The sequence below is a fragment of the Euprymna scolopes genome, chromosome 7, assembly GCF_053919585.1.
Source record: "Euprymna scolopes isolate OS-2025 chromosome 7, ASM5391958v1, whole genome shotgun sequence".
Classification (NCBI taxonomy): Eukaryota; Metazoa; Mollusca; class Cephalopoda; order Sepiida; family Sepiolidae; genus Euprymna; species Euprymna scolopes.
This window is the reverse complement of record NC_136488.1, coordinates 55,322,524-55,394,612: the sequence shown is the minus strand read 5'-3', so window position 1 is coordinate 55,394,612 and position 72,089 is coordinate 55,322,524.

Sequence of the window (72,089 nt, the reverse complement as noted above, 5' to 3'; positions counted from 1 at the left end):
GATTGAAGAATAACAGGTAACATTTGTCTGAAATCTCCTGCAAGCAATATTACTGCATTCCCAAATGGTCTGACATTGCCACGCAAATCTTGCAAGGATCGACCAAGAGCCTCAAGTGATTTTTGCGTACCATTGTGCATTCCTCCTAAACAATAAGTTTGCAGTTTTGCAATATTTTTCCCCATATTGGATGTTTTGGAGATGTCGAACATGAGATTTTTGAAAAATTGAAGGTTTTAAAGTAGAATAAATAATTCTTCTACTTGGCAGCAAGGTCGCAGGTATTCTTCATGCAGCAAGGGCTAAGGCTATGTCATTTTGTTACCAAATGGCTTCCTAAATCAATTTAATTAGAAAGGTTTTACCAGTTACTTCTGATGCTGTTTAAGGTAGCAGTAATTTCCAAATAACTTCTATTCTCACAGTCAGTAAATTACGTGACTAAAATAGGATCTATCCATGTTTTACAATGCCTTTTTCACTGTAATTAATTTAGGAGACTAAAATAGGATGAAGGATTAGAGATGGACAAATAGTGAGGAAGATATATAGATAGATCAGAGACAATGAGAGGAAAATAGAGAAAGAGAAGGAGATAGAGAGATAAAGGGATTGATAGATAAACAGAGAGAGGGGGAGAGTTAGAAACAGAGAGGGATGAAACAGAGGAAAGGAGAGAGATAGAGGGAGTTAGAGAGAGAAAGGGGATCAAAGAGAGATGGAGAGGGTGATATAGAGAGAAAGATAGATTGAGAGAGGGAAAGGGAGAGATGGATAGAGAGAGATATTGAGAGAGGGGGAGAGAAACAGAAGGTGAACTACACTTCAGCGTTTTTTTCCTCGTTCAGTAGAGAAGAAATCTTTCGAGACTGAGGCAATTTTAATGTTTTGTTATTATCCAGTGTACCCCTTTTTTGGGGGGGTAGATTTTCCTCGCATTATAAACCGACCGGGTTATCTGTACTTTCACTTACCAAATTAATAAAAGAAACACATATTGTAAAATTTGAGTTTAACAGGAAAATACTATTTAAAAAAATAGCACGGTAACATAAGTGCGTAAGTACCACTTTAGGTACTCCTTGGGCGTTGAGTTCCATGGCGACCAGCATAATTATTTAATGGTCGCTCCCTTAGCTTCCCCAGTCAAGGCTAATGCATGCGCACGTAACATTTTTTATTTACTGACGTTGGCTTAGTAACTAAACGATTTATTGATAATTTCGTAACCCTTAAACGCATGCCAGAAGATTTACATTGGTTCATTATTGTTGTAATGAAAAAAAAAGTTTCATTCAACACAAAACCAAACACACATATTAATGATAAATGATTTATTATTCTATTCATTGAAATTTACTAATTTTGAAATAAAAAAGTTAAAAAAAAAGTTAATAAAAAAATAGTTGCTTATGTGCGCATAAACAACTTGTTTTTTTTTTAGATTAGGTCCACCTTATAATCACCCCCTCCCCCAACCTCCTCATCTTAAGAAAAGCTTCCGGAATAAACACCACTTTTGGAGGGGGGGCTATTTGCAAAATTTAAGTGATATTTGTTGTTAGCATACCCACCCGAAAATACTATTAAAAAAAAGGAGGGGTTCAGTGCCCGTGGCAGAGAAGTAGATTTATTTATCAATAAAAGTTGCGGAGAAGTAAATTTATTTATCAATAAAAGTCGTTATTTAAAAAAGAAAATTGTGGTGGTGGACCTAAATATTTTGTTTTCGCACTATTCAACAATTTGTTCATCCGCGCATGTAAATTAAAAAATATTTGTAAAAGTGAGAAGTTATCAGTAAATGATTTATTTTTTTTTAATTTATTTATTTTTTTTACATTAGGTCCACCTCCACAAATGTTAAGAACGGCTTTCAGAATAAACACCCCCAACCTCTCCATGTTAACAACGGATTTCGGAATAAACACAATTGGGGGGGGTATATTTAAAAAAAAAGTTGATAAAAGTCGTCATTTAAAAAGAATTTTAAAATCAAATGTTTGTAAAAGTGAGAAATTATTAATAAATGTTTAGTAACATTTTACGGTGCTAATGCAGAGAGTGACGCGCGCTATTTTTTTAACTCGTGCTTTTTTTAATCAATTGCAAGGTTAAAGTACAGAATAGGTACAAAACACCCTCCCCCCATGTTAAGAATGGCTTTTTAAATAATAACGTTATTATTTCAGCATGGATCACTCTCTGCATGAGTACCCATTTTTCTTTTAATATTCATAAAAAGTAAAACTTTTTTCAAAATAAATAAATAAATAAATGTTTGTAAATGTGACAAATATCGTTTAGTTACGGCGACGTCAGTAAATAAAATATGTTACGTGCGGGGTGAGGTGGGAGACTAAGGGAGCGACACTTATTTATTTCTACTGGTCGCCATGGAACTCAACGCCCAATGAGTACCAAAATGTAATTATTTTTTGTCAAATAAATAAATTTCAAGCGATTTTTGCAATAAATAATTTTACGACTCGCCCCAGCATATTATAAACACCCTAACTTCCCCATGTTAAGAACGGCTTTCGAGGTTTATGGAAGGGCGTTTTTTTTTAACATTGGTAGGTTAGGGTGTTTATAATACGTTGAGGCATGTCGTAAAAATTTAACAGTTTAGAAAAAGTTAAAACAAACTTTTTTTATGTAAACAATGCCGTGAAAATAAACTAAACAATTAAAACGTAATGTTTCATGAGTGAAAAGCCTTAACATAAATAAAATTTTAAAAAATTGGTAAGTACATAAATGAATTTAAAGTTTTAAAATATGGGATTATTATTATTTTGTGTGTGTGTGTGTGTGTGTGTGTGTGTGTGTGTGTGTGTGTGTGTGTGTGTGCTAATGCAGAGAGTGATCCGCGCTGTTTTTATAAAAATCGTTTTCCACGTTTAATTAAAGTTTTATGATATGTTTTTATTCAATTGTAAGGTTAAAGTACAGAATAGGTACAAATCACCCTTCCTCTCCCATGTTAAGAATGGCTTTTTAAACGATAACATTATTATTTCAGCACGGATCACTCTCTGCATGAGTAAGTTTTTTTTTGTTTTTTTTTTTACTTATCGAGTTAACAGAAAATGAAATCTTACGTCAATTTGTGGCTGTGAAATGAATCGGACCGGAAGTTCAGTTTTACAACAGAACAGATTCGCAGTAACGGTTAAAAAATATATTTATTTTATTTAATATTTTAATAATTCGCGAGGTAAATTTATTTCAATAACATAAAAAGATACCTCGACTCTAAAGATGTGTTGTCTGAAAATTTTAAATAAATTGGTAACGTAGAAATAGGATCTTATTCGTTTGGAACGAACCAACATTTACATTTATATATATATATATATATATATATATATATATATATATATATATATATATATATATATATGCCACACATTATTAACTTAACAATGTGAATTATAAGAATGTGGTAAATAAAATTCATACATAGCGAAATCATTACAAATTTATCTAATTAATTAATAATAATAAGTATAGCAATTGCAACTAGTTTGCAAGACTGAAAACTAATCTTGAATAATATGTGCATTTCTTTTATTATATATATATATATATATATATATGTGTGTGTGTGTATGTGTGTGTGTGTGTGTGGTGAATTCTGCTGTAAGTAGTCAAATTGATGTCAACGTCTAGACCACTCTTTTACCTCAGGCTAATTGAGTAGCCGTCATAATCAAAATATACAAAGTCACTTCCATAAATTGAAATAACGTCACATATGTTAAATCCTTACATTAATCTCATTTTCACTTCACTATTTACTTCCATTCCAGACGCCTGTCCTATTTATTTATATATATTCTTTTTTTACTTTAACCACCGGGCTAATGGATTTAAAATCCGACGTACATTATTATAAGGAAATCGATAAACATATTTATATGCTTATTACTTGCAGACTAGTGAAACAAAAACTGCGGGATATACGTGACGGGTATCTACCGTGTAATATAATATGAAATTAAGATACTTCACAGTGAATAATCGATTATTTCCTTTGTGCAATCCCATACACTTCCCTTTAATTTATCCATTTAAATTCTTCAATTTAGTATGCATCGTGTCAAATGATAATATATATTAAATAATTTCGGAAATGTAAAAAGATTACCATGGTTAATTTACTGCTGTATTCGACACACCACGTATTCAAACACATTCATAACTGATCTCCAAAATATTACAAAAAAGGAAGTGTAAATTGAAAAAATAAATAAAATATAAGAAATTGAGCATGTCTTGCGATTTTCGCTTTTAATGCATAGACAATACTTTGTTAGAAAGTGAATATGTATACTATTATTAATCTCTTACACATAAGCGAGAAATGTAATTTTATTACAGCAATAAATATAAAACCTCTGTGTTAAACGTAGGATAGGCAATTTTACAACAAAAAGAAAAATGTAACCCCTCTTACCTATTATATTTTCTACGTAAACAACGTCATTCTACTAGGTAAAGCACAAACAAGACTTTCTTATTTTTAATATTCAAAAGTTTTACAAGGGAAATGAGAGTTTGCTTTATTGCAAAAAAAAAAAACAACACACAGAATTAATCCTAGTTCTCTGAAAGTATCCTGCACCTCTATAAGGCCACCATTCGCCCATGGATGGAGTATTGTTGTCACATTTGGGCTGGTGCATCTGCTACTAGTCTCTTGCTCCTAGACAAGGTTAAAAAAAGAGTCGCCATTCTGATAGGCCCTGAACTGGCATCCAAGCTTCAGCCTCTGCCCCATTGACGAAACGTTGCATCCCTCTGCTTGTTCTACAAGTATTTTAATGGTGAATACTCTGACGAGCTGCAGACCCTTGTGTCCCCACGACGTAGACGCCCTCGACAAACCCGACAGGCAGCTAAATCCAACCCCCACACAGTAAAGATCCCTAGATGTAAAAGATCTTTCTACTCCAGTAGTTTCTTCCCCAGAACCGCTAGACTCTGGAATTCCATTCCAGGTTCCTGCTTCCCTAATTGCACAGAGATGCAGAAGTTCAAGTGCAACGTGAACCGACATCTTGCTGCCCAAACCCCTACATAGTGCCCCAGTAGTTGCTGCCCCTGATAGCAGCCTCCTACACCAAAGTGGCAATGTGCCTTGTTTGGGGTGAAAATGTAATTTTAAAAAAATACGCTTAAACCAAACAAACTAACAAAATAATCCAAACACAAGCTTCCATTGTTTTCTATTTCCAACGTGAAAAAATTTTACTGTGTTTATTTGTACGAATATTAACAGAAAGATGCATAAACTTTTAAATTATGTAATAATTGTGTCCCGTGCAATCTGTTGACAGTCATAAAACCGACGTTATTCGCCTGTTTATGTAAGTGGCATACATCTGCTGAATTAAAACGAATCGACGTCAAAACCAAAACGAGGTGAAACTATTAGAAAATGAAAAAAATGATGTCAAATTTACAGACAGAAAACGTTGCCCTACATCTAAAATAATATATGAAAACGTGTAAAGGGATAATATGACGTGATAACTAATATGTTATTTTGCAAGTAAAAGACATTGTTCCAAAGGAGTTACGACCTATTTAATCATACAATTAGATGTATTTCTTTACCCGTACATTTTAATCAAGCCCAGCAGTTTAAGAGTAACGTTAAATGTTAAGTTTTGAGACATTGTGCGGAATAAAGATGGCGGCGTAGTTCAGATCAGTAACCAAGATGGCGGCCAAAAATCAAATACGGTCCATGGCGTAGTTAACCTGTTAAGTTCTGAGATATTGTGTTGAACAAAGATGGCGGTCAAGAATCAAATGCGGTCCGTGGCGTAGTTAACGGCGCACTGATTAAATCCAAAATTCGACAAATTGTATAATAATTTTGAAATGTTTTCATTGGTTGTCTAGCAGAGGCGGTGGTTATAAAAATCATTGACGAATACAATCGTCTCATACTCCATTACTCTCTTGGGATAATGGGATGTGTCTCCTAGCGGCTTCGGCTGCAGGGAGACAGGGTAGTACACGTCAAGGATTCGTCACTTGACACTCAGCCCAACAGGTGAGGGGCCGGGAACCGGCCCAGCACCTGTTGGACTGAGGTACACCGCCTGGGTAATACCTAGGAGGTCAACCCTCCCAGGCCTTGCCACTGGGCTTTCCGGTGGGGCAAGTTTATTGCTTGCTTCCTGAGGCGCCCCGACCGGGGAATGCCGACGGGGTTACTCAGGCAATTTTTAAAATTGCAGGAGTGCCTCTCCTTTAGGGGAGCCTGCGGGTATCCCACTTTCCAGGCCTTGTGCCAAATATTGCCGATGTGGGCGGCAATTAAATATATACCCCATTACTCGTGATGGGTAAGGTCTCCTAGCGGTTTCGGCTGCAGGGAGACAGGGTAGAAGTACTCGTCAAGGATTCGTCACTTGACACTCAGCCCAATAGGTGAGGGGCCGGGAACCGACCCTGCACTTGTTGAACTGAGGTACGCCGCCTGGGTAATACCTATGAGGTCTACCCTCCCAGGCCTTGCCACTGGGCTTTCCGGTGGAGTAACTTCATTGCTTACTGCCTGAGGTGCCCCTACCGGATAATGCCGACGGGGTACTAAGGCAATTTTTTCCAATTGCAGGAGTGCCCCTAGTTTAGGAGAGCCTGCTTGTTTCAGCAAATAAAGCTACCCCCTAATGGTGTCAAAAACATTTTACACACACCCTTTTTGATATAATGGAAAATCCTTTCGGATTCAATTTTGATTTCACTTGAGAAAAAGAAAGAAAAGTAAATAAAAATAAATAAACCAAGAAAAACAAACCAATAAATTAATTCGATTTTTTTTTTGTATTTTTCTGGTTTTGAGGGAATTCTTCTTTATTCTCATTGGCCAAAAAGAATTAATAATATATTCGTATAATGTGTGCAAAAAGAAGCCATTTTTTATGACATTCTGTTTTTTTTTTGCTACATATAAAAATAAACACTTTTCAAATATATATAAACATACAAATACAATACTTTTGAAATACATAAAAACATGTGAACAAAAATTCATAAATATACATTTTTTGCTTTGTTTTTTTAATAAATGTTTGCCACAAAAACATACAAATAAGAACTATCTGACAAATAGGAAGTTTACAAAAAGGTTTTAACAAGTGGCTTTTTTTAACAAAAACTGGAAACATTATGTTTGGTATTAGTTGGTTAATTTGGTAAGTAAGGTAGAAATGGTTGCAGTTTAACGTCGTGCCCGGGACAATTTACAATTTTTTGAGTGATTTTGACTGTTCATGCTTCTCCTTTTGGGTTTCTGAAAAGAGATTTATTCATAATTAGATTACAAAAAGTTCGGTTATAAAATGTCTTAATTTTATTCTTTTATAGGTTTAGTGAAAATGTCGGCTATATTATTCTCAGACGTCACATAAGTAAGAGTAATAGATTTTTACCTTATTGCATCGTTTAAAAAATGATATCTGATATCAATATGCTTCGACCTTTAATGAATCATTGGATTATTTGCTAATAAGATACTGCTCTGATTATCACAGTGAATACGTTTTTTTACTAAGATCTGGTTTTAAAATAGATTTTAGAAGGGTGTTCAGAAAAATTGCCTCCTGCGCGGAATGAGTAAGAGCCATATATTCTGCTTCACGAATAGAAAGGGTAAAAATTTGTTGCTTTTAAGTTTTCCAAAAGATCATAGGTCCAGTTCTTGACAGTTTAAAACAATACCCCGCTATACTCTTTCTATCCACAGAGATAGCCCAATCTGAATCTGAAAATCCTTCAAAATTTAGAGGACATGTAGACTTTTTAAATGTTAAAGATTGTTCCTTGGTTCCTTTTAGATAACGAAGGATTTGTTTTGCACGATTAAGGTCTTCAATTGTCGGTTTCAATAAGTTTTGAGATAGCTTTGTTACAGTGTAACATATGTCAGGCCTTGTTGCGGTCATCAAGTAGATGAGGCTCCCTACCATTTCCCTGTATATTCGATTATCTATGGATTTTGTTTCGGTCCCTATATTTTTTATTTATGTCTATTTTGACGGGAGTTGAACGCGGCTTACAATCTTGCATTCCTAACTTGAGCAGATTTTTTTCAATGTATCATGATTGGTACAGAGTTATAGTTTCATTTTCACAGGTAAATTTTATACCGAGGAACCATGACACTCGTCCAAGATCGGGCATTTAATATTTTTTTTATATTTAATTAATTATTAACATCTTTTAACGTGTTGTCACAGTTTGAGGCGAGTAATATATAATCCACCCAAAAATCTAAAATCAACAATTTATTACCTACATTGTTGGTATACATGCACGTGTCTACGGGGTATTGTTTGAATTCCTGTTCTATTAAATAATTATGGAGTGTTAAATTCCAATTGCGTGCACTTTGTTTTGTCCATATAACGATTTATTTAATTTCCACGCCCAATTTTTTTTCATTTTAAATCCCTCTGGAGGGTAAATGCAGAGTTCACAGTCAATCGAACCATTTAAATAAGCATTTTTACATCCATTTGATGTATTTTTAAATTGTATTGAGTTGCAAGTTGTAATAAACCTCTAATTGTCGTTACATTTGTCGTTGGCGAAAATGTTGCAAAATACTCCACTCCAGAAATTTGTGAAAAACCTCTTGCAACAAATCTTGCTTTAAAGGTCTCACTGCCAGAAGCTGTGATTTTTTTTGGAAAAACCAAGCGTGAAGAAATTATATTTTTATCTGTTGGTTTTGCCACGATTTATTATGTGTTATTTTCAGATAAAGCATTTAATTCGGATACCATAGCTTGTTCCCATTTTTGGTGATTTTCTGAATTAATCGCCTCATTATAACTTTCCGGTGCGCTGTTCAACGAATAACAGTAATCCACGGCGTAATCTTGTATATTTTCAATTTGTAAGAAGTCTGGCCTTTTTCACTCCCTATTTATGTATTGGCGTGTCTGGTTAATATTTTCGTCAGAAGTTCTACTGTAATTGTCGTCGTTATTTATATTTTCATTGTGATCGATTAAGATGCTAGGCAATATGTCACGTTTTTGATTCACTGGATTGCCATTTGTTAAATTTAATGTATCATTGAATTTTACACATCTAACCCTTTTTATGGCATTTTGAGTTGGGAAGTAGATTAAGTATGCCAAACTATTTTTATAGTAACCTACGAAAGTACCTTTTTCGCTTTTAGTATTTAGTTTTCTGGTGTTTTCTATAAATTCAAAACAATCAGAACCAAATAGATGAATTCTGTTCATGTTTGGTTTATACACCGCAAAACACTTTATACGGCGTTTTATTGAACGATCTATTTCTGATATATATTGCGTCCATTAAAGCGTATGTCCATAAACTATGCGCTAGTTTCGATTCGATAAGATGGCATCTTGTCATCTCAAAAAGGGTTCGCCATGCCCTTTCAGCGGTGCCATTTTGGAAGCGGGACGACGGCGCTGATTTCACGTGTTTAATACGGTGGTTAAATAATAGAAGTTCAAAGTCTTTACTAGTAAATTCAGTCCCATTGTCTGAGCTAATACCTTTTACTGAACCATACGGGGCAACACCAGCTAAATATTTCTTAGTGGCAAGGATAGTGTCGGATTTGTTTTTTTTTTTTAGAAAATAAACCATAATTAAACCGGAAAAATCATCAATAAAGTTCAAAACGTACCTAAGATTATTTCTCCCCATCGGGCTGATCGGACGTGCTAAGTCAGAATGCACAAGTGAGAGAATTTTCGTAGCGTTTTTGTCTGGCGTTCAGCTTATATCTTTTGTCATTTTCCCCTGTGCACACACATCACAATTTGGGAGATCGTCTGAAGGTATTATTTTCATGTCTTCGACTACATTTGATAATTGTTTATATCAGCTGTATTGCAGTGTCCTAGAATTTTATGCCAGGTTTCCAAGTCGTGACAGGCAGTTTTTGAGGAAACCATACTTTTTAAATAATATCGTCGGCCATTTTCTTTAATGTCAAATACAATTCAATTGGGGTATATCAATTTTGATGTATTTTGGCCAATTGTATAATCGCGCTTTGTTTAATTGCAGCATGCACGGAAAATATGTCTTGCTTAAATATAGGTATGAACAGAGCATTTTTAGAATACAGTTACAGATTTCGCCTTTATTATTTTAGGGATATTTCAGCGTCGCCTCTTTTCAAGAATATATCATTTATTTGACTACCGTCGGCAAGTTCGACAAAATGACTTTGAGGATTAAAGTTTGAATCAAAATTAATAAAATCAGAGTCCTTGGTGATAACGTCCGCTGGAGCACCACAATCCACAAGGAGATTTTTACTATTTGTGGTATTGTCAAAGTTACATGTGAATAGAAATGTATGTTCTTTCTCAAAGTTCTCAACGTTTTTTACGGAGTCCATTTTAGAGCGTTCATATCGACATTGGAAACTTTTGTAGTTGGGTCGTCCACAATTATAGCAGATAATTCTATTCTTTTTCTTGGGAAAATTACTTTTGGAGACGATGCGGTGAGGTGCGTAATTTGGTGATGTCTGCTTTCGAGATGCATTTTTGAACTTCATAATATTGCTAGAGTTATTATTGTCCACAAGCGTATACGATTAGTCTCTTCGTAACTGCGCAATGCCACTTTAAATTCGCTGAAATTTATGGGTTTGTCTTTTTGAGTTATAACAGTTGTAAATGGTTTAAAATCGGCTGGAAGTTCTTGAGGGTCATTGATATCAACAAGCTATCGCTTATTATTTCACCTTACAGTTTTAAGGCATTGGCGGTTGTTTCAGCCCTTATAACGTAGTCGGTAATCGTTTCATCCTCGTTACGTTTCAGAGATGTTAGTTATGTATATAGCAATATAATTTTCGTTTTCCCTTTTGATAAATAATGCTCTCCTGATATGTTCAATGCTTTCCTTCCATCATCCTATGCGTCTCTCATAATCAGAGACAGACTTCTATCGTCTAAACATTCAATAAGGGCTGGAAAAACAGTCGCGTTCGTTTCGAGAAATTCGGGGTCGTTCGGATTCTCTGTTGGAGATTGTATGACTTTGTGTAGCTTTCGAATCCTTAGATATCCCAGAAATTTTACCTGCCACAATTCGAATTTAGATTCCGATCTGTCAAAGAAAAGACGGTGGCTGGGCTCATAAAATGTTAATTTTGAAACATTGTGTTGAATAAATATGGCAGTGTAGTTCAGATCAGTAACCAAGATGGGGGCCACGCATCAAATGCGGTCCGTGGCGTCGTTACCGGCGAACTGATTGAATCCAAAATTCGACAATTTTTATAATAATTTTGAAACGTTTTCATTGGGTGTTTAGCACAGCCGATGATTATAAAAATGATTGGCGAATTCAGTCGTCTCATACCCCCATTATCGTGATGGGGAAGGTCTCCTAGCGGCTTCGGCTGCAGGGAGACAGGGTAGGAGTACTCGTCAAGGATTTGTCACTTCTCAGCCCGACAGGTGAGGGGCCGGGAACCGGCCCAGCACCTGTTGGACAGAGGTACGCCGCCTGGGTAATACCTAGGAGGTCCACCCTCCCACGCCTTGCCACTGGGCTTTCCGGTGGAGAAAGTTCATTGCTTACTGCCTGAGGCGCCACTACGGGAGAATGCTGATGGGATTACTAAGGCAATTTTTACAATTGCAGGAGTGGCCCTCTTTAGGGGAGCCTGCTGGATTCCCACTTTCCGGCCTTGTGCCACATTTTGACGAGGTGGACGGCAAATAAATAACTACCCCCTCTACTCATAATGGGGAAGGTCTCCTAGCGGCTTCAGCTGCAGGAACACAGGGTAGAAGTACTAGTCAAGGATTCGTCACTTGACACTCAGTCCGACAGGTGAGAGACCGTCAACCGGCCCAGCACCTGTCGGACTGAGGTACGCCGCCTGTGTAAGACCTAGGATGTCCACCCTCCCAGGCCTTACCACTGGGCTTTCCGGTTGAGTAAGTTTATCGTTTACTTCCTGAAGTCCCCCCGACCGGGGAATACCGACAGGGTTACTCAGGCCATTTTTCCAATTGCAGGAGTGCCCCTAGTTTAAGGGAGCCTGATGGTTTCCCACTTTTCGGCCTTGTGCCACATTTTGCTGAGGTGGGCAGCAAATAAATCTCTACCACCATTAGTAGTCAAAAACATTTTACATTAAGGTATATTTTTGTTACGTTAAAATTAGGGTGAAAAATCTTCAACAGTTTACATTTAGAATAGGTTTTCCGAGAATTTGTTCTTATTTTTTTCAATGTGTCTTTAATTTTTCTATCGGAGTTAATGCTGACGCGTTTAACGAAATACGAATCTTAAGTTGCAGCTTGCTGTCACGCAATGTGATTGGCTAAACGCATCATATTTTTGCAGTTTAATATGTAAAAATGCGAAAGATGATAACGGAAAATCGGCTTTAACAAGAGTCACACCGTGTACTTTATTTCTACATAAATCTGCACCAATATTGTCGTCAGTTTAATCTTAACAATCCGGAAAGCATCAATATTCTATACGAAATGATATGCTGTCATAATGGTACAAAGAAAATAAAATTTATTGCAATGTAGTCCGTTGAAATAAAGTTGAAAATGTTGGAATATTCGTGACAAACGTAACTTTGATATTTTTTTCCAAATCAATTTTTTCGTTTATGTCTCTCTTTCATTAGTATCACCTACGTATTTAAGTGATGTCATAATATTCTATGCCTGCGTACTGTTTTAAATTATTAGTATCTCTACGCTATTGACATAATTTATTTATCTACGCCTTTGTTAGTAATAGCAATATCATGATGCTCTAAATCAACATTTATTTCGGACGCGCCCTAGTCATATCAAATAATTTACTATTATGGAATATGTACGCCAAAGAGCATGTGAGGTGATAAAACTTCGAAAATACATTTTTTATATTAATTTGTATAAAGTTGTTAATGATGATAAAAATCAGACTATTTTAATCTGATTATTTGATTATCGATGGTGGATACTAATTCGATACATTCTTATGCAACACTTATCTAAGAACACTCTAGTATGGAGTGCATTTGTGTTACATTAAAAAAAGTATCAGAACTCATATGTATACTGTCACAAACAGTCACGAACACGCATACTATCTCTCTCACTATATATATATATATATATATATATATATATATAATATGGTTAAATATTGTTGTTTCTCCTTTAATTTACTAACGAGTCCCTACTCCAAAAGGGCAAAGCTCTATTTAAAATCAAGTGGTAATTCTTGTGTCAGGTGGATGATAATACTAATCCTGCACGAATTGCAGATCTTGGAATTTTATTACCTGAGATAACACATTAACAAAACGTTGTTACTATTAATTGGAAGATGATCATCTAAAAAACTGTGTTTTAATGTATCCCAAACAATTTCTGTGAATACATTAAGATAAATGTTAATGATCTAATAATAATATGCTATTATATATGTGTCCTCTTCTATATAATCGATTATGAAATAGTTTATATGTATGGTTGCCTGTTCTCTGTTCATAATTGGACTGGTAAAATATGAGTTAATTATTTCCCCAAACTCATTATAACATTAGTGAATGTTATAGCGCATTGAATCTGAATAGTATATCGTAGAATAAGTCAATAAAACAACGTTTTATTTACGTTAAGGATATAAAATATATCAAGTAGTATATTCCTAATTCTGCATTTGTCTCGCTGGAAACCGTGTCTATATAATTCATACAGATTAGTGTAAAATTGTTGTATATAAATAGATTACTAATTTCTAAGACAATGTGTAGCATGTTTGCTTCAATTTGATATTCTCTGCGGTGGGTCGAAGTTATTTAGGTAATTAACCTTGTTAAGGGCAAATCTGTAAAAAGTTCAAGATTGTTTGAAGGAGCTTGATGGCTCTCACGATTATGTCACAAGCAAAACATATATTTCTAATTTGTAATGTGCGAGCAGTTAGTAGTGAGATTTAAAATTCATCATAAATATGCACATATCTGTGCAAAATCAAGTCGAACCATATATGATAAGCATATGTTAGGTTAAAATCCCTCATAGATACGTGCAAGGTAGACCACGCAGGGTAGATGCTCACTCGTTGAGTAGTGGCATTAATGGATGATGAGAACCGCTTTACTCATAGAAAAAATTTGATGAGAATCCCGTTTGTTACTTGAGCATAGATGGAAAACATAATGTTCTATGTTCTGGGCCTATTTTTCTTTTACACTTTTTTATCAGAAATTATGCCGCACGATAGTTTCACTGCTTTAATAAATATACACCAATGTAGCGGTTAATGTAAACATAGACTTTGTTTTTTTTAACAGTATGTTTTGCTATAGCATTTGCTATAACATATTCAGAAATGTATGCAATACAAGTAATTTTATAAAAGGATCTCTCACTCGTATATGTACAAGACACTCTAATTTATTATGAGCATAATGATTTATCCATCTGCCTTAAATACGAATCAATGTTATTGATTGGACATCAAAATAATTTATATTGCATGTGGTATTATGTTCAACTCTTTTAGTTTTGTACGATTTTTATTGTAATTAATAGTTTCTGAGAGAATAGTAATGAGCACAAAGTTAATTTTTGTTTGAGATTATTTACAAATGTTGAACATCTAAGCATCTGTGAGTTTCAAAAACGAGAAAGGGTATGAGAGATTTCTCGACCACAACATAATCACTGTTTTGAAGTAACGTTCACACGCGTTTAATTAGTTTGAATTGTTACCAAGCCAGCTTTCATGCAATGATCTAAAATGCAAGATGCTTCAATTCCTACAGAATTGAAGTATTTCGTATTTAGAATCCGAAATCGATTAATATTATTTCTGTCAAAATTCGATTAAAGGCAATTTTTCGATAATGTGAATATCGTGTTAATTCAGGAATAAAAGTCTATTCATTTTATCTCAAATGAACAAAAGTTACAATTCTATGCGGAATTAAGAAACTAGCACAATGCAATCCGAGAGGAAATTCAGAAGAATTAGCATTTTGCCCTAAAATATCTGGAACATTCAATGAATTGAGAGAGAAACAGTATTTAAACGACAATAATTGCATATTAAACTGTTCCACATTGACAGTATTTCAAGGTCTGCAAAATGTCATTGTTAATAGCAAAGAGTTATGCTTCTTTAAAAAGTTAACCGTGATTTTTGTGAGCAATGTTGGTGCCTTTAGGCATTAGTATTTTCATTATACTATTTATATTGTGTACTTTTTTGTGTTTTAGGGGATAATCATCAATTATATGTATAATAAAAATGCATAATACATACATATATATACATATCTATATACACATATATATATATATATATATATGCGTTCTTTGCGTATTGATATTTGTATTAAAACCCTTTTTGTCTGTTTAGTTAAAAATAAATTAAAGTTTATTATATATGGGTCATTAACTTGTATTTATCTGGCGAAACTCTGGATAATTTGCATATTCTTTTAAACATTCATTCCGATTAAGTCCTTATTTGTGTGCGTTTATTTTTTTCGAATTGGATGATCATTTTTAGTAAATGTTTGCGTGTAATTATATCCATGAAGATATCTACTTGATTTATTCTTGCGTAATAGTTGCGTAAAACTCTTATATTAAAAACAACCCGATTTCTAAATAGATTTATGTATGTGTATATGAAGTTGTTTATAAATTTTTCCCACCAAACCACTTTGTCAGTTTTTTTATCTACAGACACGAAAATTAATATATAGGGTATTCGAACGCATACAAAACTTTATATTAAGATATTAGTCTGGGTAAAATCGGTGTAAAAGAAGGAAAATGATAAAAATGGAATTTTCCAAGTGAAGTTCTTACGACGGGGTTACGAATATGCATGCTTAATGTAATAGCTTTTGATTAATTCTTGATCTTGCAGCAAACATGTCTTCATACATTAACGTAAAAAAAAACATTAATCGTAATCTAAAAGTTTTGATTTCAATTCTCAGTGTAGGTGCACAACTAATTTCGTTTTAGCGTTTTAAATCATTATGATATATTGGTTCAATATAAATTGACGAAACGCGAAATCTGCATCACTCAAAATATCCTACTTAAGCGTATTTTACGACCGTGCAATACCGGGATATCTGCTAGTATGTATGAATGTATATATATATATATATATATATATATATATATATGTATATATATATATATGTATATATAATAACAATATTAATACCATTGTAGACATAAGCAAGTTCAATATTACATTGTTTTAGTTACAGACATATATATATATATATATATATATATATATATATATATGTATGTATGTATATACCTATTGGAATAATATGTATAGAGTATGTTCGTTTTTATTTATTTATGCCTACACATTATTTATTCTCAACATTAATAATTCGTGATGGTAGAGCGGCAAAGATTCATGTAAACATATTACGATAAACATGTTTACCAGACTTTAAATAAGATATTACTTGCATTTTTTACGCACAGTCGTGATCGCAGCAAAAGACAAACACATACACATGTACACATTATATTGTCTGTTTTCTTTTGCAGAAGAGACCACTATTACTCTCTTGTTTAAAATATCGAGACAATAATGAAGGAAATAAAATAAAAGCACAACTTTACTAAATGCGTACTTGTTTTTATTTTGTTTCATTATTTAGAATGAAGAATTTTCATTGGTATTATTTGTTTTCCTCGGATTATTTTTTTTTCATTTCATATGTTTAATTATAGTTTTCTAAGTTTCAGTGAATATACCCTTTCTTCTTTGGCATATGTAATTTTAAGGTATTTCCGTTTTTCGTTCCGGCTGTGAAATTTCATTCAAACGCTTTACATGTATAAATAAGTAAACATAAGAAAAACAAGAATATTTATTTGTAACCTTTTGGTAATCCAGAGGATTTTCATTTAAATATTGACTCGCGGCGTAAGAGATAAAATACTTAGTAACTTTATTCTCAATATTCTATGAGTTAAACCTTCAACTATCCGTACATGTCTTACTAATATTATATTAAATTACTCATGGTTATCACATGGGAAGGGCTTACTAACATCTGAGAAATGAGAACGATTGAAAAATCTGAATGTCGTACAAAGACAATTAGAGGCCTATGTCCTATATATGCGAGCTCAATTTCTCAACATGAAAGGCTTAGCATTTTTCTAACTGAGTCATGCAGATAGTGAAATATCGTGAGGTAGTTACGTTGTTACAGGAAATTAGTGCGCCAGTAAACATGGTTGACTTAGTATTGTTTATAAAAATATCGAAACAATATCATAAACTGATAAACTTACCAAGGCTGGAATCCGCAAACAAAATATCAACGATTACGAGGTAAACTGTTGAAACCTGATGCCGGGGACGCTCATCGAATTTTATGCAATACAACGAGAAATTAATATTCCCTTTCTCTATTTCTGTGTCGATTTCCTTTTATTATTTTATGTTTCCTACTATTTTTGGCGTTTTCGTTTTTGTAACACAGATGGAAACATTCCGCAATTGATATTTTCGTTTATTCACGGTGCCAGCGTTTCGAACCAGCTAAAATGTTCAGGGTTATATGTTTTTAAGAAGCCGAAACGAATAAATTCTAATTACAGGATAGCATAACAAATTCATGTTGACTATTTATTGAAAAATATAATACTTTCCATAAAAATAAGTCCTGATTATATATACTCTGTAGAAAATTACTTATCCTATACTCTGTTTATGCGTAACCCGACGGATATAATCTCTTTAATTACGGGAATATGACGACCGTATTCATCGGGTTATTCACACCATGAAAAAGAGAGTGTTACCTTTGTTATCTGCCACACTAATGGTAGATTAGATAAAGAGGTCATTCAAACTTCGCTACATGTTCTCGCGTTTGAGATAAATATAACGACTTCAGCCAAGTGCACATGAACATAGTTCGACATCTTCAGACAGTTTACGTCAGCAGCCGATAAAAAATATTTACCAACGTCCTAATCAAAACCAGGAATTTTTTTATATGAAAAAGAAATTAATGAACGAAACAACCTTCAAATTCTTGGATTTTTTATGATAATTGTAGAATTACTTCCTATTTTATGACAAATAAAAAAATAATGCAGACTATGAATAGCTATTTCAAGATTTTGCTATCATGTATTAATACTAGAAATACAATATCTAAAGTAAATAATCTAGGCAGAGAAAATCATTGACTGATAAAAACTGTTATAGTTATTTTGACTGAAATGTCGAAACGTATTTATTTTAAGTCTTACAATATATTTTAAAAAATCGAAACCTGCATAGATTTGCTTTTTACAATTCAAAAAGAGGAAAGTTAGTTAAGTCGATTAAAGTCGGTCGTGCATATCTATTTTGAATAAATCAATAGTTTTTCAAATGTAATTTCTAAGATAAATCTAAAATCGTTGCAAATATAAATGATAACAATCGCGGTGCTTATTTATATATCTATAAAAGTGAATTTGTCTGTCCGTGTATGTGTTTTTGTGCATACACTTCCCTACCAAACTACTGTGTCAATTTCCAGTCTAGAGACTCGCGATTTGACAATATAGTATGGAGATTCAGAAAAAAATTCTTAATCGGCTTTTGGCCAGAATTTTTCTGTCCAGCTGCCAAAGAGTCAATGTTCAAAAGATGCCACCATTGCCGTCCTAGCAAAATCTTCAGCTAATTTTTGGTCTAAACATTTGAATTTTTAAAATAAGGGTATTCTGACATACAAAATCGATTTTAATTTGTTTATGGGCCGAAATTCAGCTGCCAAGTGGGCAAAGTTGAAACATTAGACTTTTGCAGACTCTACAAAGCTCCTCCGCTTATTTTGGGTCTAACCACTGGAAATTTCAGATGAAGGATACCTGGATATGAACCAAATTATATATATATATATATATATATATATATATATATATATATATATATATACATATAAAGTTATGAACAGTACATAGGGCCCGAACAAAGCAATACTGACTACTAGTTAAGAAAAAAACTTGTTTTTAAAAATACAGTATATGGACTTTATGATATAGGTACTCGTCCGAGGACGAAGGTTTCATATTCAAGAAATTACGTAAATTGATGAAGTATACGTTTTACTTCAAATTAAGTTGTCACCATTTTATTTACTGCGTCATGACCTGTCATGACCGGTGAAAACTCTACGATTCGTTTAGATTTTATAATTTGAATTACTTAGTTAAAAAAGGTGATAAATTGATTTGATTTTTGGAAGGTGATATATTCGTAGTGTGATGAGTATGCACACTATGAAATTTTTTCTCTATTTGATTGTTTTGTTTTAATTCTAAATGAGAACAGAGATATCGATAACATAACCTTTTCTAATTATTTAAATGTTTTCTAAAACGACCGTTTGAATGTCGTTAACATCTACAAAATGCCTTTAATCTAGCTGATAAGATAATGCATTTCGAAGTGATTTAGTCTCACCAGAAATATTATTTAACGATCATATTGCTTTCCAATCAAATAGTAGTAACCAACATTAGCAGAGTCAAAATTATTGTGTTAATATTTAATCTGCCTAGAACTTTTTTTTAAGTTTGTGAGTAGTTAGAATATATATGAATACGTTAGAATATAGATGAATACGTTAGAATATAGATGAATACGTTAGAATACAGATGGATACGTATGATAATCTTATTATATCCATGTCCGAACTAGAATGTAGTGGTTACTTATCAATAAAAAATAGCTACATTCCTCTCATCCTCGTGTAAGATCTGTAAATAATACATAATATATATAAAAACGAAATAAAATAAAAAGATGTTTTCAATTTAGGAAAATAAAGCAACACCGATTGCTTTCTTCTAAAATGAAACAACATGACACTAATCACCTCGGTTACAACGACTTATTTGCTTGAAAATATGGACTTGCATGATCCGGGTATTTCGCACATAGCTATAATATAAAATAACCATTCAAGTCAAAACACATAATAAAATAACAGTAACTGCTAAACTAATATATTTTAATATTAATGAAACAAATTAACCTAACCTCCATCAATAACTATACACAATTCTTCGAGTTCACTTCTATATGAATACTTTAATGATCTCGACGAACAAAACACTCCGACTTCTGAGCATATAATATATTTTCTGCGCATGAGTTTTACCTCGCGTTTTGTACGTCTATAACATTCTCTCTAAAGATAGTTTTCTAAATATATATATATATATATGTATATATATATATATATATATATATATATATATATGGACCAGTGCCAGTCATCGATTCTTGCACTGATAGGTGTAAAATCCTCAATCACTAACGTCCATAAGTATAAAATTTATTGATACGTTATAATTATCACGTTGTTTTAAAGAGTGAGTTATTAAACGTTGAGCACTGGCTAAAAAAAAGCTGTGGGTTACACTTGTGCTAGATCGCGATTTCCGGTTTCTCTATCAGTTTGATAGTGTTAATAACATAATGCCTGTATTTGATCTTATAAATAGACTTCATTCTCGTGACGGTTAACTATGGCGCGAAGGTAACGTTCCTTGCTAACTGAGGCATTGCTCAATTCGTGTCAGCATTCGAATCCTCCGAACAGCAACAATCGTCACCCATACTCTGGTGATTGCAAAAGCATGTACCACTAGTATCCGTTGATGTCAAAATAATTATTTATAATTAGTAAGTAAGTTCTTAAAAGGGAACACTCTCCGTGATATAATAGGCACACGGCTGGTCTTGTTATATATATATATATATATATATATATATATATATATATATATATATATATATATATATATATATATATACACTGCGTGTCAAATTATTAACGAGATAACATTTTTCCCCCTGTTTCAGAAACTTACTGCTGAATCCACGGTATTTGCCGTGTGTCAAATTATTAACAAGGTAGTTTTTTCGTCAACAAAATGAATCCTAAAGGTTATTTGGGTAGCTCTGAAAAGCATACAATTAGAGAATAGCTAGCAAAAAGTAAAACTTCCCTAGAAATATCGAACATAATAGGAAGGTACGATCAAGCTGTGAAACACTTTGTCAAGTACTTTACAGAGTAACGTATAAGAGCTGATGAGGGTAAATCTAGTGTTCTTTCCCGCCGTTCTCTATTGCAAATCAAATCTGAAATTGTTAAAAACCCTGGACAGACAAGTCAAGAAGTCTTTTAAAAAATAGTCGATATCGCTTTCTGAAAGAAGTGGCAAAGTGTTAAGCTTATGACAAAGCCTCCATTAAAGCAACGTCACATAGAAAACCGATTTAAATAGACAGAGGACAACAGAAAAAAGTTTGTTTTTTTTCAAAATTTGTTCACAGATGAAGTGTGTGTCTCTCTTGATGGATTCTAGTTGGACGACATCGTCATCAGCGTTAAAGGCGCCAACACGTTGGTGGTGGATAATGATTTGGGCTGGGATTATTGAAGATATATTACTAGTTCCAGAAGGTGTAAAAATGGCGTGAAATACATACATAGCTTTTCTCAAGGAGCCATTTGGACCATAGCTGAAGAAGTAAAGGTTGACGCTCCAAAGAACCAATAATGCGAGGGAGCATTATCCTGCATAAAAATAATTTCGTGCTGGATAATGCTACCTCGCATGCAGCAAACAAAGGCAACGAGTATATGCAACAAGTGGGTTTATTTGGGTTACAGAAGATGGAGTGGCCTGCCAATTCACCAGATTTGAACCCAATTGAGAACCTTTGGAGTATCATCAAGCGGACGCCAATTTAAGAGCAAAGATATGTTGTGGGATGCTCACCAAAAGGTATCGCGAGGAATAACTATTGACGGAATCACAAATTTGACTAATTTTGTGGACCATCGGCTTTTACAAGTCATTCATAAAAAGGATCGCATATCCCCTACTAATTATGTCAACATATAAAGTGCTATGTAGTTATTGTGTGCTAAGCATTTTTCTAAGTTCAATTAATGTTTGAAAATTATTTAAATAAAGGAGTTATTGGTATATTGTGTTTTCTCTCAATCTCCTTAAATAACTTGACACACTTAAATCAGCAGATATTTTTATCTTTTGCCATAGTTTCGCTAATACTCATTAAAATGCATTTATTTTCTGACTGGGGTAGCTGAGTAGTATTGTAAGTACTTCTCACATTTTCATGGATTTTTAATCACCCGTTCATTAAATATTAAAAGAATGTAAACTCGTAAATAATTTACGCAGTATATATATATATATATATATATATATATATATATATATATATATATGTGTGTGTGTGTGTGTATATATATATATACATATATATATATATATATATATTCGCTGTGATTTAATGAGAAACAACTGTTTTAGATACTTTAATACCGATATCCACCGCCCCCATATATATATATATATATATATATATATATATATATATATATATATATATATATGGAGATAAAGAGAAAGACAATTGCTATAAACAGTCAGAACTGGTGCGTATTTAAAATAATTACTGTAAACAAATTAGCGCTACAACATCAGCATGCCCTTGTTTTTGGTGAAACTTTGGTTTGGGAAGTGGTGTGAATCTTCGTTAGCCCTAATGACTGAAATGGAAGTCGCCGGTTGTCGTAAAGTACACACCTTCCATCGCAAGTCACAACTAGGTCAAACAACGGGCCGTTCTTGTAGCATTAAAGAAAGGAAGATCGCACTTCATAACAGCATTTCTTTTGGTTGTCGCACAGTTCGTGAGACACCTATTTAGGTTTTTTTCCTTACAATTTCTTTCAAGTGGTTGTAAATCATTGTATACGTTTCGTCTAATTTAGAAGCAATTTCCAGACTATATGTGCTTCGGTTAAGGCTCTTAATTAATCGCAATAATCATCTGATAACAGACAACTACGCTAATCATATTCAAAAATCTCGTCACCACCATGGAATCTATTACACCACAATTGTGTTGTGCGTTCAGTAGTGGTTGTTGGACCAAAGATTTCAGTGATATCGCGAGCTTTTCAGCAGTTTTTCGGTTAAGCTTTAATTGAAATAAGAAAATTGTGCGATATTGCTTTTTTCGATCTCGTATTCACCGTTCTCAAAAGAAGACATAATTGCTTTAAGACGATTTAAATTGACCTTAAATTATATATGAAATAAATGGATTATAACGAAAACTTATTTTAGAATAAATTATTTGAAATCAAAAGTAAAAATTCCGCAAATCTTTCCCGTATACCTAATATAATATTTGGCATTCATATATTTTGATACAATCGCGCATCTCTTAATGTTTACTAAAGGTCGAACACACTTTTTTTTCAATTGCATAAAATATAGTAAAAATAAATTAACCCGTATTACATATCGCTACGCATTGCAGATACGTTTTAAAAAGTATTGATTATTTATTAGTGTAGGTGTTCGTTGTACCTGTGCAGCAATATATATATATATATATATATATATATATATATGTATATATATATATATATGTATACTCATCACATCTGACCTTGATGGAGCGTGACTAAAACCTGCTGCTATAGTTTCAATGGTTTCAAAACCAGAATGGGGAGATTGGATCTCAAATATTTCTCATATGTTATATTGTCCCTCTTTTGGACATAGAGTACTGTTACGAATATAGGCAGTATCAAATAATCCTTATACATTGGGAAATGTCATTTATGTATGAAAACCAAAAAGAGAAAATAAAGCATGTGAAAAATATTCGGAATCAACTCTGCCATTGCTGTTATTTTCAGATCATTTGAAATCATAACAGCAAGTTGCATAAAACATAATAAATCAAATTTAGTCCATCAAATAGTCCATCAAATTTAGTCCATCACATAGTCCATCAAATTTAGCTGTTTTGGGAAAATATCATATATTTTGTAATTCATATGCAAAACTAAGAAAACAAATGACTATGAAATATAAGTAAACATGCAGTATCTTTCCACCTACAAAAATGCTTCAAAATTACCACTATTACAGGTTTCCGGGGGCACTGAAAACAACGACAAAAATCCCCAATGTACCATCTCAGATAAGAAATGATAGTTTGCAAAAGTGTGGGATCACTTTTATATATATTAATTTTACGTAAAATAAGCACATGCATTATAGGCACCATTTTGGACGTAGGCGGTTTTTTTTACAAGGTGGTCACCAATTATCAAGTCCCGGAAGCCCCTCAGGGATAAGAGGTATTGCATGTACAGTACGTTAGTGTGCAGATTTTATAAAGTGTCTATTTAAGGGGGTGGTTTATCATGAATTTGTTTACGTTGGACTTGAAGACATCCAGGTTGTAATCAGGTGGGAAGCAGGCAGATGAAACAGAATTCAACAGGCGTGCAGTTCTAAGAAAGAGGTTTTGTTCATGAAATCTACGCTTTGATTTAGGCACAGATAAAGAGTGGGGGAAATATTTGACAGTGGTGTCAGCTAGGCGGGTGTTTTTTGTAAAAGATTGGCGAGGGGGGAGCAGAGATTGGAGCTCAGACGAGCACCTGCCATGGAAATAACGGTAAAACAAAGACAGGCTCGCAACGTCTCTTTTGTGGGAGAGAGGTTGCAGGTAAGAGAACAGGGCATCCCCCACCAAGCCAAGAAGTATTTTTGTACTCTGTTGAGGCAGAATATGATGTTTTTAACAGCTCCTGCCCAGATATGTCAGCAGTATCCCATAATTGGACGTACTTGGCTTTTATATAGATATAGAATTGCATCAGTAGTGAGATATCTTCTGGCGCGGTAGAAGGAACCCACCATCTTTCCAGCGTCCTTGGCAACAGACTTGATGTACGTGTTCAATTTCAGATCAGGAGTGAAGGTCAAACCCAGAAGATTGTCAAAACATGGGGCTCTCCTAGACGAGAACAATCAATTTCAATTGATGCCAGATCGGGATCAGAGCGTTGATGATGTAAAGATTGGAGTTTGGTTTTAGATGAATTAAAGGTAACCAGCTACGTCTTCCCTCACTTAACCACTCGTTCGAGATCAGAGGAGAGAGAATCAGAGAGAACTTTGTCATTTACAGCCTTTGATGTGTTGCCGTAGATGGTCGCGTCATCAGCATAGATGTCAACGAATGATTTATGTATATGTTTAGGGAGGTCACTGATGTAGATCAGGAAGATTGTTTGGACCCAGGATGGACCCCTGAGGAAATCCAGCATTAATACTGCAGCCCTCTTATTTTTTCTCCATCTACCACTGCTCTTATGAGCCTATCAGAGAGAAATAATTTAATGATAGAGAAACTATTTTCAGTTATACCGTAGTGAAGTCTTGTGAAGTAGGCACTTAGGTCATACCTTGTCAAACGCCTTTGATAGGTCAAGAGCAATTGCCCTAGAAAGGAAGCCTTTGTCAAGAGATTCACTAATCCTATGAGATATAACCTTAAGCACATCTGCGGTAAATCTTGCAGAACGGAAACCATATTGCGTGTCACTAAGAAGGTTATTTCTGCTGAGGTGGTTGACTATTTCTCTATTTAATATTGATTCCAGCATCTTACTCATGACGCACAGGAGACTTATTGGTCTTACTGAGACGGAGATGACTTATCACGTAAATTCTTAAATACAGGGCATACTGGTGAGGTTTTCCAGAGTGTTGGAAAGCACTTCTCTTTACGGCAACGCTTAAACAGTTTCGTAAGTATGGGAGCAAGTTCTGGTTGAAGCTTTTTTAACACTATAATATACGCGTCCGTTTTTTTAGGCGTATTACTTATTTGGAATGTGTGACCTGGTAGATCAACATAACATCTACTTTAAAAAACACTTCTTTCCATAGTGTTTCGAGTGTGCTGAAAACGAATACCGCACAAAAATTTTCTGCAAGGTAATTCTTTATGTTATAAGTGATAACTATTGTTGTATCCGAAAGCGCGTATATTATAGCTCATAATTATTGAAAAAATATTAATTAGCGGGAAATTATTGGAAAAATATTAATTAGCGGGAAATTTAAATTTGATACCTATCGAAAACAATTTTTTAAGGAAGTTTTCACGTTGGTCTACCAGGTCACAATAAAAGCCCCACCCCATAAAAATCACTAAAGTTGTTGATATAAAGTAGGTGCAAAATGCTCCTTAAATTTATATAGAAAAGTTGTCCCCACTTTTTTGAACAGTAATGGTGGAATTTTAAGGGCAAATATAAAATAGCCCATTAAACAAGTCATGTGATTAGCTTTCCAAAGAGTCTTCATTTGTGAACAATAGTCGCCGAGATTTTGAACTTATAAAATTGCCAAAATGGTTGTATATAACAATAAATCCATACACATAGCCAAATCTATACACATAGCCGCTGTTTCAGATGCCTGTTTTCATATTTCTCTACAATTATAGCCTTTTTTTTCAAGGAGAATTCAATAATCTGACTAGAAATCTAAACCTATCGAAATAATCTTCTGAACTCTTATCCCTGAGTGGCCATTGGGCCTTTATAAGTGGTGAAATCCATGTAAAAAAAAAACAAAAAAACATTAACATCAAGAGTCATGGCAAAAATATATTTCTGCCCGGAACTCTTATGAACTTCTACAGAAAACTCCATAGTAGATTTTTGCCATATTTCATTGAGAAATACGACATAGTACACTGGAACCACGTTGCCGGCCTGCTGGAGCAGCTTGGTGTCAAAGAAAATTATTCTAAAGATTGACGCATGTTATAGACATTTTCTAAAAGAAGTTATAAACGTTTTGTTCTTCACACTGGTAACTTATATCGAGCTGTTCATCCAGGCAATTCAACGACTCCTAATAAAAAGTTGATCAAATCAAATCCGTTCCGGAAAAGATATCATGCAGACAGAACCCATGGATCATTTGTGTCGATTTGGAAATTGCTGGGGTTCTCCTCGAACTACAAGCTGGTTACATAATATTTTCTTTGCTCCCTGTTTTTTTTGATTGCAGGACAGCGACAAGGAACTGCATAAAATAAAAATATCGTATTCACAGTTAAATGATTCCTGACTCTTTCAATGTTCTAACTTCCCCTTTGGTGAAGCGTTCCAAAATTGTGTTTCCTCCTCACAACATAAAACTGCCATCATGAAACAATTTGTGAAATCTCTTTAGAATTGTTATATATGAAAGGGGACAGACCCCAGTAATCAGAGAAACTAATAGGTTTGAAAATAATATTTATTCAAAGAAAAGGCTAGACTCGAACCCAGTATTCAATAGTTGGAAAGAATACAGGTAAGAGACTCAGGAGAAAGGAGGGTTGAGTTAGCTAAGCACTTTTAGAAACAGGACAGACAGGGAGCCAAGTGTAAATCTAAAGGCCTCGAATCCCTGATCATCATCATAACCATCTGGAATAAATGTCTTCATACAATAAGTAAGCGTTTGTCTCTGCATTCTTTTTAAACCGAAAAGAATGTTATTTTTTCTATCGTCTTTGTAAATTAACATTATATGAAACACCCTGTAAAAGTGTAACTGCATACCCCACCACCGATAATGTATCTCTTTTCTGAGTTATAAATAACAGTCCACTAACAGTTCTATATTCATTCTGCTACAAATAATGAACACAACAACAAATAATGAACATAATTGTCATTGTAATTGTTGTCGCCGTATACGCCGTCATATAAATATATTATTGACCGTTATATGTCTGGTTCCCGTCATGGACCAGCTATGCAACAATTTAAATATGTGTATATGAAATGATAATGCCTAACCTCGGATGAATAAAAAGCTGGAATTAAGGTATTTCTACACATTCATGAGTATGTTGTAGTCAACTAGTTATAACTAACTAGAGACATCATCAGGTGATGACTTTTGTAAAAGAAACATAATCTCTTAATGAAATCCATAGTAAACATTTTGGCTGAAAAATAATCATGAATGTGTAGCGATACTTGAATGTTCATGGAAATATAAATAGAAAGTATACACACATACATTTATATAAAGAGAGAGAGAAAGAAAGATAGAAATATATATAGATATGTGTGAATGTGTGTATATTAAGATAGATATACATTCTAATAAAATAACGTATCACAACATTACATTCTTCCACATAATACTTAAATTAATGTACTTAAATGAACATCCCTGAAACAACTTTACAACGGTTTTCTATTAAGGAATTAAAAAAAAACTAGATTCGACGAAAAGAGTTGCCTATTTTTCATTCGCTACTACACCGATGTATCCCGAAGGGTGTGTCAACTTTATCTAGATTGTCAACTTATTTCTAATTATCACGATATAGTTTTAGCAAAGTAGAAGTTTTTGAATCTTTAGCATGAAAATACCGATGGTTGAACCACATATTGCAATCTATTAATGTACAATATCAGACCATTGTTAAGATTAACATCAACATGTTGTTTCCGTTAAAAATGATATTAGACCGTTGCGAAGATTGACATCAACATATCGCTTCCGTTAAACGTGATTTAAACGTCATTTCAAGATGTCTTACTAGCTCAGAGTTAAATCAATAAAAATAAACTCATATCAAAACTTTTTTTCGCGTATGGTCGTAAGTGAAAAATGAATATCACTTGAGACAAAGAAGTTTGAAATTATAATTTACACGTAATAAAGCAATAATAGTTTCAGATACACAAGAGACGCATACGGATACGATGGAAAAATAATAGGCGTAGTACCGTTTCAATGTACTTATGTTCAAATCAAACAAGGCATGTTGCAACTGGGGTTAAGAGACTACCTCGAGATATGTTCTAGAATCAAAAACTTTGTATGCAGGAAATTAGCGAGATATCGGTTTACATTGCATCTAAACTTCTGCATGACAGCACAGCCAATTAAATGTGTAATATAAAGTGAATTCACCAGTTTAGCAATCTAAAAATGATGCTGTTTTCGTATGTGGTCGGATGTTTGTGGCGTTATGTACGCCGGATACGATGTTCATAAGAACACATTCCATTAAATTACTTGTAATGCATCATGAGGGATGCAACAGTACCTTTTATTACAAGTCATACCTTGCTTGGCTCCGAATAAAAGGACCAGTAATTTCACTGGGTTTAAACGAGGTCATTTTTACCAGCATCAAAACACCGCCGTTGATGTCATAAATATTCGTATACTAATATCTTCTTTCCCCCGATCGGTGGTCACTACAAATTTTCCATTTTAACAGACAACACATCATATAGAAATAGCGAGTATTAGCAGAAGACAGTTCCGTCACAATTCACCAACAAGAAGATGTTTGACCAATAAGCACATCGTATTACGTGCCAGTGTTTGTATCAGTTGTTTATTGCGAATAAATGTAAAATGAAATTTTAATTTCAATCGAATCATTGCCTTATAATTTAGACTTGCAAACTGTATTATCTTTGTTGATTATATATTTTATGTGTGCATTATGCCGTCACCTTAATACATTCTCGTAGTTAGCACATCATAAATAATCTCAATGTATATAAATAAAGCAGCGACATTGATCCGTGGCGAGTTGAACCGGCCTGACCAAAGGTAAAAGAATCAAATTAACAAGAGTGTAACAAAACATTTTTCTAGCAACCATTGAAAAATTCGATTTACGGGAATTCACCTGAGACGATTAAAAGTGATTTTCCCTGAGGTAGAAGTTTCAAGCGATTTGAAAATTTTAAAAAGCAGAACCAAACATTTTTTTTTCATTAATCATGGTAAAATCCGATGTCATTATAAAATTACAAAACAGAACCGGCTTAACCAAAGGTAAAAAAAAAAGTCAAATAACAAGAGTATAACAAAACATTTTCCTAGCTAGCAACCAATATCAAAACAATAGCAATAGCAAAAACAGATTTAAGAGAATTCAACCTAGGCTATTTAATTGATTCTCTCTAAGGCTTCAAGGGATTTTTAAATTCAGATAAATTTAACCAAACGTTTTTTTTTTCATCAATCTTAGCAAAATTCGATGTAATTATAAAATTACAAAGTAGAACTTTTTCACTTACGCAATTTACTTGGTCGAATTATTGTTCTTCTTTCGTTATGAAATTGGTCAGTAGAGATAAGGTATATGGTTTTTGGATAAATTAATAAAACGGATGCCATGACCAAACTCTATCAAAACTTGTTATATACACGTTGTAACTCTACGTCAGTATCTACTTTTCCAATATCGATTTTTATTAATGATTAAAATGATATTTCAAAATTTATCTAAATGAAAACGATGATAATACAATCAAAAAACATGTGCTTCTTCAATCCTAGAGACTAATAAAAAATCTGCATTTAAATTTGAGGCCACGTATAAACATCGTTCAGAATTAAAAGAAAAAAACCCAGCAACAGCGCATAAAAGTCACGTCAAGCAGTTTTGTTGAGTGTTGATCAATCAATTTTAATTAATAAGATTAGACAAGTACCGCAGGGGATGTGCCGGGAGGCCTACGAATATTGATCACACATGAGGTTCAAGATAATTAATTACTTCTAAAGCCAAATCGCCCATAATTCATTACTCATAATTAATTAATTATTTTTACTTTTGTAAAATTAAGGGTTTGGATATTTTTCTCTGACACGAATTTGTTAAGTAGCCAATGTGGTTCACAAAATGTGAAAAACAGCATGTGAAAAATATGACCACAACGATTTAAATATGCCATTGGAATTTGCAAGATTTTCCTGATTAACAAATCAGAATTTTAATGAAGACATTTTCGTAAATTATATAAACGATTGATCAATAATTTCATGTTATATAAGAAATTAATTAAAAATAACTAGTTATATGCAAAAAAAACATGTGCAATTTTACAAACATATACACATGACTTATTCATATATGTAAACATATCGATATATATATATATATAATTAAGACGTGTTATGTGAGAGAGAGTGTAGTCAATAAAATACTGAGAACAAGCACTGATTAGATCCAAGGTAACTAGATTGAAAAATATCGACTATTTATAACAGGCGTTAAAATCTTTCTATTAATAAAGTAGACCCAGAAATTTTCCTATGGACAAAAGTATCGCAGGTTTGTAACAACAGACACTACATACAAATCCAATATATCTAGGCTAATAGCTACTATATTAATCAGTTTTCGAACACTATAAAACATAACACATTTTCTTAAATAGGAAAGTAGACTGGATATGTGGACATCCTATGACTAAATAGAATCATGTCCAAACATATTTCGCAATAAAGTCACTAATGGATGGAGTGGAAGTATTGATTATAAAATGGGGTTTCTTATGCATAAGTTACAAATCTAATCTTACTAGTCGGATAATATCCTCCATAATAATGACGTAACTGAAGTGAATAAAGAACCTGCTCATACATTAAAGAGAAGTATCTTAATGTTGTAGGAGTATCTGAAATTTTCTTGAGATAGTTTCAAAGGATTCAGTGAATAAACACATAAAATGTGTACATACGCACTCGCTTCAAACAATCCCGCCCTTGTTAAATCAACATATTACGTAAAATGCATTCGATTAATATGTTTAAACGCTTTATCACTAGCAGGACCCGTCTACCGGCATTGTCCGGGAAAAGATGGCACAAGGATCGCACAAAAGCAAGGCAGATTCGTTGGAAGTACTCACCTCTTTAAAAACAAATAAATCTATAATTATCTAGCACATTATCGACGATAGAGTAAATTAATAATTAAAAATGTTAACGGAGCACATTTTAATCAATCCTGATACCATATATTCTGGTGTGTTATCAATGGAAAAAAATCTTTATACACTGGGATAATTGTGTGTTGTTTTTCCTATTGTTTTTATTAAGTGACGGATTTGCTAATAAATGTATCGGCCCGATAATAAAAATCAATGATAAAAACAACGTTAATAAATACTATGACTATTACTTTTGGCGTTGTTCAATGAAGGAGAATACTGTTTTCCTTTCTTGGTGTTATTTGTAATGTCAGATATCTAACGTCTAATTTTTAAAAAAAAGTCGTAGAAAACATATTAACTACTTGTAAAACCATAGTGCCAATTATATTCGATAAATGTAAAAATCTTTCCAAAATGTTCTTTTTGTTTTGCTTTCATGAAGCGTCCGTTAATAAATCAAGGCAGATTAATAAAAGTGCAAGGCAAGACAATAGCAATCGCATAAACCAATCCTATAACCATTGAGTCTCTTGTCTATGAATGGAGGAGCGATCATTTTATACAAAATTAGTTTTGTTTTCTTTATGAGGGCAGTCTATGAGTTAAGACACGATGCCCAAACCATAACTAGAAGGCCTACGTGCCAGTTACTTGCAATTTTCAACGAAATCCTTCTAAACGAAGGTATATTTGTTTTGTTTTAATGAAGTGGTCATTTAGTTACAAAATAGAACACCGGAAAAATAATATGCAAAGTGGAGTATTGGTTAACAAGGACAGAATCACTGCAGACAATAGTAAAAACAACAAACAAGTTTGCAACAATTTCCACAATAAAGTGAAACTATTCTATTTATCGGTGCATACATTTTTACTAATTTATTTTGTATCGGTTTTAAGTCTCGCTGTATTGTTGAATGATACTCAAGTTCGCATTAAAAACAAGTAACAATTAAGAAGTGTAACAAGTGTGATGAAAAGGAAAAGTTTAGTATTTCGTGTTTTGTTATTAATTAAAATAAAAACGTGTTTCGTTTATTTCGTCATTTATTTTGTTTCGGTATTCAGCTCCGATTAAATGTTTTGTTCTTAAATCAACATCTCTACGTTATTATGTTGGTGCAAAAATAACAATTGTTGTTTACGTTTAACTATATATAAAAAAGCGATATTAGTGGTGCACAAACCTAATATTATTGTCACGGAACAGAGTAATAATGTAGTCAACGGTAGCAAAAAATGAATTATAGCAGGTCACCGACGATAGAAATAATCAGAACAACAGGTTAATATATCTTTTTCTATCCATTTCTCGCTTTATCCCCCCCCCCAATATGTCACTCTCTGTTTACTAATGTGGACAAGATATACTGACAGATAAAAAAAACATTTTTAAATATAGATATTTTTTTTTATTTAAGTATAATCCATTAAAATATCAAACTGCATGTAGACCATTCGGATTACAGGTTAATTTTTTGTAATGCATTGTCAAATTAAAACGGACGTTGCACAATCAACTCATACGTCGGATTGCATTTTTCTATTCGGATCTTAAGTCATACGACTTCTTTGTCTGTTTGCTGCTTAAAAATATAACTGACTTTTAAATTTGAATATAACAAATTCAATTTTCATATACAACGCCGTACGGCGAGAGTCGATATTCAGTGGTCCAACCAAAGATGTTCGGCGGTTGCCTGAACTATCCTCACTTTTTTATAGACTTGTCATTACATTGTGTTACTCTGTTCCCGTATTATGTTTCCATTGTAGCTTTTTAAATAGAATCATTAAACTCATGCAACATATAAAATAGAAAAAACGGTCAGCAGTTTTAAAAAGTATAACATATTCATTGAACCCATTTACAACAAAAGTGCATTATTACTTTTAAAAAACTTAACAAAATAAGGAGAAAATTCAGCAATTTTTTTGTCTTTGAGGAGTTCTGCTGTGTGCGTAATGAAACACACACGCATGCCAGAGAATAACAAGGACAATGTTTTTTCAGGTAATTTAACAAAACTAATTGTATGAATACACATATCAATTCACACAGCATAGATGCTTTTGCTTACGATCCAGTTTGCTTACGACGCACGGAAGCGTCTGTTTATATTATTTGCTCATATGTATTTTTATAATAGACATAAATTCTATATAAATTCGCCTAAACATATATATATATATATATATATATATATATTGGGTTGTGTGTATATATTTTGACAACTACAGTAGGAGTAACTTTAAACGATGTTATCACTATTCTATGAGAGATGTCCGCTTGCAGAAATGTCAAAATCTATAAACCTTTGTAATTGCGAAAGACAACAATATGAAATGCACACCGGTATGAGTAACAAAGATAACTAGCGAAATATCCAACTACAAAAAGATGAAATTTAATTCAGCATATGTGGTCATGACTGATTATAGCTATACACACGATAATTGCTAAATTCAGATTCCTAAGTAAATTGTAGACACATTGTCTCCAAACCTTACCTAAAAACGACTATATAGATTAGTAAACGCGTATTTTACCATCTTTTGTCTACGTATAACAAAAGTGTACAAAGTAAAATGCAAACACACATATCTTCTATCATAATATTGATCCCATTCTCCAGATCATACAAGATGTATAAACGAATCAACGTTGGCAAATATGGATAAAAAGGTATTTAAGATATGTGTGTATTATGAATTATTGAACTATGTAGTCAATAAATTATTTTATACATACGTGCTAACGTCTGTTATCGGCATGTCTGCCGCTTCCAGTTCAGCCTTTTTCTCGAGTGCAAATAAAGATGTGATTTGTACACGAGCAGATATTCCTTAAGATTCGCCAATGTTTTTATTTTTGTAGAATCTGTAACGTTTCATAGCTTAATAAAGTATGCATATGAGTTGAAATTAGCAGAATATGGGGAAATACATTGAGCTAACATGATGCACTTTTCTTATAGTATCATGAATGCGCTCACACAGGCAGATTCCCATTGTTTGCTTTACGGCTTTCACAGACGAACAGATTAGAAAACTATTTGTGTATTTAGCTCGGGGAAAAAAAAACTAGTCGATCATTCTGTTTAACTATTTTACATTGGCCACCCTTGATTCAACAATGATTTTCTTATTTGGGTTTTTTTTCATAAGCTCAGGATAATCCTTGCCATCATCTACACCAGATAAGGTAATTGCTACGGCCTAGGATCACTAAGATGAAATAATATATCCAATATTTATTGATACAAAAAATTAAACTACAGAAATTGTTACTATGTAAAACTTGTAAATAATACTAATATTTTAAAGACAAAATAAGAAAACTGGTCGACTCTAGTCTAAAACTACTCGAGGGTCACCTTTTATTCTATTATTATACGTAATATAGGAGAGACCGCTACACTTTTTCCTTGAATTACTTTGCTTAATTAACATTCTGTAATGCTATGTTCCTGGAGACGGTGTGTAATTATATATTTTTACAGAATTTTAAAAAAGATTTGGAAACTTACGCCAAAACCAAGATAATCAAAACTGCTTTAATAAGTTCTACCAAGGTCTTAACAATATATTAAGTTTAGAGTGTTATAAAAGTCATGTAGTTACAGTAATTTCATTTTTAGGTAAAAATATGCGTAGAGTCCAGTTAAGATGGATGGACGTCTTTCATCCTGGTGCTCCATAATCCAGATCCGCAGGGAGTAACGTTAAACAAAAATGTTGGTCACAAATCTATGCAAGGTTCGAGAGGTCACGCCAAAACGAAGTCACATCATAGGCCGATAGCTCTCTGGTCGGCGAGTGACCACATCTTTGGAAACAATACAGATCGAAATGTCTTCGACATCTGGGTCAAATAAAAAAAAAGGATTTTGAGGTTGAGAGACAGGGTCCAGACAACCAAGTTGTAAAGACGTTGTAATCTCCGAAAATGCCAACCGGAATAGAAAGATTAAATGTTCTACATACACACCAAGTATGTGGTGTGTTTATTTAAACTATTGATAAGAACTATTTTGTCTATAACTGTTTTGATGCGTCCACTTGAACCGCTCCTTATTAGAACATTTGCATAAATCTTAAATTTACACATTAGACGATCGACTAACTTATACAATATATACATATATATATATATACACATATGTATAGTGTTTATATGTATATGTATATGTATATATATATATATATATATATATATATATATATACACGCACATGAATATACAAATAATATAGTAACCACCCTATATTCCGTATGTTCATCGTTTTGGTAGCTCACTAAGTAATATCTAGCGATTTGGTGCCGTGTTAAACCAGAACTCCCTACAAGAACCTGGAAAATCACGGAAAATGGCCAGTAATTTAGTAAACTTGGAGAAAAGATAAAAGTCCACAAACAGAAACAAAATAGAGTTGCGAAAATATGTATCGAATCTCATTTGGCTGGCGCAAATTTAATAATTGCGACGCGGTTACCGTCAATTTTTAGTGAACATGCATTGAGGTGTCTTAAGAAAAAAACACTCTGCACACGAAAAAAAGTATTTACAAAAGAAATAAGAAAAATGGGAATATGCCGTCGTTGTAACTGACTGGAAAAGAATAAAAAATATATTATGACTACAAAGACAATGTGAGAAAAACAAACAAAATTAATAAAACCCACAAAGTCATAACCTAAAATAGAAAAAAATAATGATAAAGTTTTCACAGCGCAAATGTATCGTTATTATCAAAATAGCTGCTAAATTGTTTCAACCTGTTTGGTAACCTATCACAAATTATTTCTATTGTCCAAGGCAACACTTTAATGAACGTTTCGCTTAATTTTAACAAAACAAAATTGTTCTAAATTCTGTTTGAAACCTGTATTTATTCCTTGTTGAAGTTTTCATCTCTACTGTTTTCTGTTTTGACCCAGGAAAAAGGACAAGTAAAGTAAAATTTGTACTCCCTTGAAATATGCAACTTTCCGTTGGTCGTGTTTAAAAAAGCTTCACAGAAAAATATTCTGAGAAGTGAAAAGTAAATTAAGAAAAAATATATCTGTGGTATTGCATTGATTAAATAAAAATCCCGATGAGAATGGAAAATACAGTATATGAATATTTATATTACCTGTCGTGTATATTCAAAGAAAGGCTATCAGTGTTTATAAGGGGACGATACACGTACAACTTATAAGAGAACTTGAAATGAGTTACGCTATAACGAAATGAATTATACACTAAATAGAATGTTCAGGGTATATTGCTTTTTAGATTCCACGTGAATTATATGTAGTCATCTGCTAGAAGTAATCTTATTTACATTGAGGCTGTTAATTATAGGAAGTATGATCGTAGAATCAGTGAAATTTCTTTTATAAACATCATCATGACAAAGTGTTACCAATGGTTTGTACATTCTTTATATTTTAGGCATGTAATTAACATTTTAATTAAATGCTCATCAGTCATTCCACACGAGTTCACCTTTTTCTGATGAATATTAACTTTAAAAAAAGATAAATATATTGTCGAATCTTTTTTATTTTATATGTTTTGTCTATTTGATTTAATGATAACCTGTGTGTTAATAGTCTAAAGAACCTAGAGTTCAGCCATCGAAACGTCATTTGAAAGGCTCCACATAATTTTGATATTTTCTTAAAAGAGTACACAGCATTAAAACCAGTTCACTTTCCTTAAAATAGGGCACGTCTGAAGTACGCTTTAGATAATCACTTTTGTTCCATAGTGTAGATGAGTGGCCGTGTGTAGTCCAGGGACGTCCATCCTAAGTGAGTTTACATTTTTTTTAGAAAGAGCCAGTTCATCGTTAATTGTCCAAGCCGCCTCTAACAAAGAATTCTTTCGGGCTTGCTTAAACATTTTTGTAAGAATGAGTGTACTGTTTATTTTAAATTGCCACATGTGCTTGTGCCCAAATAAATAAATTAAGGTAAGCTTATGTGAATGGAGCAGTTCAGGAAAAGTAACGCCATTCTTTTTTCATCTCATTCTAGCAGCAAATAATAATAAAAGAAAGTTATTGGCAGACTTTGGCAAATATCGAATATCGTGGCCGCATTCCTTTGTAAATATATACTTATAGTTAATCATTTTACTTCAACCACAAAATAATATTAAATAAATGTAATATAGGCACCGCCAAAACTGGGGGGGGGGGCAGGTCAGTACTTTTTGACGGACCGTCTTTTTAAAAATCTACCAAAAATCAGGTAATTATCCGATCAATACGAAATTTTCAGCGATTATTAGGAGAAGAATGAACTTTATAACAGTGTACTTATTTTTCATAAACGATATTTATATATATATATTTTTTTGCTTACAAAACCCCCCTTGTTTTGAAGTGGGAACAAATATGCTTAAAATAATCATCTGAAACTGAACAAAACATATTGTGTTGTTGTAAGGGACAGAATTATAGATTAAAAAAAAAACTTGTTTGCATACCTTATTTTGACGTCTGAATATCAGAACTTCGATTGTGTTTAATTATCCCGCTTTTGAGTTTTGAAGTGTGAAATTCGGTGAATATGTTAAGTAAAATAATTAATTTAAGTTAAGCAAAACAAAAAAAAAATTTTTTAATATTTATACGAAAAAAGCATTTTAAAATTTTTGATAAATAAATTAACAATTTTTTTTAGCGAGCCGAATAATGCATGACTATTATTAAACAGGGCATGCTTTGAATAATCGATACAAAAAAAAAATTCGATAAATATTGTGCCCTTTGTGTTAAAAATAGCATCATTTTTTTCGATCCCGTTTGAAAACGTTTGCCGCCTTTCGACTACGGTGGACCAAACGCGCTGAAATAATTTTTTTTTATTCTGCTTTAAATTGTCCCCCACCCCATTTTGGGAGTCTGGCCCCCACACATATACACATTAAAAACCAAACTCATACAAATGGTCACCCATCTGGTACTGGCCAGGCTCAGCTTAATAATACATTGAAATTTTCGTCACTGAAAAATAAGTTTTTTTGGCCTGTTTGGTCTTCCATAGTTTTATCCTTATCAGACGCAAACGTAAACAGAGTCGCGAAATCGACGCGAAATCTGGTTAGCTATATGAATAAGTGGAATTATTTGAAATTCAGGTACTTATATTATAATATGTTTGCATATTCTCTTAGAAAATAATCCTAAATCTTAGTTAGACAATAAATAAATAAATTAATTATTTCAAAAACCTTTTTTTTTTTAAATATTTATGTACGTTTTTTGTGCAAGACAAAAAATGTCAATTGTTAACTTTTTGGGAAAATTTAACATTTAAAATTGAATTAAAAATAGTAGAAAAAGTTTTACATTATTCTGTTTTCTATATGATAAAATTCAGGGTTTTATCTTTCTGGAAAAAAAAGTTACTCAGAAATAATGGATTTTAATAAATGTAATTTAGTTTTAAAAAACAGCAACAACTTGATTTTGCGGCCATTTTCGGCGGTGCCTAATGTAATACCTATCACGTATTATCACGTTATTCATTCATAAATGTACCCTATATTTGCGCCGATATTTTATGAGAAATCCATTTTTTTCTCAAATTCTTCTTTTATCAAGACCCGGGGAGACGCAAAGAGAAAAAATATAATCAGTTAGATAATCGAAAACAATAGGAAGAATATGCAGAAGTTACGCTTAGAGTAACTTAGTATCCCAGATAATGTTTGCATTTGTTTACAGTAGACTTGAATTAAATAATGATCTATTTGGCTGGTAGGCAGTCCCGTTGAGTTTTATTCTATAACCTTGAGCCCCTAAGGGGCATAGGCCATCTACAAATTTGTAGCGACTGAATTCTTTTTACGAGGTGAGGATTCTGGCCCCAAGCTCAACCTTCCCAGAAAGTACATACAGCGCCTAGCCTTCCCAAATATCCGCCGTCTGGTACTGATATATTCTTGGAAAAATGAACAATAGAAATGGTAAAATTAATCAAAATACGAGTCTTGCACAGCTATGCGTCTCTACCATTGATCTATAAGATTATGTATTCCTCGTTGATAAGTTATTAGCTGTGGTGCAACAAAGTTTTCGAAAGCAAATTCCACCTATTATTTGGGCCAAAACATCTTAGCATTTAAAAATGAACTTAAATGCTTTAAAATGCTAATCAGTTGGCGAAAGGTATAGATAATATGGACGATGTGGTAGGTCTCGTATCCTAAGTCTGTGAGTTTCTGCAGAGTCAACCTTGCAACATGTAGCCATGCGTTATCGTGGAGCAGAATTGAAACACGTCGATTCACCATGTAATGCCGCTTTTCTTTACAAGGAAGCATGCATTTCGGCAAGTTGATTGCAGTAGATCTCTGCACTCATACTCTGATTGATTACCGAAAAGCTGTAGTGGATAGCACCGATTGCAGACCACCGAACTGTCACCATAATCTTCTGCTGATGCAACTTTTAGAACCACCTTTGTACTGTCCGATCAATTGTAGACTTATCTCCGCATTGTTGACATTAGCAGAAGTTTCGTAATCATTGCGCTTAAGCTTGAACTCCTGCCACATAAGGAGGAGATGATGATAACGTCTTGGGTTATTTATCATTGAGGACCCTGTATGCTTCCAATTTTTTTTTCTGGCCTGAAAATAAATAAATTTAAAAATATTAATTCGTATATAACCCTTCAATGAACTACAAATTTTGTTAAAATTACTTTTCAATAAAGAAAATTTAAGGCATGCTTTTATTATTGTACCAATCTTATATTTGTCATATTGAATCTTCGGGAATAAACTTTTATTCCGTTTGCGATTACGTAGAGAGAGAAAATTCAAAATGACGTGATTTGTTTTCGCTTGACGAGTTATTTCTGTATATGTTTGGCCGGAAAACCGAAGATTAAAAATCAGTCAACCAGCTATCACGAAGATAAAGATAAATTACAAATGTTTAATGGCCTTTCTTTTTATAATGACTCGTTATATAACGAGAAGTCAGAAAATAATGCTTCCATTAATTCATATATGGCCATTAGTAATCATTATAGGAGTTGCATTTTTTTATTCACGTTCACAAATAACGATGCATATCGCCACTTAGACATAAGAGGCTACTATTTAGAACGATGTCTAGTAAAGATAAATAAGATGTTTGTTTATGTTACATTTATACTTTTTCCTATCAGTAAAATCAAGGAATCAGGTAGCAGAAAGGAATTCCAAAGTCTAGCTGTCTGAGGAAAAAAAACTATTAGAGTAGAAAGTTTTTCGTCAACTGGTGACTACGAGAACAACAACAACAACAACATCAACATCAACAACAACAACAACAATAATAATAATAATAATAATAATAATAATAATAATAATAACAACAACAGCACAACTGAGGGAACAAATCTACTCCTCCCTGAATAATTGTGGTCTTCTCCCCGAGAAATAGAAAGCATTCCATAACGGAAAAAGTGGACCGCATGAAATGTTATGTATAGATCAAAAGATCCTGAAGGAAGCAAAAATAAGACCAAAAAATAATATAGCCAGGACTTGGATCGACTACAAAAAAGAGTATGACAGGATAGATCAAGCATGGATAATATAATGCTTAAGAACGTATAACATACCAAACATGGTCATCAACGTAATTTAAAATGCAATAAGAATATGAAGACTGGAATAGACAGTTGATGGACAACACATAACGGAGATTACATACGTAGAGGCATCTTCCAAGATGATTCACTATCACTATTACTTTTCATTATATCCATGGTATCCCTGGACAGTATACTGGAAAAGTGTTCAGCTGGATACAAGTTTCCTAATAGAGAGGAAAAAATGAAATACCTCATAGATGATCTGACATTATTGCAAGGACCAAAAAGGACCAAAGGGCACTAATAAACCCTACCACGGTCTTCAACAAGGATATCCAAATGGAGTTTGGAATAGAAATGTGAACGCTACTATTATTAGAAACGGAAAACTGGGGCAACAGAAGATATAAAACTAGCAAACCAAACAGAGATGAGGGAAAAACGTAAACTAATATATATATATATATATATATATATATATATATATATATATAAACATATATATATATATATATACATATATACTGTGGAATTCTAGAAGCAGCCTCCACCAAAGCAACAAATGAAAGAAAGAATGAGAAAGGAATAGCTCAGGAGAACAAGACAACTCCTGGAAACGAAATTATATAGCAGAAACCTAATAAAAGGTAAAAAATCAGTATGACTAATAAGATACGCTTGACCGTTCACAGGGTGGGCTAAAAAGGATTGAGCCAGCTTTTTTAGAAGACCAGGAAGCTCATGACAATTACAATGCACTACGCCCAAAGGGCGATGTTGGCCTCCTATATGTGAAAAGGAAAGACGGATTGAAAGAACTGGAATAACACAAAAAAGAACTAGGTAAACACATAATGCAAAATACTGAAAGTATAATTATGGCAGCAAAAGGCACTGAAAAAAAAACAACAAACAGGAAACAGAGAGACAAAGGATAAAACGAGAAAAGAAAAATGGGAAGAAAAACAATACACGGAAGAGCTATAACAATGACAAAGGTAAGAATGACGAACACATCTGGGCATGGATGCGAAAGGGACAGGTACACCGAGTAACTGTATCGCTAATTACTTCAGCACAAGATAACTCGATAAGAACCAACCATATCAAACCAAAGATCGACACAAACAAGAAAAAAAGCCAATGCACATTCTATCGATAAAGAAACAAAACGATATTCTATATAGTACGCAAATGACAAAAAAAAACAAGAAAAGGCACGACCAAGTGAGGAGTGCAATACACTGGTAAATGCAACCAACTGCATCTCGAATGCACGAAGAAATGGTACAAGCATAAGCCAGTAACAATACTTTAAAACGAGAATCACAAAATTCTATGTAACATAAACATAAAAACGGATAAAGCCACCCAACCAAGAATACCGAATAGTGTAATAATTAACAAGAAAGAAAAGTCCTGTTAAATCGTACACTTTTCTGTCTCAACTGACCACAGGTGAATATCAAAGCAAAGGAGAAAAGGAGCAAATACACAGAGCTTAAACTATGTAGATGATGAAAATAATCGTAAGAACACTAGGAACAATGCCGAAACAAATTGGAATTAAAACAATGGCTGGAAAAATACAACGAATAACAATAATGAAAACAGCTGGAATATTAATGGAAACCCTTGAATGCGGAGACTAGTACAAATGAGCTACATGCGCGAGACGGACAAACTGGTGCAGAGGACAACATTAAGAAGCGTTACATAGAACTAAGAACATTTAGGCTGCATACCTATAAATTCTTTTTGCCTGTCCCACTCCTATTACCTATCACCCTAACATAATGTTTAAAAACATTATTATCCCAAAAGAGTGGGGGCACATAGCTAGATAGGGTCAAGTAGGATAGAGAGACAGAACACTGAGCATTGACCAGACCTCAAGAACCTTGAGAAAGCTCATTGCCACTAAATTCCGGCGTGAAATCAATTGTAAGCGGATGTCCGATGATGCAAATTCATTTGAAAATGTTATCGTAAGAGTTGGAGAGTACTAGAAATCTGAGAGACTTGCTGCTACTCAGCTTCTCGGGAACACAACATGTTGCTTTCAATGAGAGATATTTTATGACCTGTGGAAAATCACATTGTGAGCCAATAATAATAATAATAATAATAATAATAATAATAATAATAATAATAATAACAATAATAATAATAATAATAATAATAATAATAATAATAATAATAATAATAATTCTGATTTCGTTTAAAAACGTCTCTCTGGAAAGGGATGGGATTCATTTCCAGAGGATTTCCCTTAATACCGGCTTCAAACCAGGAGCTTCAAATATCAAGTGTTTTCCTAAGGATGTTGGTGTTACTTAAAATTTCAAAGGTTTGAAGGCCGCCTAAAACATCGGGAATTGTAATATTGTCAATTGGCCTTCCAGACGACCGGGATTATTTGTATTTTAAGCCCATGTATACACCTTATCTCAAAGGCCAATGGAGCATAATTGCTCTACTTCTCATTGCCTTTCTCTCTCACATTCCTGTCCCAGGGTACTGAGAAGTTTACAATCTGCCAGTTTTTTTAGACCTTGTCAATGACGACCAAATCCGGACGATTATGTTCCAATTGCTTGGTCATTATGACACTTTTGTCCCACCATACCTCTACCTTGTCATCCTTACTTGTTCTCCTGTCATCAGACAGCTCCTCAAAGAATTTTCTAGCACACTTCACCCCAACCCTCTTACACACCTCCCAATATATCCGGACCCCCATGTGATCGTGTCTTTTGCGGTTCTCTCTCTGGGCCAGTCCACTACACCCTGCTGCAAAGTGCGCAATTAACTCTGAGATCTTACCACAAATGCAGCATTCTGCAGCAAATTCCTCTTCTAAAACCACTATTTTGAACAATCGTGTTCCTAATGCCTGCTCTTGTGCTGCACAAACAAAAGCTTCAGTACTCTTAGCCAGCTCTAAGCTATGGGCTATGATCTTTCATCAGCAACTTCTGCTATATCCTGAAAGAACCTTCCATGCATTTTCTTCCTGGCGACTTTCTCTTTCCTTTCTCTATTCATACGTTTCACATAATCAGCCTTGGCCTCACATACCTCAACTTCATTAGCCACAACCTGAACCATCAACTCCTCACTTCTAACAACATGCTCCTTCAACGACATCTCCTCGGTTCTAACACAATCTTTTACACTTTTCAAGCCTCTCCCACCACAGTTCCTCTTGCTTAAACTTCTCTTGTTTTGGTATGCATGGCAGGTAAATCCTTGTCAGACCATTCTAAAATCCCCGCACTGTATCTCAAAACACTGAATGGCCATGCATTTACTGCTTCCATTAGATTTCCTCCATACAGTTTCGACATTTAAATTAGTTTCACTCTTCTAATATACTCCTTCCTGACTTTTTCCTTCATTTCTCTGTTCATGATGCCTACACCCTCACTTACTCCCAAATACTTATATCCTGTATCTTATATTTCTTTCATGATTTCTCCATTTGTTAGCACTATTCCATTTGAATGAACCGTTACTCCTCTTTTCATCACCAGCACCGCACATTTACTAATCCAAAACTCCATCCCAATGTTGTCTGAGTATGTCCCCACAAGTTCTACCAGTATCTCCATTTCCTTTTAATTTCTACTGAATATTTTCAAATCATTCATAAACAGAATATGGTTGAGGCGTCTGTCACCAGATCCAAAGTTATACCCCAGTTTTTCTCTCTTCAAGAAGCTGCTCAATAGCATCATTATCATTACAAAAAGAAGTGGCGATAACGAATTTCCTGGAAATATCTCACGTTTAATGCAAACCTGCCCCATCTCCTCTCTGTTTGCTGTCAGCACCGTTTTACATTGAGCCATCCTTGTCTCCATAAACCCTACCACATTCCAAGCAGCCTTCATCATCAATAGTCTTTCACGTATCCATGAATGAGGAACCAAGTCATAAGTCTATTTGTAATCGATCAATGCTACGCCCAGATTCCTCCTCTTCTTCGCATCCTGCATTATTGCGTTATCAATTAGTAGTTGCTCTTTAGTACCTCTCGAGCTTTTCCGGCACCCCTTTTGTTCGTCAGGTAAAACACCCTTACTCTCTAGATGTTCATAAATTTTCACCACAAATATTCCAGTCAACAGTTTCTACATCAATGGCAGATATGTAATTGGTCTATAACTATTATATTATTATGGTATATAACTATAACTGTTCCTTTTGCAGGATCTTTCCCAAACAGTGGTGGTCATCCCTTTCACAAGCCAATCAGAGACATCTCTCGACTCTACAACCATTTGCAGAGCAGCAGCTATAGGTGGATAAAGACATGGAAACTGTTTAAACCAGAAGTTCATCACTACATGCGGAACAGGTGCCTTCCAGTTTGTCATCCTTCGTATGCCAGCCGTAACGTCATCGATGGTTATCTCAACGTTCTTAATCTGCTGCATTTCTGATAGCCTTTCTCTGACCTTTTCCAACCAGATAGCCTTCTAATTATACTGCCCTTCGACAGACCAAATACCACTCCAGAAATTTATTGCATCTTTTGCATTTGGAGTGGTGTTATTTCCCGCCTGTTTACTACCATTTAATTATTTATACAGCTGAGACCGATTGTTCTGGAAAAGGTTATTCTGCCGAAACGCAACACTTTTTCCAACAAAGTTCCTAATTTTCATACCACCAGTGTGGATCTTCTCTTACAACATTGTTAGCACGCTCATCGTTCCGTTTTCCAGCAATCTATACCTCCTTTCAAGCTCGTCGTTGGCTTTCTGTCCAAGTTTAACTCATTTTCTTATTTCTTCGATTCTACCAATGCCTTCCGCCACCGTTTAATACTTTCTTCAAGCCACCTCTGCCAGTGTGGCCTTCTATCCTTCATTGCTCCCTTTTTCTTCTGTAATAAGCCAAGACGATTCGCAATAACGTATGACGCTGCATACAAACGCCTGTTAAGTTCCGTAATCGATATGTTTTTTCTTATGGTGTTGTGAATTATTCCTTGAATTATTTTTACCTCATTTTTCACCTTCCGCCTATCACTACTCTTCATACTTGGGCTCTCTATGATATCGTCTCTAAGAAGAACCTCTCTTAACTTATGAATTACTTCTTTTTCTACAGAAGTCAAATTTCGAACTTCGTCACCACTTCTCCATACATTTGTTCGTTCAGTTGCTCCATTGTCTCAGAGTCAATGATCTCATCTGCCTTAGATCCTTCTAACTCTTTCTCATTACTTCCCCTAACCATAGGATTCCATACCTCCTCAGTTGTCCGTCTCCCACCATCGCTTACATTTCCCTTCTGCACTTCCACTCTCTCAGTTCTTTCATCAGAGCTGATTTCATCAATTTTACTTTCGTTATTCATTTCATTCCTAACCATCCATTCAATCTCTTCTCTTGCAATCACTGAAAGTAGGTTGTTATTTTTAATAATAATATGTATCTATCTATCTATATATCTATAAAAGTGAACGTGCCTTTGTATCTGTCTGTGTGTATGTGTGTGTACATTTCCCTACGCAATAATTCTGATAATTTAAAGTACACAGACTCGAAATTGGATATGCAGGGTACTGAGATTTGGGAATATCGATGTGATCGGTTTTCTGCCAGAAATTTGGCGATTAGGTGGTCAAAGTTCAACTATTTCACCTTTGATAACTCTACAAATCTCCTCCGACATTTTTGGGTCTAAACAATTGAAAATTTAGATATAGTTTTCTGGGACATGGATCTAACTTTATAACTACATTCAAGCCTAACTTAATAACTAAATTTAAGCTCAAAACAGTAAATGTTAAGGGGTCATAATAGGGGTTAAAGTTAAAAAAAATGACTTCTGGGGTCTCTACCAAATTACTCAAACAATTTCTGGTGCAGGTTGTCTAAACATTTGAAATTTTACATGAAGGATATTCAGAGATAAGGCAAGAATATTCAGAACATCGGTTTGCGTCGAAATTTTTTAGTACCAATATATAAATGTATGCATGTATGTATGTATGTTTGCATGTCTGCCTAAAACTTTCGGCAGAGGCGACGAATTTGACCAATATTAGTATCGTTTTGAAGTTCGACATTTCAGACAACAAATATTGAAGGATGGGGTAAAAACATTTTTATCTTCTCCTTCACCTGAGCACTTTTCAACAGGGGGGGGGCGCTTTTTTCGCCGATATTTTTTATAGTCGTCCTCTCCTTTCGATTGTCTTGCCTTAATTTGAACCTGCGTCCCTTGGGTTTGGCGGTAGTCGTAACAGCAAAGACGTCAGGTTTTATCACCATTATTTTCCTATTTCGCGGTACGGGTTCGAACCTGCCTTCCTTCTATCACATTTTGTTTGTTTTTTTTTGTTTTTTTGCTCAACATACACATCTAAACACACGGGCAACGCCGGGCTGAAATGCGTGTATATCTATAAAAGTGAACGTGTCTGTGTAACTATATGTCTGTGTGCCTGTGTTTCTGTGTGTATACATTTCCATACGTAATAACTCTGTCAATTTCAAGTCTACGGACTCTTGGCAGTGGTCGTAACAGCACCGATGTCGTTTTTTCCCGTCCTTTTCCTCCTTCGCAGTACGGGTTCGAGCCTGCCTTCTTACTACTACTTTTTTTTTTGGTCAATATATTCATCCAAACACCGGGGCATCGCCGGGCTGATATGCTAGTATATCTATAAAAGTCAAGGTATCGGTGTATCTGTGTGTCCGTGGGTATGTGTGTGTACATTTCCCTACGCAATAACTCTGTCAATTTTAAGTCTACACTGGAAATTTGATATACAGGATACCGAGATTTGGGAATATCGATGCGATTGATTTTCGGCCAGGAATTTAGCTGTTAGGGGTAAAAATTCAACGATTTGACATTTGAGAACTCTAGCAAAATCTCTGACAATCTTGGATCTAAAAACTTGAAATTTTAGATATAGGTTCCGTCGACATGGATCTAACTTAATTTGAGCCCAAAACAATGAATGTTAAGGGGTCATAATTGGGATCAAAGTTAAAAAAAATTGACCACTGCGGTCTCTACCAAAGTACTCAGGCAATTGCTGGTCTAAACATTTGAAATTTGACATAAAGTGTATTCTGAGATAGGGCAAGCTTTTTAATCGGTTTGGGTCGAAAAATTTTAGTTACCAATATATAAATGTATGTATGTATGTATGTATGTTTGCATGTCTGCCTAAAACTTTTGACAGAGGTGACGGATTTTACCAAAACCAGTACCGTTTTAAAGTCCGACCTTTCAGACAAAAAATATCGAAAAATTGCCTAAAAATATTAATATCTTCACCTTACACTGGGGACTTTTCTACATGGGGATGCTTTCTTTCTCCGTTCGATTGTCTAGTCTTAATTTTAAAAAAATGTCACGGTTTGGCGATGGTCGGAACAGCAAAAACATCAGATTTTTCCCCATTCTTTTCCTCCTTCACTATACGGCTTCTAGCCAGCCTTTCTTCTACTACTTTTTTTTTTGGCTCAACACTCGGGCAACGCTGGTCACCCATGCTAATAATAATAATAATAATAATAATAATAATAATAATAATAATAATAATGTTTTTATATATGCAAAATCTCCGTTCGCAATATTTTTCAAGGGAGTATACAAAAAAAAAATCAGAAATGTTCGATCAGCGACATAGCGCATACAGTAGCAAACCGGCAAGAATCACGCTGTCACATTCTCACTCAGACTACCGATACAGTTTGAGATCTGCTCTTTAACCTTGCAAGTTGATAATGGTGACAATATAATTGACATCATTCGGCCGATACAAACAGGTTGCCAAACAAGATAGAGAAATTAATACTGTAGCATTACATGTATCGGAAAACGATAGTTAACCAACAAATTGGTATTTTATTCAACGAATTCTGACATAAAAATAAATACAAGAACTCCGAAAACCATCGCACTCTAGCGGATTTTATACTGTATCATAATATCCCCTGTGTCCTACTCTATCTTATTATCTCTGCCTTTACTATGTCTCTATCTCTGTCTGTCTATCTCTCTTTCTCTCTCTCTTTTCTCTCTCTCTCTTTCCTTCTCTCTCTATATATTTATATATCTATATTTATATGTATATATATATATACACACACACATATATATACACACTATTTCGCAAGGTATAACGCATATTTGTCACTTCAAAGCTAGTGCACCTATCACTACTCATTCAGTCAAAAATATGGTTAAAAAAAGAATCTTCCATCAAATCAGTAACACAGTATCTACCAAATTCCAGCACATGTATAATTCTTGCAATCTTGCATTACTCTGACTGTTTACTAAGTGTTTACATAACCGTCTACGAACTCGTAGCACTTGTTCTCCCTCGATATTCATACGTCGAAGTTAACCGACAAAATTTCATCCGTTGACGGTAGAAATCTCTAGATGCTGTAAAGCCTTCTATTCTAATAGTTTTTTCCCTTGAACTGCTAGACTTTGGATTTCTTCTAAGCACCTTATTCAGCACACCTGTAATATATTAACGATAATGTAAACAGAGTTCGCGCTACTAAACTTACTGCATGTTATCTCTTTGGGTATTGCCTCAAATAGTAACCACGTCTGACTGTGTGTTGTTTGAGATGAATAAGCAAAACACATTGGAAAAATCATTTGCGTGTCATCACCAAAAAAATCTAGTCGCGAGATTCCGTATGTAGTGGGTGTAAACAAATTTAAGTCTAAGTCGACTCTGAAACAAGTGATATCAAGTAAAATTAAATAATGGTGAAAAGGTATGCATTAAATAATTGGCGAACAATTAAGTTAAACAACGGAAATATCATAAAAATTATAATTACATAAGTCTCAGCTACTCATGAGCAAAATATTTTGGAAAGCCTTCGCGCTAAAACATTTTATTATATTACATTAACTGAAAATTCCCCAGAAAAATTGTTTTATAACTAAATAAAACAAGTAACTAAATTAATACAATGTAAATGTCTGCAGAAATAGGCAAGACAAAGCCGATGGATACAGGTAAGAAAAAAACATAAATCTAAAGCAAAAAATATCCATTAGCTATTTCCTTATAGTGTGGTAGTTTTTATTAACACTGCCGGGGAGCAATGATTCAATATCCTGTTTTCTTTTTAAATCCCCTAAACAGTGTTTTATTGTAAACAACAGATAATTTCTGAAAACTAAAGCCTCTCGTTAGTTCGGAAAGTTAGTTACTTGAGCAATTGCAGGCGATTAAATTACTTACTGACAAACTAATTGTCCAACGAATGGCTATATATATATATATATATATATATATATATATATATATATATATATATATATATATATATATATATATATATATATGGTAATATGGTGAGACCGAAAGTGTTTATTTAAAAGACCTAGAAATGTTATTTAAAGAGGTAAATGAAAGGAAAATGAGTTAAACAGCAGAAACAGTAGACCCTCTCCCACAACAAAAGAAAAAAACTTGTAGGCATTCTCAAACTGCCTTCTTTTCCATAAATAATTCAGAAAGCATTTACGGCAATGCCAATTCTTTCCTTTATGCTCTCTGTTTCAACAATTTTTAGGTCAAATAAGACGCACCAGAAAAAAAAATCACACTAAGGATAAGTGAATGCATATTATAAATACAGAATATAAATACAGAATATATGTTATGAAATCTTAATAGAATCAAGACTTGATTCCTTGAACTCAGGATTTGAATTTGGCTTTGCTATTTTATTGTTACTATTTCAATTCATCACTTGACCTCGTATCCGTTTGTGTAAATGTGCGTTAATTGACGAGAAAATTGACTGTCAAAATATTGATATATTCACAATGAAAATAAAACAAATATTTGGGATGAGAAAATAAATCTATAATATATATATATATATATACATATATATATACCTATATATATATTAACACATTTTAATTAAACATACTTTCAGCAACTTTTTTAATGAGACGAAAGCGCAAATGTACATACACTACGCATAAAATGTCGCATATATACACTGAGGCAGTAAAACCGCCACATTATTGCCCAATCGTTGTGGCATCATTGAATCGAGATATCTATCTATCTATTTATCTATCTCTCTCTGTATATATATATATATATATATATATATATATATATATATATATATATATATATATATATATTACCAAGGTGAAAGGCATTCCTGGTCCGGGGCTACGTTTTAATATGATATTGTAATTTATCCAAATTACGTGATTATTATCATAGAGACAATTCTCCACTGATCATTATAATAAACCTAATATATAATCGATAAATTATAATTACTATATATATATATATATGCATATAAATAGTAATATATATATATATATATATATATATATATATATATACATACATATCTATATGTGGGAATATATATATATATACATATATATATATATATATATATATATATATATATATATATATATATATATATATATATATATATATGATTGTGGGTCATCAGCAAGAATCTAAACTAAAACATACAACTTCCTACCCACATTTTGTACGGCCATTTGCATTTATATATATATATATATATATATATATATATATATATATATATATAGAGAGAGAGAGAGAGAGAGAGTGAGAGAGAGAGAAGGAGAACGAGAGATAGAGATAGATAAATTCATTGTCATTCCGTTTCGCAAAGATGGACTTGCACCGATCATCGATGACATGATGCAAGAAAGTGGGCAAGATATTCAGAGAGTATTATATATATATATATATATGTATATATATATATATATGTATATATATATGTATATATATATATATTAGTCATTCACATACAGTACTGTTTCACTGTTTCACAACTGATCAGTGCGGCTTGGAAGACAACTGCCTCAAGCCACGATCGAAACCGGACCGCCCAAATGACAGTCATGTCTTCTCACCATTTTGCTATACGGCTGATGCTGAGTGGGTAATGAATTAACGATGTTTTATATCGTCCAGATGCCTCTGCCGATTTATGTTTACACAAAGAGCGTTGCTTAATACGCTAATGTATATCCCTACCTTATATGATCAACCCAAGATAGGGAGGATCCTATATGCATTGTATATGCATGCATGTGTGTACTTGTATGTGTGTATGTATTTGTCCCTTTCTTAGTGTCTGTGTTCGCAAGGTTATTTTGGGAAATAGTCTATTGTCTATTCTGTTATTACACCAACATTGTGTGCACTTCTTGAAAAGGATCTATTATATAATTATTTATCATATTATTTATGTAGGTAGATTATACCATTAATTAAAGATAAGATAACTTAGATATACTTTCCTAAGCTTTGCTGTCTGCTTTTGGATTAGAGCAACACATCTTTTCTTTAGTTACAATACACCCTCCTAGGGCTTCCTTCTTTGGGAGCTATATAGGGTATGTCTGTTCTCAAAATTACGTTCCATATAAATTAGGAGGGCTACTAGTTTACTATGAGTTATGTTGTCATGCAATTATCAGACATAATTAACTTGCTTGTTTGGTGGGGGCGGTTACATTCTTTAATCCTATCAATTATTACAAACTAACTTGGATGTAAATCTAGTATGGGATTATTTTACATGATGATACCCCCACAAACTTGGAAAATAATTGATATTCATCGGTCTATTTGGGTGAGAAACAATGGGAAACATATTCGGCCATTACTATGGTACTAAAACACTAGTATATATTTAATTTTATGAACGTTCAAAGGAATACATTATATGTCCATTCGATAGCTACGCGTGTTCCTTTTAATTAGGAAACTGGTCAGTTGTAAACAGTATATGTCCAAATGGGCAGTGATGCTAAAAATATTGCGCCAACTTTCTTCAAATGAGCACCTGTTGTGCGTTGCTTTAAGATGTATTCTCACAGATCACTTGTTAGAATTGTTGCATTTATCGTTAGCAAGTAATCCGATAGTTTGGACTTTTGCCTGCCGGGGAAACTAAGCAGAATAATTATCTACGCATGCGTTTAGCAATTTAAGGATTGGTTTCATTTTGGCTCTGAATCAAACTAATACATGTATTACAATTCCACTTGGCACAATGGCACAGATGTTGATGTGTATTAGTTATTAACAGATGGACGTTTTCTTCATCTCTTCCGGAATGTTTGATCCCACAGCGAGTGGCAGCATCTTCTATTAGAATTTATAATTCTAATAATGCACACATCAGCGCTATCACTATCAAGCAAACTACTATTATCGCTTCTACTTCTTTTTCTACTACTAGTAATATAGTTTCTAGTAGTTTTGTCTTTTTTGTGTTTTTATTATGCATATAGTAGTAAGTAATTGTTTCTGTTATTTCATCAGATAATATGCTTCTGATAATACAGGTGATGAATAGTTTTCGGCTATAGTCATATTTTCTGACAACTCTTCTGACGTGTTATCCGAAAATATGAATCAGTTTCGTTTGATTACAGTGATTTGCTCATTTCTCGCCATGCCCTGAGCTCCTAAAATCGTAACATCATATAGGAGAAATTTTGTACTCGCACTCTTACATTTTCTTTAACTGGGCACAACCTCACGCTGGTAAGTATTTTTCGTAAATATTGTCAGTAGGTTAATTTATTAATCCTTTACCTAATGTTCAATGTATTACTAAATATCACTTGTCTCCTTTTACTTATGCTTGTGTTTTCACTAATGCTATTTCGTTATTACCGAGATGACTTTGTACATTCTAGTTTTACCAAGTAACACGTTAATATAGCGACACGGTCTTCCCTCGCAGATTCATTATTCTAAAGTTTCATGATTATTATTTATTATCCGGTGCATTTTCTTAATACTGTGAGAACTTGGAATTGTTAAACTTACCGAGAGTTAGGTGGAAAGAGAAGTAAAAAATTTTCGTATATGGACGATGTGAACGTGTGCCGGGATTTGATGCGTTATATAGACACGCTAGTTTCGTCAAATCTTGTTGAGCAAGAGGTTGGGTCCATAAGCTATGCCGCATGCGGTATGTTTATTTTAGTTAAGGCTCCATTTTCTGATAGAAGACACGTGTGTCTACATTAACAGTCTGTTACCGTTACAAGATAAAGCACCTTCTAAGCATCGCCGCCATTTCCTTGCAAACCTTAATGTCTTTTCTCGCCATCTTACTCGTCAATAAAATAATTTAAACACCACGTTTACTCTTACTCTTTATCACAGGATTTACCAGTTGTCATTTCTATAATACATAAGTTTACGAGCATAAAAGTAATCTTGTTCTTTCCAAACAAGCAAACAATCATTAAACTTCAAACAAGGATTCTTATCCGGATACATAGTCTGTATAACAGGTTATTATATCTCCTTCTTTATAATTGTTTTACACACGTTTTTTTTTATTTCTCTAGGAACAAGAAACTACTCCTTCTTTTCGTTGTATTCTGTTTCTACCTTTTTCCGGTTTCATATATTGATACGTTTCTGCCTATTCGGCGTTTTATATCGCGTCCCTTTTCAATACGTTACAACTTATTTTGTTTCTTTTCAGATAAATATTATTTCTAACGTATACACATGTAAAAACTCGAACTATAACACGTTGTAGAAGAGTGTGTCACAAGGAACAGAAGATAATGAATAACCCGACTTTTTTTACGTTGTAATAACGACATTTATTTGGTGATCCTTTTTCTTCTCGTCGGTCCTCTCGAACAAGATCGTCTATCTGTGCACATTCTTTTTATAATATTTTTTTTCATTTTTGCTGACTGCTACGTAACTTCCCACAAGGCTCGGTATCTGCATACAGTCGCCATGAGTGCGTTAGCTCTGTGCTACAGGCGATACTGCGACTTTTAAACGTACGAAAGGAGTGAGATGAATCGTTATTATTTATATAACCACATATTGTTATTCTTTGTGCTGCTATAATTTCTGTTATTATTAGATACGGACGTTCAGTCACTATTTCTCTTTTGTCTACAATGAAACCCTGATTACTAATTACTCCATTTTGTGTCTGATGGGTATTTCAGATCACTTGGTTTTCTCTATTAATATTAAAACAAAAAGTAAAAAAGTGTAAAATTCTACTTTCTATCGTACTGTGTATCACAGTTTTATACTAGTCGGGGACATTTTCCATGCGTTCATCTCAGAAATACCATGCCCAATGTGCCAAAATGAAGTGTTCTGCATATTATCGAACTTGGCAAGTTTGATAACTGTCGGTATACATAAATATAAACCATCTAAAAGATTACACTAAAACGAAACAAGCGATCGTATTACACACCTTAATATTCCGCTGCAACTGCACGTAGAAATAATGATTATAACTGCATTAAAGGAAAAACAGGTGTTCAGAAACTAAATCACCTATTAGATGATAGTAATCACTACAAGAACGACATAGTAGACGTGAGAAAGAGTTTTGCTTTTATTGCCAAGTCTAAAATAGTTGACGCTAGATTCCCACACGGCTTAACGCGAACCACACAGGGTATCTGGTGAGGTGCATATTTTCTATTCCAACAATCATTAAGGGGTTTTAAAATATTATATAAGCATTCAACAATGCATAACCCTAACTGAACAGTCTCGAAGCGACAACGATATATCGGTCTGGAATGTTTCAAAACTGATCCAGAACTTTTATTCCAGCAAAACAACTATCAACATTCCAACTATTGTATTATAAACAACAACGGGTGTATGATCTTCTACATCTCATTACAGACCAATCAGCCCCCATGCCGATCATGACTAAGTTGCGTGAATTTGTGATAAATAGAGAAGGCGTTTACCAACTCAACAAAAACAATCTATTTAGTGACAAGCAATATAATTTACATTCCGAAAAGTCAACATATGATGTGCTGACAGTACTATAACAATGGATCAGTCAATCTATTGACGATGGCTTCGTATCTATAGTAATAGCTCTTGATATCTCTAAGAAATTCAATATGGTTTAGCATGAAGGTCTACTTGCAGTTAGATGATAGTGTAAATGATCTCTTAACCATAAACTCCTCTCTGATACATCTATTTAAGTAGTCGTTCAGTGGAAGAAATCGCTTTCATCACTCATCTATCTTGCACCTCACTCTCTTCCTGATCTTCATCAACTCATATTTTCTGAGCATCCGTTATTTAATATAACGAGATAGGGTAATCTATTGAAAAAATTCCTCGGCTGGCAAAGGCCATGGTTTTTTTTTCTGATTTGCTTTTAAATCTGAGGCGAGTGCCACAGTAGGATAAACAAACGGCTATTTTTTTTTTTTTTTTTTTTTTTTGTAAGCCCCGAAAATCCAAATCTTTATATTTTCACCACTAATGCCTATATTCCCATTTGGCTTCAGTTAGATTAACGACTCATGTATTTAGGAAACACTATGCGTCGGCAAACATCTAGGACACACCTTAACTCTTGAACTGAAATCAAATACTTTCAACTGATTCGTTTCCAAAAGCAGTGGGACAATCGGTGGATCGTTCTTCTGCTCAGAATGTATCTCACTCTTCCCGCAATTCTTTATGTACAAGTGGCACGCTTGTCTTTTATTTCATTTTCACCCAAAACAAGGCACATTGCACCTTTGATAAAAGGGGCTACTAGAAGAGACATACTTTGTAGGGGTACGATGTGGAGAGTTGAGCAACAAGATGTCTGTTTACACAACAATTGAACATCTGCATGTCAGTAGAGCAGGGTAAAGAGAAACCCAGAAGGGGATTCCAAATTCTAGTAGCCTAGGGGAAGAAACTCTTAGCGTGGAAAACTTTATTACATCTAGATCTAACCCTAACCCTAACCCTAACCCGACGATCTTTCTACAATGTAGGGGTTGGATTTTACTGCTTGTCCGGTTTGTCGAGTTATTAACATCGAGGTGGTACTAGGACTTGTATTTTCTAGGAGCATCTACTAGTAAGGTACTTGTAAATCAGGCAGAGGGACGCAACATTTCGTTTATGATACCGAAGTTAAAGCAAAGCTGGTAGTGTGAGGGCTATTAGGTTGGCGACTCTCTTTTGAACACTCTCTAAGAGGTAGAGACTAGTAGCAGTTACACCAGTCAAAATATGACAACAATACATCATAAATGGGCGAATGACCTTGTAAATGCACGGGATAAGTAGGGTTCTAGCACGTTAGAGAGAACGCAACTTGCTCGAAGCAGCCTTTGAAATGCACTCAGTTAATCTATTCCAACTTATGCTTCTTGTGAACGTTAAACCAAGGAGTTTGAAAGAAGTCCTTTAAAGTAATGTATCATTGGCATGGCTTTTAATAGTTGAGGAGGTTTCTTGTAGTTGATAAAAGAAATGAGCATAATCTTCGCAGCATTTAATGAGACCATCTATTTTTGTTCCGATTCTACAACAGACCAAAGGTATTTCTCTAAGGTGCTGCCATTGCCTTGGTTACGTGTTTATTCGTTTTCCACTTGTGTCTGTTATGGATCATGGTATCATCAGCAAATATATCTATCTCATAGAGAATTTATTTATAAATATCAGGTATATTAAGCGGCCACATATCGACCCCTGAAATACATCTGCATTTATATCGTATTGTTTTGACGTACGATTATCGAGGACAACTTGGATTTTTCACTTAAGATTAGTTCATTATATTAAGTATTAGTTTAGTAATAACATACGATGTGATTTTCATGAGAGGATTATTATGCCATACTTTGTAAAAGGAATTATATATATATATATATATATATATATATATATATATATATATATATATAGAGAGAGAGAGAGAGAGAAAGAAAGAGAGAGAAAGAGGGCGAGAGAGACTTATACGTATTAAACTGAGTTCGAGTAATTCAGTAAATTTTCATATACCAATGAGTATTTAGCCAAAAAGAGTTCACTTAAGGAGTAACCTACAACATTATCATATGTCATAATTAATAATGCGAGATAAAAACCGACAACACTAAGAAGATACCTGATATTCATAAATGACGCCCCTAATAAAATCCTCCCTCTCAGTACAGACCAATAAGTCATCTCCTTCTCAGTACAGACCAATAAGTCTCCTCTGTGTCATGAGTAAGTTGTCGGAATCCATATTAAATAGAGAAGTAGTCAACCACCTCAACAGAAATAACCTTCTTAGTGACATGCAATATGGTTTCCGCTCTGCAAGATCTACAGCGGATGTGCTAACGGTTATATCACATACGATTAGTGAATCTCTTGACAAAGGTTTCTTTTTTAGGGCAATTGCTCTTGACATATCAAAGGCCTTCGATAAGGTATGGCATAAGGGCCTACTTCACAAGATTTCCAGCTACGGTATTACTGGAAATCTTTTCTCAATAATTAAATCATTTCTCTCTGATAGGTTCATAAGAGTAGTGGTTGATGAGCAGAAATCAGAGGTCCACAGTATTAATGCTGGAGTCCCTCAGGGGTCCATCCTGGGCCCAACTCTCTTCCTGGTCTACATCAACGATCTCCTTAAACACATACTTAAATCATTTGTTGACATCTATGCTGATGACACGACCATCTATGGCAACACATCAAAGGTCGTAAATGACAAAGTTCTCTCTAATTCTCTCTCCTCCGATCTTGAGCACGTGCTACAACGGGGGAAAAGGTGGCTGGCCACTTTTGATTCATCCAAAACCTTCTATTTTTACATCATCAACGCTTTGATCCCCAATCTGGCATAAATTGAAATGGATGGCTCTCGTCTTGGGGAAGATCCATGTTTTGACCTTTACTCCTGATCTGAAATGGAACAAGTAGATTAAATCTGTTGCCAGGGACGCTGGGAAAATGGTGGGATCTTTCTACCGCTCCTGAAGATATCTCACTACTGATGCAATTCTATATCTGTATAAAAGTCAAGTACCTCCAAGGATGGAAAACTGCTGCCACGTCTAGGCAGGAGCTGCTAAAACAGCCTATCCTGCATTAACAGAGTACAAAATAGACTTCGTGGTTTAGTGGGGGATGCCCTTTTCTCTTCCATGAAACCTCTCTCCCAGAGAAGAGACGTTTCGAGTCTGTCTTATCGTTATTTCCATGGCAGGTGCTCGTCCCCCTCGCCAATCTTTCACGAGAAACACCCGTCTGGCTTAAACAACTGTCAATAATTTTCCCCACTCTTTATCTGTGCCTAAATCCAATCGTAGATTCCATGAGCAAAGCTTCTTTCTTAGAACTGCACGCCAGTGGAACTCTCTGCCGCTGGCCTGTTTCCCACCTGACTACAACTTGGACGTCTTCAAGTCCAACATAAACAAACTCCTGACAAACCGCCCCCTTTAGTAAGACACTATCAAAACCCCTAATACTAATGATTACTACAATACTATCTCATTGATTACTGTACACGCAATAATCCTTATCGGGCCTTGATAATGGTGACCCCCATTTAAAAAAGAAGATATATATGGGGGCCACGGGGTCAGTGTTTAAGGGCAGATATAGACACCACGTAGTATCATTTTAAAAGGAACCTGAGATAGAAACAAATAGGGATGGCGTAAACGATAGCAAGGCGGGGGGGTACAAAAATCAGCATTAAAAATAAACACAAAAAGAGGAATACGACTGCATTATGTGAGTGAATTAGGGAAGTTAACAGAAATAATGACAATTTTGAATTAACATGGTCAGTATTGGACAGGGGGAGGAGGTATAGCCCCGTGAAATCAAAAAGGTGCAATCTATGTTTATTGGAAGCCTTCTACATAATGAATTCCAAAGAGGAAATTTTGAATAAATGACTGGATGCCATACTGGGATGCCTACACAGGAATAGATTTCTGCTATCACGCCATAAATATAACTGAGGTATAAGTTTTTACAACATTCAGGATCATCGGATGCTAGGATTAAATTTTAATGTAGAGTTAAATAGCTAGAAATGTTATAATCTTAATGAAGGGTCAAACTCTAACATGTGAATATAGTTTCTATTATTCTACACCGGGTAAGAAATATAAATAAAGTATAACGCTCATCTAAAAATGGAATTTTTCTCCATAACGGTGAGAATTTTTGTATTCATTTTAGCAGCATTGACGGTGAAATTAGTGATGCCCTCTTCAAATCAATAAAACAACTTAACAAGTAAGCTAGTTTTTAGTAAATATTAAATTAGCAATTCGGGGGCTGAAAATTAGTTTAATTGATTTTGTCATCTGACATCTTAAGTTGGTAGAATCCATGCTGATTTACTTATTCTCTTACTTTACTCCCTGTTCTAAATGGTTTTATGCATAAATGCAGGAGTAGACATCTTTTCATCGGAGTGAAACACATTTGTAGCTATTGGGTGGTTTTGCTGTCAGAATAATAATTAGAGGATATATACTATCTTCTTTATACACCCAAGAATACAACACATGAATTTTAAGTAATCAGCAGCATAAATGAAGAAACAGCGATATCTAATTTAGGAACTCAACGAATGGGATATATAAAAAAAATGAAATGGCTTAGGGTTTTCTGTGAAAACTTCTCATTACTCGGTTCTTAAATAAGGATACGAAAATTAGACGACATATTAATATTTAAATACGCTTTTCCATATCCATAACAAAGGAAAATTTTTCTCACATGATTTTCCCGTTAAGGGAATTTTTCGTTTTTTTTTCTTTCTCTTCAAAAAAATGCTCTATTGTCAAAAGTGGGTTTATTCACAAAGTCTGAAGAAATGCTGGGTTTGGAAGATTTTCAAACGATATAATGTTTGAAATTGTTCGACTGGACATGGAAACAATTGTAACTTAAAATGAAATACACTTTTTCTATCCATACACCCATTTTGAAGTCTTGATTTTGCTTTCACAGTATATATATATATATATATATATATATATATATATATATATATATATATACAGGGCTATTGCCCTTACCTCCTCCGCTTCATCTAGTTTAGTGTGTATACGTTCTCACATTATGGATAGAATACCTGCAGGAGAATGGGCTTGTCTAAACACATACTCTTAGTCGAACAAGTTTAACAATGAGGAGAGCTTGATTAATAAAAACTCAAGTATGTTAGCGAAAATACGGAAAAGGCTAATGTGATAATAATTTGATGTGTCCGTTCTTTCCCCAGAATTCCGGTAAACTGGTACTACAGAAGTGGTTCTCCAGCAATCAGAGAAGCAAAATTTATTAAGGCATTTGTTAAAAAGGTTAATGAGAACTAGAGCAACCTCAGCGGAACATTTCTTAATAGTACATCTGAGGTAAAATAGTGCGCATTCGCTTTTGGTGGTGTCCAGGTTTTTTTTATTATATCATGTACTCGAGAAGGAGCAGTTTTCCGATCATCTAGTGTAGTTTTTGTTCGCAGAGGAATATTACGGAGGGAGTGGTTTGCTGGGTCCAAAATAGAGTTGGAGGCAAACGGATGGGCAAGCAGATTAGCTTTCTCGAGTGTCGTGCAAACAACATCAACATTGTTGTATAGTGGAAGAATTGTTTTTTTGCCTTTTATTGACTACATTGTTATAGATTTATCAGAATGCAGGAGTTCCTATTTTCTGCGTTCCAATGCATTTGTGGTAGTTTCTGTATATTCTCTCTTGGCTGTAGCTATTACTTCCTAATATTTTTTTTTACCTTTTATATGTTTTTGTCTATTTGTACTGGATTTCTATCGGATCTATTTACGGTATACATGCTGCCCTTGAGCAATGACCGCTGAGCAAGTAGAAAACATTGGAGAGAGTGGGATATTCTATACAACTAGTGTATGGGAACATGTGCTTCAATTACCGTTTTGAACCATTCTGTGGTCTCATTGCGCACTGTACAGCAGGGGAAGAAATGATATTTTCCCATAGAGCATGTCTGATGTGATCCCTGATGACGCTCAGTCAGTCTTTTGTCTAGTACCTTGTCGTTTTGGACAGTGACTCTTGAACTCGTTATAAGCATCCTCGAAAGGACAATAGGAATCTGCTACGAAATCCCCAGGAACTGTATTCAGAAATAGATCCTGAAGTAAGGTTTGCTTGTCCTGGCGATCTGGGAGACGGGTCATGACAGTTACTGTCCGTGCACGAAATGGGATATAAAAAAGTTATGTGTGATGCAACTAGCTGAGTCAATCTAGTTAGAAAAGCAAAGCTAACTATTTTGGTGCATATTAAAGTCACCAAATACATGTATTCGGGCGCTAGTGTCTAGGGAGAGTGGTACATCTTTACTGCCAGAGACGTGATTGATTAAGTTACAGTCTTTGATCGAGGGAGAGCGATAAAAATATATAAGTAGCTAAAGCTACGGTGTAAAACTAGGCTAATGCACATTAACACCTGTTTGTCTTATTCTTGTTTTGATGCCCAAGTTTGGGGCAGAGTGTTAAGAATATAGACTCTAAATCCGTGCACGTGTCTGTACGAGAACTTCCGAAAAAGTGGAAGATAACCAGAAATGTTTAAGTTGGTAGGAGGGATTGGGTAGTGCAAGTTATTCATATTAGCGCTATATATTCCGGGAGTTTTTAAGGAGAAATGATTCTATTTCGTCCAAGTTATTTCCAAGGGCACGCATATTTGTAAATGCGAGCCTCCATAGAAGAGGCGACGTTTTTTTCGAGTGGGTGTCTGGTTTGATCGTAATTTTGCACTGAGCTGTCATTGTTATAGTTAAAGTTTAGGGTGAGCGATGCGAAACAAAGTTAATATGCATTGCGACTATCATGTCACATAAGCAGACCATCAGCTGACTCTTTGTCCACAGAAATGTGATATCAGGAATGCCCACCGGAGATGAGTTCAGGGTCCTTTTCTATGCGCGGCGTGGCACTACAGCCATACCGATGTTATACAACTGATGGTAGAGCAGCCGCTCTAAAGGAGTTAACGCTCATGTATTGTTAGTCGGAATACACCAGTCAGACAAGTGTCAAACCGGTACCTTCGAACCTGTCAGGCAAGAGTGGCCCTATCCAATAACGTTAGAATATGTAGTAAACAAGCACCTAATAAGATTCCTAGTTTGGGGGAGAGATATTGTTATTTTCATTCTATAGCTAAAGTTTACTCAAAAGGAGAACCAAACCTAATGTTGGGTTATCCTTAAAGATCTCTGTACACAGCGATGTTACGCGTTTCCAGACAATGTATATTGCCATTTAGATAATTTCTAGAAGGACTTAAAATTTTCTCCAATAAAAAATTAAATTCGCTGAAATAATTATTCAAATTACTTATGTACACAAATATTTACTTGAATGAGGTTTTTAACATTGGATCTACATTTATTAGAACTGTGGTAGACTAATATAATGTATTTCGTACATTGTGTTGTAGTGTTTAAGACACTCTGACTTGGTAAAAAAATATTACATTTTAAAGACTGTTGGTATAAAATTATCACCGAAAAGAAAACGTAAATTTCCTTCCGGGTCCCTGTTTCCCCAACTTTATTGACATGCAAAAGTTCAAGTGTAACGTGAACTGACATCTTGCTGCCTAATTCCCTACACAGTACCCATTATGTCCCTGATAGTAGTCCCTACAACAAAGTGGCAATGTGTCTTGGTTGGGATGAAAATGTAATAAATAAAAAAAAATGAACTTAACCCATTAGATTATAAGTACACAGTTGATTTTTCATATAATAGAAAATTAAATCCTTCAACAGATGTACACACACACACACACATACATATATATATATATATATATATATATATATATATATATTTATATACATATTTACATTGGACAATTATATTATTTTCTGTTTATATCTATACTCCTAGGGATTTGTTTTTTTTTAGTGTTGACATTCATATTAAAATTTTTTTATTAGTATTTATTGTCTTCCCCACGAAAGCAAGATGTGACACAAGGTCGTTTTAATGTATGGGAAACTAGCCCCCCCCCACAAGAAAGAAAACTGGGTACTCTGGCAGTCTTTGGCAGTCTCTGGTAGTATCATTATAGAAGGGGGGGGCTCCTCCACTGAGAAAATTACTTTAAGTGTAGCATCAGAACAAATGTTACACTTTAATTGCAATTAATTAATTTATTGTTTTTACGTAAAAAGAAAATGAAACTTTGTTATATATGGATCGTGGGAGTGCATTAATCTGACAAAAGATCGAACTAATTTGCATATCTGTTAATCATTCATATCAAGTAATTCGCTGTTAGATTTTTCAGTTTTCTCATTAGATTATTGTATTTAGTTAACGATTAGGTGTAACTATATTCATACAGATATTCTACAGGAGTTATACTTGTATAATATTTGCGTCAAAATATTATTGTAAAAAAAAACATTTTCTATACATATTTATGTAGGCGTATATATATTTGTTTAAATAAATTTGCCTACAAATTCCTGTCAGTTTGTTAGTCTCCAGTTATGAGACTTGATATATAAGGTATTCACACTAATTAGTGACTTTATATTTGGAGTTTAATCGGGGAAAACAATGTAAAATTGTGAAATAGTAATTTGCCAGATGAATGTCGAACGAAGTCATTAAGAATATGCATATGCAACTTAATAGATATCTTCTCTTTTTTCATGTTTAAGATGAGATTTTTTTAGACTTTCAACTCTCCCGCTTGCGTTTAGAATGTTATCGTGTTGTTTTATTTATTTATTTATCTATTTGGTTTTATTCTTATTTTTAAATATGTAAGGGCATCATATCGGTAAATGAATGTAAAGTATTCACAGCTAAGGCATCAATATCAAAGGAAAACGTTTAATCGTAATCTGAACATTTTAGTTACGATTTTCAGCGGTTGTTCTCGAGCCATGTTTTTAATTTTAAATCATTACTAAATGTTGGGTTCAATATAATATATTAAAAGATTCGAAATATGCATTAATCAAAATATCATACCTAAGTGTATTTTCCGACCAAGTAATGGCGCGTGGCATGCTAGTCTGAAATAAATATGTGTACACACACATAAACACACGCACGCACACACACACATACACATATATATATTATATTATATATTTATATGGAATTAATTAGGTATAGTAATTTCATATGAACAAATATCATATTTCTTTTTTAGATAGCTAGCTCCTAAGATAGTAACGCTAAAAATGTTGTCTTAGGTTAGCACGTTAAAAGGAAGAAGCACAAAAGATTTACTAATTTTCAAAATGTTGGCATTTTTTTAATCGAAATACCCGACCAATTCTTAATAAATACTCGTGGGCCTATTTTTCTCCCGTGATAACATAATTAAATAAATATATAAGAGATCTTATTTTCATCCATCATAAATATTTACTTCGTTTATGAGTTGGACAATGTACGACACTTTGTTTTGTTGGTACAATTTTAGATTTTTACTCATGCAATTAGCTTATTCACGCTTTTCTCACATAAAGCGTAACATCGGACACCAGCGCCATTCAATTGTCGATTGCGTCACGGAAACAAAAATCAATGAAGCCCTTTTATTATTCACGACATCCATATTTTCTTTCTCGGTCATGATGAGCGTGCCCTGACTCTTCCAGTTTGTTCGTCAACCTTACGTTCTTTCAATTTGCATCACACTTCCGTTGTCACTTTTAGGCAATTTGTACACTTCCTAATGTGTCCATGCCACTCTATATAATCTTCCTTGCATTTTCCGGCAATTTCCTCCTTGGGGATTGGACTTTCGCTACGAAATAATAACTGGATCGACACGGCGACCGGCGGCAGAAATTGATATGGTTGTTCGTAAAGGTGACACGTATGGAAAACAATTGCGCTCACTTTGTCGTTTTTGGCTAAATCAGATTTATTTTCGCCTAGTCATTTGCTCGTTTGCAGCTGCTGATAAAAACATGAAAATGAAAATAGAAAAAACAAAAATGGCAAGAAACGTTGAGGAGAAAACGAAACATCTCTGATCTCACTGAAGGTATTCAGAAATACATCTTGTCGTTTGTTCACACCTTAGGTTCATGCTATTTTTTTGCATTTATTTAAAAACAAAAATGATCACGGAATATAATGAACTTATTATTTTTATTTTAATCTTGGTAAAAATGTATATTTTTTTTGTTTAAATAACATGTCTTTATTAAGTCATGGTTTTCAGTAGTAATATATATAAATATATACATATATATATATATATATATATATGAATTATTTTTGCTTTTTATAAGAATAAAGAATCATAAGTTGTAACATTTCCAACAAATAATTTTTACAGGAACATTACAAAAAATACTCCTGAAATCCGTATTAACGAAATCGATATAACTCAAAGAAAAATTTATTTGTCAAAGGAACGATGTAACCATTGAATATAGCATTGTTTATTTAATAGTTTCACATTAAAAGTGATTAATACAAACATTTTATTTCTTTTAAGGTTACATTTTACCGTCATTTTGTATGTAAGATTCTAATATTTTCGTTGCATGACTTGTCGAGTAATCATCAGTGCAGCATGCTTTTTTATATTATTTTGAAAAAATAAACAAAAATTATTTAAGTAAAAAATGGTGAAAATTATACAAACGTTCATTATATGAGTATACTGACCCACGGCACTGAAAAAAGGAAAGCTGGTCGGCTTTGTCTATCCTCTTTCTGTCTCCAAAAACATACCATCATTTTCAGAGACGCTTCTAACAATTTTTAATGTTTTTCCATGCTTTTTTAATTTTGCCGCCATGATATATTTGGCATTAATAAACAAACAATCCTTGCAACAGGTTACATTTTTAGAATAATTATTACCTTTTAAGGTAATGGCAATTACTTTATTAATTTCTTGCATTAAGAGTTTAATTTTATAACTTGAAAATAATTTCAGAAAACTTATATTTATCTTGACAAATATATTTAAACACGATCTTTTTCATAATGTATTTTTTCCGTGAAAAGTAAGTTATTTTTTCAGATTTGCTATAAGATTTTTTAATGCATTTTTTTTTTATTTCACACGCGTTTTTTTCTTTAAGCGATTGATTTTAGGCTATAATCTTTCAAACAAACCACAGTTCAAAATAATTCGAAAATTTAAAAAAATTATAATGATCCATCGGTATTCAAAAGCACGTATCCCACTGAGTCACTAATTATAATGGACGTATCTATGCATTACCATTTTTGTAGCGTTCTGAATGTTTTACCGTTGTTGTATTGAAGTATTCATAGAGTTTTTTTTAGGTGTTAGTGTTCGCGAATAGAAGATAAAGTGAGAAAGCTGATACACATGTTTGTATATATTGCCTTTCATTATACTTGACAGTGATGGCATGGAAGTTGCATGCTTGACCAAAAACTTATAATTTGAGTATAAATGCAACAACATTGTCTGGGCAGGATGCTGTCTGGGAGTTATTTCTCATATATGCATAGAACTGTTTAATATAAGCATCGTCTTGTGCTTTTCCAACATTACAGTAATCATTGCTGTCGCTTATTATGTCGTACACTGCTTCAAATATAGTGTTAAGTAATGCAGAACAGTTTGTACATATATTTCTAATTTCACTTTCATTACCAATCAGTTTATTTGCGAACGACAGTTTTCAATCTTATGAAATTCATATAGCATATATACTAAATCTGTCGACAAGAATACCCGATGCTATCGTGTCAGTCAGAATGTTTACACACCCTATAATCTTTCTAGACTCTCATCTAATTTATCCAGGAAGCTAGGACGGCATTCCAGTTCCAGACTAAAATTAATCGCCCCGAATCACTGCGAAACCCCTTCGACAAAAGGAAACCCTCTCTCAATTGTTATTGAGCGCATAAACTACGACGATATGAAACACTCTATAGTATACGGAAACATCGTTCACAATCAGTGTGTCATCAGACCGTTTGAGGTAGGGTGTATCTTACTAACAAGGAAACTTTGTTGGCACACTGATAATCAAATGCTGTAAAGACACAGAAAAGCAAATCAAATCATAGAGAATTTACTGTAACACAATCTCATCTAATTTACAATACATGAGCTATACTTCAGTCCATTATTCCCCTTGATGTTTTATTTCCCTTACAGGGCTTGACTATTGATTCCAGTATCAACCACCGGCTTCAAAACTTTGGGGATCAGGATGCCGCAGGATTGGCCGAGATCCCTCATAAGCAGCTCGGACATAAACTGACTGTTTCGACTGATTCACCAATATCTAATGTAAAGATGAATTTCGGCGCCCTACAAATGAAGATTAAACTTCATAGGGACGTGTGGAGAAATGCGTGACTTACCTGGATAGACCACGTGCGGGTCGGTCACCGAAAATAAATAAAAAGAAAGAAAAGAAACGGTACAAGACTCTTATTTATAGAGTAGTGATCACGTGAGTTAGAAGAATCTGCAAATAGAGGTGAACGATTTTGCGATATAAAAAGCCTGTGTTGTTAAGAGGAGGGGCAGACTGTTGGCAGAAGTCAGTGCTGTCAGACGTGCTTTAGAGTTTTGTTATTATATGCTGTGTTCGATTGTTGGGAGAGAGAAAAGAGAAGAGGAGGAACCAAGAAGACATTCTGCAGATACTTGACTTTGTGTTGGTTTTAAGCAATTTCGGCGCTTGGTGTGCGGTGACTAACAATGGACAGATTTCGACATTCGCTTAATACCCGAGTTCGACGGATCTACCACTGGACCGGCTGTCGTCGAATGGATTGAAAAGGCAGAGAAAATCTGTAAACTGTGCAAAATTAAAAAACCAACCACAGTTATCCCTTTGAGGCTAACCGGAGGGACCTATGCAGTCTACCAACAACTCGGGGATGAACCAGACTGGGATGAAATCAAGCAGAGCCTGTATACAGCGTTTGGTACAGATCAATTTGTTGCGTGGCAACAGTTCACGAGCCGGACACTTCAACCCAAGGAAACAGTCGACGTGTACCTAGCCGACCTGCGAAAAGTATCTGTACCGTTTCGTGGGGTCAACGATAAAATATTAAGCTGTGCTTTTTTGGTAGGCCTACCCGAGGAGGTCAGTAAACTGTTGCGGGCATCATCAAGAATCGATGAATTGTCAACTGATGAGTTATTGGCCCGAGCTCGAAACATCTGTAAGGAACAGGAACCAATTGCATCAGCAGCTCGTTTTCGACATGGAGACAATGTGGACTCTCTTCCAGATAGTAATAAGCATGCCACCCCAGGGGACTATAAATGTGGGGAGGCCAATCATTTTGCTAAAGAGTGCCGGAGTGATAGGAGAGGTGTATATCCACAATCAAAGAGACCAGTGCAATGCTATCGCTGCAATAAGTTTGGGCACATATCTCGCAACTGTTCGGGCAACGAAGTTGGGGGCAAGGTACTATCGCTACCCTTGCCCCCTGCCAACCAATAAACACAGGATTGCCTGTCATTAGCGTTAAACTTGATGATGTGCAGTGTTCAGCACTTATAGACACGGGGTGTTCCCGGTCTATAGTTAGTGCCCATTGCTGTCCGGTGTGGCGGAGGAACCCAGTCGGCGTTATGACCATCAATGGCTTATCACGGGTATGTTGTGGTGAAGGGACAGACACAATCTGTACTGAGAAGGGTGACGCAGCTAAAGTTGACGTTCTGGTCATGCAGGAGAAACCCCTTGGCTACGACATGTTGCTTGGAATTGATGCAATACAAGCACTAGGAGGCGTTACAATCACAGCAGCTAGAGGTATCAGGCTTGGAGAAGGGAAAGACGTCTGTGCAGCCATGTCGATTAAAGAAAAGGACTTCTGTGCTACATTTGATGACAACGAAAGGGTGTGGACTGCAAAGTGGAAATTGGCCATGGGCCAGGAACCAAATCGGCTGTGCAACACAATTCCAGAGTATGCAGTTTCTACCAAGAATAGGGCTGCATATGAAGAAGAACTTCAGATGTGGATTGACAACGGTTGGTTGATACCATACCCACAGGAACGTCTGGGACCACCCAAGGGATTAATTCCGCTCATGGCTGTTGAAAAACCTACCAAAGAAAAAATTCGTCCCGTAATGGATTACCGAGAGTTGAATCGGCATGTTGATGCGTTTACCGGAAACGCAGATGTGTGCGCTGCTAAACTGAGAGAGTGGCGTCAAAAAGGGAGCAATGTAGCACTTCTGGATCTAAAGAGGGCCTACCTGCAGATACGTGTCCATGAGTCATTATGGCCGTTTCAGACAGTACTACTCAAGGGAAAACTATATTGTTTGACACGTTTGGGTGTTGGCCTAAACGTAGCACCCTTGATTATGACAACCATTATTAAAACTGTTTTGATGCAGGATGAGACCACAGCAAAAGCTGCTTCAGCCTACATAGATGACATCTATGTTAATGAGGGCATAATGTCTGCGGATGCAGTTCGAATAAAACTGAAAGCGTTTGGGTTAATAAGCAAAGACCCTAAGCGCCTAAAGGATGGAGTGCCCGTGCTAGGCCTCGAGGTCTGGGAGGAGGGCAATACGTTGCGATGGAAGCGAGGGAGCCCACTTCCAAAGTTACCCAATATATTAACAAGACGTGCTGTGTTTTCTATCTGTGGTAAATTGGTAGGACATCTACCTGTCTGTGGATGGCTCCGATCGGCAACAGGAGTGGTGAAAAGACGAGTGACTACAGTAATAAAAGGATGGGAAGATGTTGCGGATGATGATTCTCTCCAACAAATGATGGCTGAAATGTTGTCCAGAGTGCATAGGAATGACCCTGCCCGGGGTGAGTGGCAAGTGTCTGGAAACGAACTAAATGCATGGGTTGACGCAAGTTCGTTGGCTACAGGTGTCGTGTTGGAGCAACTAGGTGTTGTTGTGGAAGATGCATGCTGGCTTCGTCCGAAAAATGATGCCCAACATATAAATTTGGCAGACTTTGATGCCACGTTAAAAGGTCTTAATCTCGCATTGCAATGGCAGACTAATGTTGTGCATCTCCGCACTGACTCATTGTGTGTTTACCATTGGTTAACCGACACCTTGACTGGAAAGGCTCGAGTTAAGACTAGAGCTGCAAGTGAAATGCTAGTACGAAGGAGACTAGCAATAATTAAGCGTCTAGTTGACGAATACAGCTTGCAGGTAGACATTACGTTAGTCTCGTCGATGCAGAATTTAGCTGATAGCTTGACTCGAGTACCAAAGAGGTGGATCGATGCAATGAGGCAGGGATCCGATCTTCAACAACAAACATGCGCGACTGTAACGGATCAATTAACACCTGACCAGATCCGTATGATACACCAGCAGATTGGACATCCTGGAATTCAGAGAACTGAATATTTTGTCCGAAGAGTATGCCCTGCAACTACAAAAGCATCAGTGAAAGCAGCCATACGTTCGTGTGAAGAGTGTCAGAGGATTGATCCGGCACCATCCCAATGGCAAAAAGGGAAGCTCGAGGTGGAAGGAAACTGGCAGCGAGTAGGGATGAACATAACACATTATGGGGACAAACATTTTTTGACCATGAAGGATTGTGGCCCGACGCGTTTCACAATATGGCGCCTGTTGACACGACAGGATGCAGCCAGCATTATACAACAGTTGAGAGCCGTCTTTTTTTAACTTAGTGCCCCGATTGAAATTCTGAGTGATAATGCCGCCACATTTCGATGTCAAGAATTTCAGAAATTCGTGCACGAATGGGGGATTAAAATGCATTATCGGTGTGCATATTATCCCGAGAGTAATGGTATAGCAGAACGGTGTCACCGCACCATCAAAAGAATTGCAGCCAGGACGCAGTGCTATATTCCAGAAGCTGTGTACTGGTATAATATAACACCCAAGGACAATGCAACACCAGCAACTGCACCAGCCAATGGGATTTACCAATATGAACAGCGTGTGAAAAGTATGGTGCCAT